General features: G+C 41.9%; 6 protein-coding genes and 1 long non-coding RNA gene across 7 annotated transcripts in view; 4 read left to right on the forward strand and 3 right to left on the reverse strand.

Moving 5' to 3' along the window:
• Positions 1-207: 207 nt before the first annotated feature.
• dhx9 (DEAH (Asp-Glu-Ala-His) box helicase 9) lies at positions 208-13,104 on the reverse strand. Its single transcript, XM_080476679.1, has 28 exons — positions 13,044-13,104; positions 12,494-12,639; positions 12,280-12,420; positions 11,618-11,729; positions 11,336-11,499; positions 10,839-10,987; positions 8,758-8,804; positions 8,475-8,611; positions 7,566-7,655; positions 6,978-7,139; positions 6,553-6,630; positions 6,271-6,462; positions 5,702-5,843; positions 5,331-5,413; positions 5,071-5,227; positions 4,770-4,867; positions 4,418-4,631; positions 4,030-4,124; positions 3,848-3,921; positions 3,621-3,773; positions 3,374-3,534; positions 3,122-3,233; positions 2,863-3,024; positions 2,441-2,568; positions 1,404-1,633; positions 1,195-1,310; positions 898-1,098; positions 208-801 (listed from the first exon to the last, which is right to left on the reverse strand). Exons 2-28 carry the CDS (start codon positions 12,602-12,604, stop codon positions 465-467), a joined length of 3,846 nt encoding a protein of 1,281 aa, XP_080332805.1. The 5' UTR covers positions 12,605-12,639; positions 13,044-13,104; the 3' UTR covers positions 208-464.
• Positions 13,105-14,866: 1,762 nt separating this feature from the next.
• trnau1apb (tRNA selenocysteine 1 associated protein 1b) lies at positions 14,867-21,069 on the forward strand. The gene is made up of 9 exons (XM_080479195.1): positions 14,867-15,060; positions 15,701-15,798; positions 16,443-16,542; positions 17,317-17,369; positions 17,606-17,734; positions 18,194-18,310; positions 18,408-18,711; positions 18,983-19,025; positions 19,167-21,069. Exons 1-9 carry the CDS (start codon positions 15,025-15,027, stop codon positions 19,298-19,300), a joined length of 1,014 nt encoding a protein of 337 aa, XP_080335321.1. The 5' UTR covers positions 14,867-15,024; the 3' UTR covers positions 19,301-21,069.
• Positions 20,362-24,907, reverse strand: fitm1l (fat storage inducing transmembrane protein 1, like). Its single transcript, XM_080479212.1, has 2 exons — positions 23,709-24,907; positions 20,362-21,816 (listed from the first exon to the last, which is right to left on the reverse strand). Exons 1-2 carry the CDS (start codon positions 23,885-23,887, stop codon positions 21,138-21,140), a joined length of 858 nt encoding a protein of 285 aa, XP_080335338.1. The 5' UTR covers positions 23,888-24,907; the 3' UTR covers positions 20,362-21,137.
• Positions 24,908-33,271: 8,364 nt separating this feature from the next.
• Positions 33,272-43,607, forward strand: LOC308118382 (myosin-7-like; the record flags this gene model as incomplete). The annotated part of the gene is made up of 37 exons (XM_080477777.1): positions 33,272-33,472; positions 34,162-34,305; positions 34,484-34,640; positions 34,735-34,762; positions 34,833-34,938; positions 35,165-35,257; positions 35,363-35,426; positions 35,518-35,616; positions 35,725-35,828; positions 35,989-36,127; positions 36,214-36,332; positions 36,478-36,627; positions 36,710-36,880; positions 36,991-37,300; positions 37,395-37,474; positions 37,557-37,762; positions 37,851-37,974; positions 38,063-38,199; positions 38,308-38,563; positions 38,643-38,885; positions 38,972-39,148; positions 39,245-39,390; positions 39,486-39,576; positions 39,666-40,055; positions 40,151-40,277; positions 40,357-40,475; positions 40,571-40,767; positions 40,859-41,042; positions 41,222-41,387; positions 41,481-41,605; positions 41,707-42,015; positions 42,093-42,296; positions 42,385-42,681; positions 42,777-42,881; positions 42,963-43,058; positions 43,142-43,276; positions 43,481-43,607. 37 exons carry the CDS (start codon positions 33,272-33,274, stop codon positions 43,499-43,501), a joined length of 5,820 nt encoding a protein of 1,939 aa, XP_080333903.1. The 3' UTR covers positions 43,502-43,607.
• A 4,837-nt stretch (positions 43,608-48,444) lies between these two features.
• On the forward strand, positions 48,445-60,899 carry LOC308118374 (myosin-6-like). Its single transcript, XM_080477764.1, has 39 exons — positions 48,445-48,468; positions 48,588-48,625; positions 48,745-48,957; positions 49,097-49,240; positions 49,354-49,510; positions 49,614-49,641; positions 49,838-49,943; positions 50,032-50,124; positions 50,215-50,278; positions 50,370-50,468; positions 50,557-50,660; positions 51,595-51,733; positions 51,897-52,015; positions 52,166-52,315; positions 52,418-52,588; positions 52,690-52,999; positions 53,167-53,240; positions 53,412-53,617; positions 53,706-53,829; positions 53,952-54,088; positions 54,190-54,445; positions 54,536-54,778; positions 54,865-55,041; positions 55,163-55,308; positions 55,409-55,499; positions 55,591-55,980; positions 56,077-56,203; positions 56,291-56,409; positions 56,504-56,700; positions 57,054-57,237; positions 57,679-57,844; positions 57,923-58,047; positions 58,129-58,437; positions 58,534-58,737; positions 58,845-59,141; positions 59,256-59,360; positions 59,540-59,635; positions 59,781-59,915; positions 60,792-60,899. Exons 3-39 carry the CDS (start codon positions 48,757-48,759, stop codon positions 60,810-60,812), a joined length of 5,814 nt encoding a protein of 1,937 aa, XP_080333890.1. The 5' UTR covers positions 48,445-48,468; positions 48,588-48,625; positions 48,745-48,756; the 3' UTR covers positions 60,813-60,899.
• LOC308118399 overlaps positions 60,054-68,733 on the reverse strand; it is a 33,041-nt gene continuing 24,361 nt past the window's right edge. The window contains exons 7-9 of the long non-coding RNA XR_013935884.1: positions 63,301-63,449; positions 60,830-60,882; positions 60,054-60,460 (exon numbers count right to left, since the gene is read on the reverse strand). This is a non-coding gene — a long non-coding RNA (uncharacterized lncRNA). The remainder of the gene's footprint in view (positions 60,461-60,829; positions 60,883-63,300; positions 63,450-68,733) is intronic.
• Positions 66,480-68,733, forward strand: part of LOC308118390 (myosin-7-like) — a 9,638-nt gene continuing 7,384 nt past the window's right edge. The window contains exons 1-11 of the mRNA XM_080477790.1: positions 66,480-66,596; positions 66,686-66,842; positions 66,941-66,968; positions 67,058-67,166; positions 67,299-67,391; positions 67,509-67,572; positions 67,724-67,822; positions 67,911-68,014; positions 68,104-68,242; positions 68,437-68,555; positions 68,638-68,733. The exon at positions 68,638-68,733 is cut by the window's right edge and continues 54 nt beyond it. Coding sequence (XP_080333916.1) covers positions 66,519-66,596; positions 66,686-66,842; positions 66,941-66,968; positions 67,058-67,166; positions 67,299-67,391; positions 67,509-67,572; positions 67,724-67,822; positions 67,911-68,014; positions 68,104-68,242; positions 68,437-68,555; positions 68,638-68,733 — 1,086 coding nt within the window. The 5' untranslated portion in view covers positions 66,480-66,518. The remainder of the gene's footprint in view (positions 66,597-66,685; positions 66,843-66,940; positions 66,969-67,057; positions 67,167-67,298; positions 67,392-67,508; positions 67,573-67,723; positions 67,823-67,910; positions 68,015-68,103; positions 68,243-68,436; positions 68,556-68,637) is intronic.

The following is a 68,733-nucleotide window of genomic DNA, read 5'->3' on the forward strand; positions in this document are numbered from 1 at the left end:
AACACACAAGAAACCAGAACAGACTTTAAGTCAGTCTCTGAGCCAGGGGCGTTTTAAAAAGCACTAAGTCTCGGACATGAAATTATGCTGATTAGTTTAATTTTATGTCAGTCACTCTGGTGTTAATCAGTAATTGGTGAGATCGCTACCAAGCCCCGACTCCTCAGGGCTCCGGCGCCATCTTCTGACCAGCCAGTTCACAAAATTAGACGTTCTGGATCATTTGGCATTTATATTGCCATGAATGATCAGACTTTATTAGGAATGCCAATATCAGTTTTCCATAAACAATACAGACTATACATGCAAAACGCCCCAGAGAGATTTCAGCTGCTCAGGATTATTTCTCACTGCTGTCCTGTCGTCACAATTCAATTTCCACACAAGGAAAACGTATCACTAGAACTGAACTGAAAAAGATGCCCACATTTATAAAGAACATGTTTAGTTGTGTTGTCAGGACGTTAATACCCTCCACCTCTGTATCCTCCTCCCCCTCCTCCTCCTCCTCCTCCTCCTCCTCCCCCTCCTCTGTATCCTCCTCCTCCCCCTCCTCCGTATCCTCCTCCTCCTCCCCCTCCGTATCCTCCTCCTCCTCCCCCTCCGTACCCTCCTCCTCCTCCGTATCCTCCTCCCCCTCCTCTATAGCCTCCTCTGTAACCACCGCCTCCTCCATATCCTCCGCCGCCTCTGTATCCTCCACCCCCTCCTCTGTAGCCTCCATATCCTCCTCTGTAGCCACCACCTCCTCCGCCTCCATCAAAGCGTCCCATCTTCGGAGGTCGTGGCCCGTCTCCCATCCTGAAGGGAAACACAAGAGTTTATCATATTAAATCAGACAGGGACTAATTTTCAGACGGTTTCCAGAGGTTCTCTCTATCAGAATTGAAACAGTACCTCTGGTTGCTGACCATCAGGTTCAGTCCACAAGCCGATGGCTTGGACACGTATCTGATGACGTTCAGGAGTCGTTCGTTAGTTTTGTCCATCTGTCTGATGTACTCCGGGTCTTTAGTCACCTCAACCACCAGAGCCTCCAGGGCCGCCCGCAGAGCTGCCACACCCCCCGCCACCTCATGAGAGATCCTCAGTTTGATCCTGTGGTCATTCAATGTGAGAGATGATAAATTTCTACTCAATTTCACCAATTTCAAGCTTCTAAAAAAACTCAATGATGAGAATCCTGCAGCTCACCAGTCATCAAGCTCGACGATGTCTCCGTTGGAGCTGATCTTCTTGCAGGCGAACAGTAGCAGCTGCAGCGGGCTTGCCAGAGTCATACCTTTAGCCGAGATTGCCCTAGTTCGGATCTGAACACAACGAGTGAAGAAGAATGAGACAGAAAAATCGAATAAAAAGCATAAAATGATGAAAAGTGACTGTGTGGGATGAATAGCTTGTACCTTCTCGCTGAACACAAAGAACGGGGACGGGTAGGTCATATCGTGGCTGCTGAAGGGGCAGTTAACAGAGGATTTGTGAATGAGAGCGTTGCGTCCCTCTGTGGTCAAGATCTTCCTCTTTTCTTTGTGGTAACAGACGTTCGGGTATAAGCCGAAGGTCAGCAAGGAAACCACCAAGTCCAGGTTGTTGTCGGGTCCCACATTGTTGAACATCTGCGTCAGCAGACACTCTAACAGAAAACAAGAAGAAGATGATACAACCGGGCTCAGGTTTCCACCGCAAGAATTGTGGATGGTACCGAAATAACCGCTCCAAAGATTGACGCTTTTCTGTCACCCGTCCGTTAGGGTATTCAGGACAACTGAATGGGTCTGATTTTGAGGGGCAGTCTGCTGATTGGTCAGTGATTTACTACACGCCCTCAATATTTTAATATGTCGGCTGTATGAATCTTCTGTTGTCAACATATTCAGCTTCGCACTATTTTTTTTATTTTTTTGCGGCACAACTTTCACGTTGGTCCTGAAAGAGCAGAAGCGAGGCAGGAATGGAGACCAGGACTCGGGCCCAGAGCTGCTCCGATCACATCGCAGCCGCACTCTCTGCCCCAACGCGGAAGTTTCGGCTGTCACGTTGCCGGTGATGCCACGTGTTGCGCCACGGGACCGGAGTCGACCGCGCTCCGGTGTACTTAGCCGGGGCCACAACACCGGGGCCGGCCGGCGCTCACTCTCTTGGAATAAACACGGAAGTTGCAGCTGCAGCTACGTGATTGAAAAAAAAAAAAAGTTAACAACTAGTGCAAAGCGGAGGATGGAAACAACAACAGAGGATTCATAAGGTCCAGATCTGCCGCCCCCGGCTGAGACAACTGTTGCAACGTTGCATATCTGCAGAGCTCACAACCCCGCCTACATTTGAACCGTACTTTCTGCGGTGGAAACGCGCAACAGATTTGGCTCTGGGTACGCTTTGCCGTACTGCTCTGTTCCATCCCTGCACTTTTTATGCGGTGGAAACTGGGCTTTATAGATACCTTCAGGGAATCCAGTGTTGATCAGGATTTCTTTCAGTTGGACTTTGGCCTCCCAGGTCATCCTCAGAGTGGACATGTTGAGACGTTTGTGCTCACAGAAGCGATTCTCTGCCTCCTCACCATTGATTCTGAGCATGAAGATAAAGGAGTAATAGTTGAGAAGGCCCGTCTACTTTTTTTTTTGAGCTATGAGGACAGAAAGAGCTCAGTTTGAATAATCCTTTTTAATACAATGAAAAGAGATCAACAGATCACATCATGCTCCTACACAGATTTATCCATGGTTTATCAGGTTTTACCCGTCACCGAAATGTACCTTACAAATGTGAAAGAACTGTTATAACATACAGTTCAATGTGTCCTTGAGCAAATTAGTAGGCAGTTATCTACCAGAGGATTGACAGAGACCTTGCTCCACCTACCTGACATCATCCCACGCCTGGAAGACAGACAGCAGTGCCACGTGATCAGAGAATCGGTTGCCAGCAAAGTTTCTGTGGACGAAGCCGAGGCGCCTCCCTTCGCTAATGAAGGGCTCAGGGAAGCAGGAGGCAGCGGAAATGGTGCACATGGCATCACCAACACTACACATAGAAAAGACGAATTAGATGGATTTTGTAAAGGAAACAGGCGGCGGTTATGGAATCATTCAGCAAGTGGATGCAAGAAGGACAAGCTAACTGGAAGATGCATCCCATGATCATCATCTTGCCCAGACGAGGTTCGATGGGCATCTTAGCCAGAATCCGTCCAAGGGGGGTCAGCTCATCGTTGGTGTCAAGGGCGTCCAGCTCTGAAATAAACACAGAGCCACAATCAGATCAAGGCTTATACGTCATTTCAGATCCTGAAACCTTGTGTTTGTTGAAGGCTGTTGAGACAATAAAAAAACATAAAAAGGTCAAATAAAGTGAAGCAAAGTGCCAGCATTACCTCTCAGAGTGTGTTCAGCCTCGATAACTGCGTCCAGCGGCGGTGGCTCGATTGCCTTGGACAGGAAATGTCCGATGGCTCCGAGTCTCAGCAACTTGATGCTCAGGGCCACTTCGTGCAGCGGAGTCCTGAAGATCTCAGGAGTCATGTGAGTCTCTAGCCTGCAAGGACAAACGCGTACTCTTTAACACCCCAATGGAGCTCCCAAGTCTGAAAGGAGTCGGCATCTTCTGACGGCTGGTCGTACCTCTCGAATCGGGCGTGGCTGCACAGGTGGAAGCAAAAGCCCGGTCGGACTCGACCGGCTCGACCTTTCCTTTGTTCCAAGTTGGTTTTGGAAGCCCAGACGGTGGCGTAGTTGGTCATATTGTTGTGGGAAGTGAAGAGCTTCACCTTCTGCCTGAGAAACAGCAAGGTTCAATCAGAGGAGGCCTGCTCACAGACGCCCCAGTTAGCAGCGGGTTTCACACTTACTTGCAAGAGTCGATGACATAGACCACATCGTTGATGGTGATGCTCGTCTCTGCGATGTTTGTGGACAGAATCACCTGAAACACCAGAAGGCCGTTTAACTAGCTCAGTGAAAAAAAAAGAAAAATCTCAGGAATGAAGACAACACTACATAGACGCTCCTTCAGAGCCTTCATAGCACTGACCTTCGTGATGTCATCAGGAACTGGTTCAAACACCCTCCTCTGCTCTTCCCGGGGGATTTGAGAGTGGAGTGGCAAAACCTTGTACCGGTTACTCGCTGACAGATGAAACAGAAGTTCATTAAAAAATTCAGCTTTTATGTTCAACAAGCAGGTTTGCGATGAGAGAGCTAAACACACACAGTCCCACACCAGTGGTTCCAATACTTCTGAAAATGTGTGAAGTATAATCAGTAGCCAACCAGCGAATACAGATGACATAAAGTGATTAAACATTTTTTAAATGCAGGCTTTCCTGAGGTCTGCCATTCAAACCAACGTGGCTCTTTGGATACCTCATGAACTCAGGACATGACATGCTAGAACATCATGGTTCATTAACGCTGCTTACAAAAGTGTGGGTTGGTCTCCAGGTGCCTCTGCATGGAGTAGATGAGATTCCAGCCAGGCAGGAAGATGAGCACGGCTCCGGCGACCTGCAAAGTCTCAATGTACTTCAGCAGAGCCTCCACCAACTCGAAGGATGTCTCCTTCTCGTTGATCTGAGCCATGGAGCGCTTCGTGTCAGCCGTGTAGTCCGGCCCACAAATGAGGTTACAGTTGGTCTGCAGAGGGAAAGACACAGGCCAAGCCGAGAGGTGAACTTTTGTGCTTCAATTAAAACACGAAATGCAGAGAAGGGATACATTGCTGATAATTTAGAGCCCCCCCACACCCTGCGGCCCATAAAATAAGTTTCTTACGTCATCATCTCCTCCCTCCTCGTCTTTGTCTTTCTTCTTACGGTCCATCGGTGGAGGGACAAAGTTGGTCATTTGGATGCAGTCCTCCAGGAAATATTCTGAAAAGAAAGAAATGGTTTTCTGAGGATATGACCACGTTCTCTTCCTGCTGTGGACTCAACTTGACTTCAGATACCAGACTAAAGGCCACTATGTTGGTGATCTCAGTTGGTAACTCTAGTGTCTGTGTGCTCTTCCACAGAATTGCCCCTCCCTGAGTGTACTGGACTGACGCAAGATTCTGGCTTTGGTTTGAGCTCACCTTGAACGGGAAAGGTGCGTCCGAACACCTCTATGATGGGGCAGTTGAAGAAGTACTCTCCGAACATGGTGGTGTCGATGGTGGCCGACATGAGGATGATGCGGACCTCTGGGAAAGCCTGGACCACATCTCTGAGGACCACCATCAGGAAGTCGGTCTGTGAAAAAACATGCAAAAACAGGTGAACATGGCTGCAGCGGCCCCCGCTGGGACTTGTTTTAAAAGCTTGCGAGGTTTCAAGAGTTGTTGAATGAACTCACGTTGATGTCTCGCTCATGGATCTCATCAACGATCACATGACTGATGCCCCTGATTCCTGCTTCAAGCTTTCGCAGAAGAACACCTGTGACGCAAAAAACCACAAGTGCCAAGCCATCAGGGAGATATTACAGAGCCCCCCCCCAACCCAACCCTCAATATATTTATTTTTCTAACTTATCATTTGATAATTATTTGGTTTTACATCATATCTTTGAGAAAATTTGACAATATTTATTTTGTGTTGTTTTAACCTTTTGAAATGTTTTTCTTTTTTTTTTTTTTTTGAATATTTTGTTTAAAATAAAATCCTTCATTCAACTCAAACAATTTTCATGCTGGGCTGCAGCCCAGGGCGTGTTTGTAAACGTACCGACAGTGCAGAAAAGGACACTGGCGTGGGGTCGAGGGAGGACAGACTCGAAGCGGACGCTGTAGCCGCAGCTTTTCCCCACATCTTCTCCTCTCTCATAGGCGACGCGCTCGGCCACAGAGACCGCACTGATCCGTCTGGGCTGCAGAGAGAATGAAGGTCTTTACCAATAATAATCATTATATATCATCTTCTCAGGTTTATAAAAATAAACAAATAAAACAGAAAGAATGAGCTACAAAAACCAAAGATGTTAACCTCTTTCCCCCTAAGATTTCTCTTTATTTCAGAGAAAAAGAAGTGAGGAGATTGTGAAAAACATACACATTAAACTAAATTTACCAGAACATTTTTGCATTAAAAATATTGAACTGCCAGGGGGATTGGTTTTATTTTCCCAAACTCAACTTTATAAAGTCAGTTTCTACATCAGCATTTAGCTGCAATCAGCTGTTCAGTTCTGGATCCCAGCATTGCGCTATGTCTGACAATCTCACTAAGTAGCAGCAACCAAAGGGCAGATAGGAAACGTTTAATTAAAAATTTTCTCTGTAAATTATACACTTTACCTGGGTGACCACGATGTTACAATCGGCCGCTCGGCCTCCCTTGACGAAGCGGTCCAGGATGTACTGCGGGACCTGAGTTGTTTTACCGCAGCCTGTCGCTCCTCGGATGATCACCACAGGGTTGTTGTCCACGGCCGCCATGATCTCCTTCTCAAAGTGTTTGACGGGCAGCTGCTCGCGCTCCGACAGAATCTGAGTGAACGGACATCTGCAGTGAACACTCAGTGGCACAGTGAACAAAGCAGAGGAACGCAAGTGTTGTGAGAGAGGCGCCGCACTGACCCCCTGCAGATTGGTGTCGTGGTCAAGTTGGTACATCAGCTCGTTCTGCAGGTCGTTGCTGATCTGCTCAGGGGTGCACTGTAAGGGCGAAAATGGAGGATTTAACATCTTCAACCTAGTTTTCTTTGAATAAAGTAGAGATGACTAGACAATATCAAGGTCAAAGTCAGTTGTTATAACAGCCATCAGTAGTTTCATTTTGACTACTTTATTTACTCCAGCTACTTTTATTGTAAACAACAATCAAAAAAATCAAACAAAAAGCTATATTGTGGTCATTTAATTCTGGAAATGGAAAAAGAACCAAGCATTTTATAGGATTTTCAGAATTGTGGTGGCAAATAAAAATGTGAAATTAAACCATATCTATAGATTTTAGTTCTGAAAATTAAGGATGCTCCACGTCTGTTTTTTTAGTTACTCACAAAGGCCAGTGGTCCTTCGTCGATGTTGCTGCTGGTCCAGGGGTTCCAGTTGACCTGTGGCGGTGACCACGGGACAACACCGGCTGTGCTCTGACGCTGGGACGGCTCGAAAGTCGCCATTTTTCCCTGAACCAGGGACACGGGGAAGCTGGGGTCTGCGGGCTGGACGACACAAATTTTGTGTTGGACTGTTCATTAACACCAATTAAATCTCATGTGGGGAACACACTTTCGAGCACCTCTGACAGATTGACATCCTCTGCATAAAGGGGGAAAAGATCTGCAAGAACACTGTAATTCAGTTCTGCGTGTTCAAAGAAGAAATGTTGAATGATGAGTTTCTATACCCTGCTGCTCAAGACTGTCCTGTCTGTGCAGCTTTGTGGCTGTTTCTTGTACTCCAACAGCAATGCTGGCTTCAGAAATTGACTTAAACTTGCTGGGCTACATTAAAAAAGGTTTAATCTGTAATAATATGTAGTAATACATGCAAAATCAACTGTTTTACAGGGTCTTTCATGCCGCCAATCTCCCACTGGTGCGCGAGGGACAGGTGTGTTACTGTGTGACGATCGCCGTATGACTCACAGGTGGAGCGATATGAACTCCAAGCTCCTGGACCACAGAGCCCAGCTGCTGCTGGAGGTCCGGAGACACATTGACGTCAAACGCCTCCAACTGGACACAAAGCAACCGACAAGAAAGTCACAAACCCCTTCCCCATCAGGCAGGCAAAACTATTGTCAGTTTCTCAGTTTTGCACTGCGTCTGAAACTGTTCCTATAGGAGTGCTACATTGGTGAAATAAGTGGCGTACGACGTTTTGGAGTGAAGCAATGACGTGGCTCACTTGGCTCAGTTGACAATAGAACAACAACCGGTTCTTCGGCGGTGCTCATTTAAGAACTAGCAGCTGGTTCTTTTTTGGTGGAAAATCCCTCTTAGTGGTTTTAATGAAGGCCCTCATGGTGTCACAAGAAGATCCTGAAACATTGGTGATAGTGGCCATGCTGAAGCCACGGTACTGGAATATGGGAGAAGCAATAATCTGCTCTTAGTTGTTACAATCGAAATACACTGTCTTAATACTATAACGTTATAAAAAATACTTAGTGGCACAGTTACAGCAGCTTTTCTCGAGGAGTTTCTTTGTCGCCTCTTGATATTTTCTTAACTATTAACTATGAAGGAAAGCCGTTGTGACTCATTTATATATTTTATAGCCGTGGGTGTGTTTGTGAGCTGGTAAAAAAACAAAAAAAAAAAAAACTCCCCACGGTAATCCAACATGCCTTGTGTTGCATTTAGTGCTAAAACATTGGACTGTTGTGGAAGTTAGATCAAAGAATAAACATGAGCCAAAGTAAACGGACAACAAGAGCAAATTTTCCCTTCTGTTCTTGTTGTGCACCAGCAATAATACCACAAGTTTTCAAAATGAACAAACTGTCGTTAGAATGCTTAAAAAGCTGAAAATTTGTGTTTCTCACAACATACAGTTTCTCCTTCTTTCTTCTTGGTGATTCCAGAGTAGGGCTCGATGACTCCCAGGTGGTATAGCTGTCGGACCAGAGACAGAGCGCAGGACTGTGCGGCCAGTTTCTTGTTGGAGCCGTGCTCCCGACCGGTGATCCCTGCGCGCACACGTACACGTACACACACACGTACACACACAGCTGACTATACCGTCCTTTACCTTTAGTGACACTCAAAGTTGCTCCTGATCAGAGACTCCAACTTAACATCAACATAACAGCAGTTACGCGCCGTATATTCTTACTTCTGCCGAGCTGTTTCACAAACAGCTGCATCTCGGCGATGAAGCTCCTGCGGATACAAAACACAGTGTCACTCTCTGCGTCCACCAAAAACAAAAGTGACGTTTTCCACTTGGAAGTGCTGCACTCACCTGCTGTGATGGCAGGAAGAAACCTGTATGTTTTTCTGCCGGACTTTTGAGCTTTTTTTTTTTTTACACACCAATCAACAGCTTTGACCCTGGATTCTCCCTCAGCCACTTTCTGCCCCTGCGGTGAACAGCGAGACCAGAAATCACAACCAGACTCCACTGAGCCCCTTGAGCTGCACCCATGGGACAACTTTAGTGCACCTAAATGCTGCCCCATGTCTTCCTTCAGTGTAGTTGTGAGTTCTGGCGCCACCGACATGCTACCTGACGGAGCCTGAATGCACCGCCTGAATCTTGGCTTCACCAGCAGTGTGTGAAAGTAACAGAAGGACTTGTTTGTAAACTGGGTGGCGGTCTTGTAAAAATATTGGTATCTGCATCTGCTTCTAAGACTATTACAATGCTTGTCCTATGAATTTGGTCAGCTTGTTGCTTGGTTAGTAATTAAACTCAAGCTGCCAGAGTTTACTATACCATCCGTCATTTTCTTTTTGGACAGACAAGATGCGAGATTTACAAGATTGAGCAGGCTGGAGCCATCGGGTTAAATTCAAGTCAAACGTACACCAGTGGAACGCTTACGTTACTGTGATTGCTTAATCAGCTCTTTTTAAACTTGGCCGTTCAAATGATTGTCATTTTAAGGAGACTTGGCTGGATTCACTCTTTCTGTGCTTCGGTAGATCAGTGAGAGCTCTCGGGTGTAGCCGACACACTCCGGAGGTCTCTTGGTTTATGTCAGTCCAGCAGAAAAACATACAGCCACATCCCCAACACCAAGTGTGAGACTTCAACTACAACTGTGCGGTGCGACACACACCAGCTGTGTCACAGTAAGACCAGGGGCAGGACGGGAGTCGCAGAAAAGAGGTGAAAGAAGGATGACAGGAAATACACTGGAAGAATGACACAGCCGGTGTGTGATGCCCTTAGGAACAGGTCCGCGTCAATGTCACAGTGAAGAGAATTAAAATCTAAATCAAGACTTCATAAAACAGAAAATGTATGGCAAGCAGTATCAGAACTTCCTGCATTTTAATGAACATAATAGTTGTTCTTCCTACACTACAGAGTCCAGATCGGACTGATATTTTTTTCAGTGTAAAATGTTTTCCATATGTGAACCGATACAAGTTACCCAACTATGTTCAAGTGATCTTTTCAGAAGGATCAAGCCTGTAATAAAAGCGTCAACAAATTTCTATTAAAAAAATAAATAAAATTAAAAAAACCTTTAGATAGCAGTGTTTTCAATATTGTACTGTGTTAGACAACCGCAAAAATAAAAAGATTTTTGCCATCTTGACTTTTATAACTGGCCATCTGGTAAGTAAATACTGTGTTTTATTCTTATTTCACTTTACAGCCAATTCAGTCTGTAGGCGACACACGACGACAGCGGGCAGATCAGTTTAGCAGACTTTTAACGATGCACAACATACTGTTGGAATATGCTCAAAACGTGGTTTGTAGTATCTTCTGGTGTGGATAGCACCAGGATATGTGGATATCATGTGCATATTGATCAACAATATTCTGCCTTCACACATGTGCAAGTCACATTTTATTTTGGCAAAGACACCAGCAGGTTGAATTCCTCTGCGGGTCAATGCACGGTTGAGTTTAATTTGTATTGACCACTGCAGTGAGGATCTATAGTCGATAGTCAATAGTTTTAAAAGCGTCCCCGAGTCCATGCAGCGACTTCCATGATAAAAGTCAGATCAGATCATAATCAGTCACCTACACCAAAATGCTCCTCCTTTCTTCTCTATCAGAGGAAGACTATACATACTATATTATAAGGATTAGACACAGATGAAGGCATTGTAAATGCAGACGCCACGATGCGGGTTAGTGGTTGTTTGTGGACTACAGTCCTAACTGCAAAAGCTGAAAAACGTCAGACTGGATCTGGCTGAAGATTTACAGCCAGTACAAAAGCCTCTGACCTGTTGTGGTCCGGTCCCACTTGGCTGTACTTATACTCAGCCGTTGTTTTCTCCTTTTGGAAGAACTGGTTAAGACGGGCTTTTGCGTTCTCCAGAGTCCAGTTACCGTGGAGATTAGCATTCAGATCCACCTCTTCTGACTCCAGAGTCTGTAAACAACATTCGGACAAAGTACAGGGGGCCATCACGGATGCAGCACTTTGAGCCACATTTGATCAAAAGTATTGTACAAAAAACACTTATCATTAAATGGTTATCTTTCACCTCAGAGAAATACTTTCATCACAGCTTCTTGATAATTTTCTGCTACTGTTCTCATTGGAAATGTTGTATAATTTAATTCAATTAATATTCGGGACATTCAAGAAGCTGTTTCAGAAAGATTACACTTGGTAATCTTACATTAAATGGGTCCCGGTTACATGTGTTAGAAAAGTTGGGAGTAAATGCCTTTTAGCCCAGCATGTTAGGAACGAGTGGTGAGCTGCGTTTCTCACTGCCTGTGCTTCTTGCTCATCCCTCTTGGTGTAGTACTCCTTTAGGTTGGCTCCTCGGTCCCATTGAGCTCCTCCTCCTCCACCACCAACTCCTCCTCCTCCTCCTCCTCCTGAATAACCAAGTCCCGTCACTCCAGGGACTGGGCCACTGCTGCCTGCCTCCTCTGAAAAACAAAGATTGTTGACATATTAATGAATGTGAATGAGAGATCAGTCACTGCTCCTCTCAAGTCAGACCAGACTTTGCGTTTTCATGTGTGACAGGCGTAATCCTCCCATCACCTTGCTCAGCTTTCACTACAAGGTGAGGAGGTAGAGGACCATGTGAAGGGAGGTTTCCAAAACTGCCGTTATCTGCTCCAGCATCAGGTGCGTCTGCATCGGGAGCGCTCACCTGTATAGGACACATTCCTGAATATCAGCTGGAGCCACAGTGTCACGACTCGGTAAGTATGTATTGATGAGAGTGGCAGCACCTAGTAAAATGACTTGAATCGATTATTTTTTGATCGACAAAAATGGGTATTATTCCCAAGCAATCAAGGGCACAAGAATTCAATATAGGAACAATAAAGTCCCATCTTACTGAATAGATTCAGCAGATAATTACATGAACATCAAACAATATGGTTAAAACCGAATATTTACTTGGTCGTATATGAAAAGCTTGCACCAAGGAGCTATCTGACAGAGATACTGCTGTGCCATCTGATTGTTTTTCTTGATGGCCGCATTCATGATTTATTGTTGTTGTTTTTTTGACGAAATGGAAGGGTTTCTATTCATGTGTTGTGTCTGAGGTGAAATAATGCATTTTTGCATTTCTGTGTGCAGGACAAGTGAAGCCCTACATCTGAATGGATTCTAAAGTCATTAAATCTTCATCCATCTCTACAATTCCCCCCCCCCCCAAAAAAGAAGAAAAACCAAAATGACATGCTGACCCCATGAGCAGGAACCTCGGCTGCATTAATTTGCCCTACTCGAACCAGATAATTAACAAAGTCCCTGGCAGCGTTGGTCTGAGCATCCTTCTTGTTGGTGGAGTTTCCCATCCCGGTGTAGTTGAAGCTGTCGACTCGGACCTACACAGAGGGGAGGCACGGAGTTAGAAAAGTCGCCACTCACTGGAATGGGAAGAGCAATCGGTTCACTGACCTCACACAGAAACTTCTGCCTGTTCTTGTTTCCTGCTGCTCGGATGTCATAGCTGGGAGTGAGCTTCTTTTTTCCGCACCAAGCATACAAGAAGTTTTTGATGTCCGCCATGGAGGCGCAGTTCCCTCCTCCGTTGGCCCTTTAATCTGAGAAATGATACACTCCCATCAGACGCCATGTGTCCAGACTGTAACAGTATTCGCTTAATGAAAAGGGACTGGTGGATTAAAATTACATCTCTCACGAAAGATGATAGTACAGATAAAATAAGAGGAAAAAAAACAAACCGATAGAAGTGACATAAATAGACACATGTGTTTGAGTGTGAAGACCGGTATTGCTCTCAGTGTCCCTTGGGATGAAGACAAACAAACGTGAGATAGAAATGTGTTCGGCTGACCGGAGTCAATCAGACAGCACGCTCACGCGAGCTTCACGTGAAAAATGTCACACTCAGAAAGAAAAATGACAGGGTTTAATGCAAAAGCTGCGTTCCATCTCACACACACCAGTCAAACCGCGTAAAATGCACAAACATATTAATACCCACAAGGAGAGCAGTGAAAGATCATAAAAGCTGCAAAGTGCACCGGAACACGCACATCGTCACCGGAGGAGAAAAGTCAAAAGTGGCATTGTTGTTTTTTTTGTTTAGTTTCTGCCAGCGCCCCCTTCAGGCCGGGAGGGAAATAACAAGTGAGCTTCTCCTTTTTTCTTCTTTTTCTTCTTCTTTCATTTATTGGCGGCTTGCAAACAGCTTTCAGGTGTAAGTGAGCTCCATCATTAACCTCATATGAACAACTCGTGTCCTCACGGTTCAACACGAACCGTTGTAATGGTGTGGTGGTGGAGTTGCTCCTTCAATATCAACACTAGAAATGAATCCCTCAGAAATATAAATGTATGGTGAAACAGACAAAGTAATCCCCAAATATTATCTTCGGGTTCACAACTAACGGGAACTGAAATCCATCAGTATCACGCGATTATAACAAATTCATTATAAGAGACTGTGCCAATGCCTTACATAAAAAAAAAAGTAATTTGAAGATGAGAGTTTCTTCAAATTGATAGAAAGGAATTACTGTTTCAAGTTCAACACTAAAAATTAATTTGTCAAAATTAGTAATCGCAAAGTAATCACCAAACATGAAACACAGAAACATTATCTTGCGTCCAGAACTAATGTAAACGAATCCATCATTACCACACCATTGTAACAAATTGTTATTTATGCAGGTGATATATTTATGAATGCAATGGTATTGTTATCTGCTTTTTTGGTGTCTAGATAGTTGCTTTTCTAGAGGGTTCTAGGCAATTACCGACATAGGATTGAATTAGTGTGATGTGTTCAGGGGTTCCATGGTGTAATGGTTAGCACTCTGGACTCTGAATCCAGCGATCCGAGTTCAAATCTCGGTGGGACCTCATGATTCTATTGAACCTGAAGTCGACGTTTTGTATATGACGATATGTGCCTTCAAACAAAAACATGTTTCTGTCGGGGGTATCTTTCAAACAGTACTGAATGATGTAAATGACACTTTCATATATGTCAAAAGTACTATGAGAAGCTCTAGTAACCGGTATCAAAAGCTAAACTTCTGCCCCCCAAAGTATGAAGAACACTGTCAGTATGAATTATTCACCAGAAACTGGAATACCTCATTATTGTCCCTTTGAAAAAATCCTAACATGGTCTGCCTGACTGCCGTCAAATCATTATTACAGGATATTAATTTTGACAAAAAATTTTTTTCACTATTGAGTTTTGTCATCTGTGAACTTAAGATGTGATTCTGTGGTTTGTGGTGTGGAATCTCAGTGGAATGAAAGAGCCTCAAATCCATCATTAGGAGTTCATTTAATAATGAACCCAGTGACCTGAGTTCATATCTTGGTGTAACTTTTGAATAAACATTTTGTTTGTGACTTCAGACAAGACCATATATCTTTGTATAGGAATTGTTATTCTGGGTGATTATTCGGAGTATTAATAGTGATTCAGCACTGACTCTTCACAGTTGAAAATTTTTTTCTGAATATCAATCAAGCATGATGATATTAACTAAAATACTAACTTCATACCTAGTCAATCACTATGATGTAAGTGTATGTGAAAGTGGTTAACAGCGTGGTTCCATGGTGTAATGGTTAGCACTCTGGACTCTGAATCCAGCGATCCGAGTTCAAATCTCGGTGGGACCTAGTTTTTGAAATACTAAAAAAAGTTCGAATCGCTTAACTTGCGTAGTGTTGCTACTTCGCACGAAGTACAAACCAATAGATAAATCACAAACACTTGTCGGCAACCTGTAAACTAGACGTCTTGCAGAGACACTCCTTGCCGCTGGGTGGCGGTAAAGCTCTAGTTCTGGTCGGTGGGTCTGCAGAGGAAGAAGCGGTGAAAACTTGTTTTTGCAGAAAGCAGGGACCACAACTTTCTCCATTTATGTTTTAGCTTTTTCTGCGCAGCCATAGATTAACTCCGAGGCCTCTCACACGCGTCGGTCGTTCCAGAAACCAAGATGTTTAACAGACAGACGAGCTTGTGGATGGGAGATGTAAGTTCTGGATGCTCGTTCGATAGCTTAGCCGCGCGGCTAGCACGGTTACGAAGTTAGCTCCGAAACGTGTCCAACGTGTTATAAAACCTGACACGAACCCCACTACCAGACATATAATCTCAGCGAGTTCGCTGTAACATTATCTCATAAGGCCAAATAGTCAGAGAACGTGTGCAGTTCAATGTTTTGGATCTTCGCTGCAAGTAGCAAGGGGTTAGCTCACCCGCGTGCCCTTACACGTCTTCAGACTTATGTCAATAATCACTTCGTAAATGTGCAAGAAGACACGTCATATATCATGATCTTATAACTCAACAACACTGCGCATCTTGTGCAGCCTTCCCGTGAACACTGCATTCATTAGTGTGCTGTAATACCCAGCACTCTGGACTCCAGATACACTCACTGAGTTGAACGTTTTATAAAAGGAGACTAACGGTCCACTGTCAGACGATAATCTCCCACTGCTGCTAGTTTAGTGTTAAAATGAACCGACACTTGAATAAAACATTTTTGTTGTTGTTTCCCAACAAATTTGTCTTTGCTTTACACTGCTTTTTTATTTGTATTATTATTATTATTTTTTTTAAATCAAAAGACTGCATACCATACGTGAACAGTGCCTTTTTATGTGCAGTTGGATCCATATATGGATGAGAACTTCATCAAACAGGCTTTCAGTGCTATGGGAGAGTCACCGTTCGGAGTGAAGATCATCACTCACAGAATAACAGGGTGAGCACGAACTATTTATTCTTCATTCTCTGCCCAACCTGCAGGTAACATAATGGTTTAAAATGCCAAATAATATTTCCTAGTATTAGAAATGTTACCGTAGTTTGTCTTTATTCACCAGGTGTGTGTAGGTAGGCTGGCTCATGTCATGAAAATTAGCTTGTTAGTGAAAATATATTTAGTTTTAATCCTGTGAATAGTGGGGTTTGAATTAGTCTCAGTCTAAGTTGTGTACAGGTACTCGTGACCATTAGAGTGTTCTGACTCACCACTTATCAAGGGCCTGACCTCAATCTGTGATCTGTGATTCAATCACAAACAATAGCCCCCCCCCCCCCCAATCTGGGCAATGCTGTAGGAAGTTGTCGCAAATTTGCAGTAAACCTTAAATTTACAACTGCGATGTATTTCAAACACACCCCAGATCAGTTTGGCACTCCGCTCTGCAGTCAATTAGTATTTCATGATAAGCATTCATTATATTTTGGACATATGAAAGTAATGCTGGTCTTTTGTTTTTTTTAACCGTGTGTATTCCCCACCAGAGTAGCAAAAACTGTGGGATTTTCATCTTTATTTTTCCATGCATGGACTAAAACCTTTCCTCCCCACATGTCCTCCACCTCTCTTGTCTTCTTGTGCAGTGGTTCAGCAGGTTACTGCTTTGTTGAGCTGGCCGATGAAGCGAGCGTGGACCGCTGCGTCCAAAGGCTCAACGGAAAACTGGTTCCTGGATCAAACCCGGTCAGTCTTCTAGAGTCATTGCAAAAATACAAACTCATATTAAACTTTAAAAAAATAAATGCATTCAATAATTTTTTTTTTCTTCTAATAAACATATGATCATTATTGACGATTTGTCTCCGCCTTCCTTCTTTTCCCAGAACTAGATTTATGTTATCAAGCAGTTGTTGGTTTGACTGGATAGTGGAGCTCAACTTGTCTTGGTTCTTGCTAGACGTCAGAAACAACAGTTTTGAAGGCTTAATAAGCAGCTGTGGTTATTTTCTAGTCATTTTGCTCTGTCAACTAGTCGAATGATTTTAAAACATACCAGATCTCTTCAAAGGCTCTTTGCACATCGAGGAAAACTTTGTATTTGCTGAAGTAAAAGCAAATCTGCTTGACGGCTTTAGGACGTTAACCGAAGCGAAGCAACAGAGCTTAGTCTGGTGTGGTGTGTGAGGCTGTGTGAGCTTCAGCTGTCTGCCGCTCAGTTTGAAACGCTGTCAGCACTGTGGGCCGGCCAAGCTGCTGGGCTCCCCTGTTCACCGGCCTCTTGTCTGCTGCTGAAGGTGGCTCAGAAGCTGCTTGTACATGAATGCGCTTTGTTTGAAGCTGGTGAATAGAGTCTCTGGTAACTAACTGAGGAATGGGCTAAAGGCTGGTCTGGGTGGTGGAGGTATGTAAACCCAAATAACCTCAACCATAGTAACTCCACTCTCTTATTCCCAGCAATACGAGTGTCGCACCGCACGTCTCTGCCCGGCTCAGTGTTTCTCGTTTCTCTCTCCGCAGCCCCGGAAGTTTAAGCTAAACTATGCCACCTACGGGAAACGGCCAGAGGCAGGGTAAGCTGATATGGATATTTTCTGTATATAGTCTGTAATGCTCATAATTATTACTCAAACTTGTGAAACTAATTGGGTCTGCTTTTGTATTTTCCAATTTGTAATGAAATAAGTAATTATTTTCTTCATGATTTAGCCGAAGAGTATCTGGCGCCGCTGAGGGACGGCCCACCTCAAACTTTCTGTTCCATTGGTGTCATTTCTAAAAAATCTCTTGTCCGTGTTGCTTCCCTCAGCCCGGAGTTCTCAGTGTTTGTGGGCGACTTGGCCGCCGAGGTCGACGACTTCCAGCTGCATCAGGTTTTTAAGAAGTACCCTTCCTGCAAAGGAGCCAAAGTAGTCACAGACCAGTACGGATACTCCAGGTACGTCAATTCACTGAAGAGAACCGAGCACTTCTGTTTGACATGAGAAAGTTTTTGAATTATTCTAAACGGAATGTTTATATATTGTTTTATATTTAAATGATATCTAAATTGTTTCCTGTTTTTTGTTTATTTTTTTGTAATAATTGTTTGGATAGCAGTGCTATGGACGTTGACCGACCAGTGCATCTTCATCTATTTTCGCAAAAAGAAAAAAAGGCTGAAGAACTGTTTTCTTGCCGTCTTATGCTGAAACTATTGTTTTCCCCATATAGGCTAAGCAAGAGCAACTCACAATTCAAGTGATGCTACCTCATGTTAAAAAGTAAAACAACAAGTTTCAGTTCTACCATAATAATACCCATTATATTCTGTTTCTCATTATAAGTGGCTATTAAATGCCAAGTACGGCGCCTGCGTTGGCGTGCAGAGGAGGTGTGACTGTGCCTTGACTTGCAGAGGCTACGGTTTTGTCAAGTTTGGGGAGGAGAGCGAACAGAAGAAGGCGATCGAGGAATGCCAGGGTACGATGCTGGGAGGGAAGCCACTCAGACTCAGTATCGCCGTAGCCAAGAGGTGAGATGCAGACAGAAAACTTCCAATCAAAACAAAAGTGAGTGGGGAAAACTCGGCTCCACCTATTGACGTTTCTCCGCAACTCCTCGTTCTGCAGCCAGAAGATGAGCACCTACCACGGTGGCCAAGGCCAGAATTACGCCAGCAACTACAACCAGACGCAGTCCGGTTACTACGGCAGCCCCGGTGTTGGGGGTCAGGCGGGCTACTACTCTCAGTGGGGGGGCTACGACCAATATGGCGGCTACAACACCGGTTATAACAGCGGCTACAATCCCGGCTATAACACCGGCTACAACTACAACTACGGGCCCTACGGTTACCCCCCGCCCGGCCACATGGTGCCCCCGCCTCCCGTGGGGGTGCCCCCCATTTCCACTGACACGTCCGGAGCTGCAGAGGTGAGGGAAGCACCTACGCACACGCACACGCGCGCACACACACACGCACACGCGCGCACACACACACACACACACACACACACACACACACACACACACACACACACACACACACACACACACACACACACACACACACACACACACACACACACACACACACACACACACACACACACACACACACACACACACACACACACACACACACACACACACACACATGCTGAGCAGAAAGCAAAGAGATTAATTCAAGGTGGTTGTCTAACAGGGCCAGGAGGACGGGGAGGACGCCGAGGAGGATAATGCCGAAGGTGAGAGTATCAGTGGAATCTTATTTAATTGGGTTGTGATCTTTTGCAAAACAGTCTTAAAGAACTAAAGGAAATGACAATCTCTTCCAAATGTAACACTCGGTACCAAATCTTTTTTTTTTTTTCCCCCCTCTTCCACAGAGGCCATCTCTGAATGTGACATCGATGGGTGGAACAAAGACTTCATGCAGCGCAGCGAGGAGCTCTACGATGCCATGATGAACTGTCAATGGGAGTCTTTGGACTCTGACTTCTCCGTCCCCTCTCTCTCTTGATGCTGTTTTTAAATCTCCTCTCCTTGCGTCCTCTTTTACCCTTCACTTTTTAATGTTTTTTTTGGGGAGGGGGGAGGGGATTATATATTCCCTGAATCGAGCGCGTCAAAACGACCAGCTCGAGATGACGGTTTGTTCCTCACGAAGCGAAGGTGCCAGCTCGTGTTCACGCGCTCACAAACATTCACTTGTTTGCCATGTTGGCATCGTGGATGTTCGTCAGTATTCAGTGAAGTTGATGTCCGTCTTTTTGCAGCAGTTACTTGGAAGACGTGCCGGAGCTGCAGTGTCCCAAGGTCAATGTCCTGTGTTGTGACTATTTAATGTCATTTTCCCCCAAAAAACATGCCGCTTTATTTTTTTAATTGAGTCATGATGCTGACTTTTCTTTTTTTCCCTGATTAGCCCCCAATTTTTGTCTTCTAAAGATAAAACACTATGCCTTTATGATGTTTTAAAACGTCTCTCCTGTCGGTCCAGGGAAGCCTTTTGAATAATTTTGTACAGACAGGATGTCACTGTTTTTTTTTTGTGTTTTTTTTTAAATGAAGGACTTTCCTCTCTTCTTTTTTTCCTGCCTGATAACTTTTATCAAGATTGATTGTTGGTTTGTGCAGAATTGTTCAGTTCAACTTCACCAGAAAACAATCAAATAGAAATGTTATTTATCTCTATGTGTTTGTGTGTAATTGCTGAATGGTACAACCTTTCAACACGTGCGAGTGCTGTGAAACTCTCTGCCAGGACGATGTGAGGCTGTAAGCTGCTGTTTGATGGCGGAAATTTTGTACATATTTGTGGAGACATTTTATGAATAAAACTATTATAGGAGGAAATCAGTCTCTTGTGCAACTATATGTTGTCTACGATTTATGATGTGGACTTGTTGTGACTTTATATAGGCTAGATTATGATCAGTAAAATTCAGTGTTAACGTTTAAGTGTACACTCTGAAAGCTCGCCAGTCCAGCCCAGAGCAAACAGAGAGACAATCAAGTGCTTACTTGGATTTACACCAACAATCCAAGAAAAGTTTAATTAACCCCAAATAAAAATTTTTTGGGGGAGAAACTTTTATTTTATTTACATTTATCCACCTATTTATACTTTCAGTCAAAAACGTCCATTTTCCTCAAATTGAGGTAAATTAAATGTTGGGTATTGAAGTGGTGATGGGTAGTTGAAGAAAGATTTAGTTTCTGAACTGCTGACATGATAAAGTCAAAGATTCCTCAAAATGTAACGTGGAAGAATCGACTCATATCCACTTTTCACATTCCACCTGTTCATTTTGTTTTTACATTATGTAGGCCCTTTACATTACCCTCTTGTTTTTTTTTTTTGCTGTTAGCAGACGATACTAAAGCGATAAGCAGAATGACGGTGTTTTATACCCTTTAATGATCAGCATGGGCTCGACATGAATTCATTTCAAGTTTGAATGACTTGTTGATCCAACATCACAACAGTGCATCTGAACAAAGGAGACGTTATTAGTTCAATTAAGTTCACTTTCCTTTCTTCAGATGTACTTTTTTCTTTTATTTTCAGGCAAATTCTTTAAAATGTTCCGACATTCTTATGTCTTCATCAGAAACATGAAGACGGAGGAACACTTTCGAAACGTGTAGGTTTTTTTTTATAAACCAACTTGCCTGAAAAGAAGAAAGAAAAAAGACTATATACAGTTTCAACAGGCTCACAGATGACACAAAGACTACATGTACATGTTCTGCTGTTGCATCAATAAAAATGGTCCACAAATCGTCCCTTTATGTCCACCTGTAATGCATTGTACTTTTAAAAGTTGGACGTTTTATTTCTTTTTTTTCTTCAATTAGCTGCTGTGATTGTGGTTGACTAGTGCGTCCTGCCCTCCGCTGCAGGGGGTCTTGGTGTTGAGCAGTCCCTGGCCGGGCCTTCCAGGGCAACACCAGCTGGGCCCAAGGCGATACCAGCCCTGATACAGTCCCCTCCAGCTCAGGCAGCCCAGAGCGCCCCCCAGCAGCTGAGTGGGGAACTGTGGGAAGTAGGCTAAGAGACAGAGCAGCAGGAAGATCCAAAGTGCCAGCAGGAGAACACAGAACAGAAAGAGGATCCTCAGAGGGGCGCCTGAGATCCCGCCGAGGCTCAGATACGGGCCGAACACGGCCACCTCCTCCGCCAGCAGCAGGCAGCACAGGCAGAGGAGGAAGACGTCTTCAGAAACCTCGTACCCCCTCCACACCATCCCGGCCCTGAGGCACACGGACTTGCTCTCCCCCTCTCGAAGCACCAGCAGAGGCTGCCCGCTGACCGCCTCGGGGCCGGCAGTCAGAGGCTCGTAACAGCTTCCTGTGGCGTTCTCCAGCAGGTCCAAGAGTTTGCAGAAAGCCAGCCAGAGTCCACCGGCCAGCCCGAGCCTGGAGAGGTGACGGACGGAGAGCGAGAGGGAGCGACGGATGGAGAAGGAGAGGAGGAAGACAAAAGAGCCGACGAAGATGCAGGTCCAGCCCCAACCGGAGCGCAGGAACACTCTGAAAGAAGAAGAGACGAAAGACATGACAGCCAGCAGGAGGGGGGGGGGGGGGGGGGGGGGGGGGGGACTGAACTGCTTCCTGCTATGAGGTCAAGGTCCTTCATCATCCAACATTTCAGATGGTTTAACTGCAGCGTTTTGTCTGATTCTTAAAGATTGAATACCAAATGTGATTTTTTTTCTTTTCCCTTTAGTTTTCCATGATAGTAACTTGAATAAATATCTATATGTTCCAGGATAGTGCATAGGAGAAGAAAAAAACAAGCGTTTTGTGTGTTTTAAACATTTAAACTAAAGATTTGTTTGGGGATTTTCAAGTGACACATTAAAAAAAAAGTGTCATTTAAAGCTAGAAATATGAGTTAATGAAACAATCTAAAACCATTATTCAAAGTTGTCCTCAGGGATCAAAAATAGTAAGTTGTGAGGAGACATGAGACAGCTCCACAAAGATTGAACGAATATAAGGAGAACCCGCCTGTGTCTTTCCACATGAGTCTTTATTGAACGCCAGATATTTTGTTAAGAATTTAGTCTTTGCTTTTAAACTTCCAACCAACAATTCTATTCTATTCTGATACACAATCACCTCTGGCCAGTTAATATAACCCGCTTTGCTAACTTTCATCCTCAGCAGTCATCCTCTCATCATGTCTTAACCTGTCTCAATGGTCCACCACCTCCAGGGTTATCATCATAGGTGCCAAATAAATTCTTAAGAACTGCTCAAAGCTGTACTTGCTCTGTTCAGGCTGAACCTGTTGACTTTAAAACAGAGAGTCATTAGAACATGGAGCCACATGAACCCGATCTGATCTCCAGTGAAGCCATTGTCACCACATGAAGTCACTTTCAGCCTTTTGTTGTTTCTTTAAAAGTAACTGTTAAGTTAATAACAATTACAGAACACAAGACTTTTCTGATGAGGCTTTTTTGGACACTGGTGACAAGAAGTCGTTACCATGAGGAAATACTATTGTGAACATTTTTTGAAGACAACAAGTGACAACACTATCCTATGAAAAGATTTTATTTTTCACGATAAGTTGTGAATTACAATGCCATTTTAATTTTTTTTAACACTTTCCAACGTATTCTTAGCACACATAAATAATATTTGGATGTGTATTCGAAGACTAAAAAGTCCCGTTGAAATTTAAAAGATTATAAAGTGACAATAAGGAAAACTCCAAACCTTTACCTTTGTTTAATGTTCATGAAATATCTTGTCAAAAACAATGAAATAATGTAAATATTGTTTCATGAGGTGTCCTGGTGCAAAACAGAGTCAAATATCACCGCAGAACTTTTATTTTTTTCTTTAAACATCTGTACATTTCTTTAATTATGTTGCAGACAATCATAAAACACACTATTTAACTTTATGCATCATTTGCAAATTTGCAGAAATATTTAAAATCCCAGCCTCCATGCTTTTTCTCTGAAAGCAAAAAAAACCCGTTATTTCTGTCTCTGTGTTCATGTTGCCTAAAGTTGCTGTTTTATTTGTAAACCTTTGTAATGTTATTTCTGGGGGGGGGGGGGTCTGTGGGCCAAATGCATGACTCCCCTGCTCTAAAATATCTTCCTGCAAAGAGGAATAAAGCTGCTGCAGGGATCATCCACCAGTGTTGACATTTCAGAATCTGTACTGCTTCGTCATTGGATCACAGTGTCACTGGTAGAAACGCCCCCCAGCTTTTCAGGGCACATAACGCCGCTTTAGGTTGATATAACTGACATTTAGTTTTCTATTCTTCACATGAAATTAGTTTTTACATACTTGTTTAACTCAAAGCTCCTGTGAGGGTAACGTTCCTCTGAGTTTAACCTGCAGGTCATAGTGGAGGCCTGCAATGCACCGCGGTGATTAAAGTGATTTGGTCTCACCTGTAGAGGAAGTGGCTTCTTTTGGCGAAGACGCTGTGCTGAGACACCCAGAAATTCAGTACAGGACCAAACATCACCACGCCCGACAGCAGCAGGTGGAAGTGCTGCCGGAACACCTTGTGACCCAGAAAGCGGGCCGCCAGGTCCGTCAGGACCACCAGCACCATGTTGAGGAACATCTGGACCCAGGACCGAAATAACTGTGATCGGATTTCAATTCTATACGAAGGTCACCTGCTGCTGCACCTCACCCTGAACGCAGCAGTGTGTTTGTGTAGATTATCCTCCTCAGACTCAACACCATTCACAGTTTCATGTGATAAAGCTGTAATCCTCTGCAGAATGCACTGGATTATGTCTGACACAGACAGGAACAATCTGACATGTTATGCAGGCCGAAACACTGAATAGAGGTTGCAGGACAAAAAAAAAAGAAAGGGTCCTCTTTGAGTTGATGAATCAACCCAACCTATAACGGATTGATGAGAGATTCAGATCCGATCCATTTGTGCATCGATGGTTTGATCCTGCAGGAATTCAGAAGCTTCTGAACGTGCAGCGAAGGTCCACTGCTGAGAGCCGCTGGGTTTCTGCATTCATGCATGGAGGGGGTACGGTATAACGTGAATGAAGTGACAACTGGCTTCTAGCATTTCACAGGCTCCAAATATGTGCACGCTGAACTTCTTCAGTACAGGGAAGATGTCTGCTGACTCAGGGCCACGTCCCGCGTCCAACTTCAGCCCACTTCAACCTGGAGTTCAATGATTGTTGTGGTTGCCTTGCAGCTGGTATCAGCTATTGTCTCCTCAGGTTTTCTTGCTATATGCTGACCGTCATCGGCAGCGTTTGTGGTGCTTCTGGGAAAAAAATACAGCGTAATTTTTCCGTCTTCGGTCCCGAGATGTCCGGCGGCGGTTGATTCAGTGTCCTTCAAGCCATGTCTACTGTAACTGTAGCTCCTGTGCACCGCTCTGTGTCAGCAGCAGTCGTCCTCTTCAACACACACAGACATAAAAATACAGAAAATGTTCTCGCCCTGTCATCTGGGCCTTGAAGGTGTCAGGTTGCTCCTACTGAGGCCGCTGAAGGTTGGGCCAATGACACTGATTCCTCTGCTGTTAATGTGAACATGACCTGGTTTCTAAATGGACCTCCATCCAAAGCAAGAGTCAGCACCTGACAGTAGAAAATGGTGGGACGGTAACAGGGGCCGGCGGCATGAATTAAACGTGTGATCAATTAGATGGAGTGTTACATTGTGTGTGTATTTGTGTTTGTGTTCATGTGTATTAATAGCTGTAACCTTTGTGGTGTATCCGGGTCTGAGGCTCAGCTGCTGCAGCAATCTGTTTCTGTCAATCAGTGAGTCGCAACACACGTCACACTGTCCTCTTCGTCAAGCTCTTTTCCCTCTCGGATCACTGTTTTTAGTTTTTTTTAGGAGCAGGTCTGACTATTATAACTGTCTCTATAAAGCACACACACAACCCTCCAACAGACACTTATAGCTTAACGGAATAATCTCACTCACTGGCACCTTATACTGTGTATATCTAGTAAGAGCTTCATGTTCTACCATCAGATCCCAGAAACAAAACTCTTTGGTCTAAATAAAACAGTCTTAAGCTCATGAGTCTAAAATTACATTTATGACTATGAGCACCTGCACCAGGAAATTATTCTTAACATAGACATGGACGCGCAGGGCAGATGTAAGACCTGACCCGTACGAGTAGTGTTATTGCTACACCTGGCGGTGAGCCGCCTGTATTGCTCTCACTCGGCAAAATTATGTCAGATGTTCATTTATATTTGATGAATAATTAGTTAAATATGTCAGTAATGAAATACAATTTGAATGAAACACATAAATGTGTCATTAATTTATTAAAATACCAATTATTTTTATATAAAAAAAAAAAAAAACACCATATATAATCATTTCACAATTAATTCATGGTCTGGTGTTGCTAAATGTTTATTTGTCAAACTCGCCCATCAAAGTCCATCAGTGGGTGGAACCTTACATTTGATTGGTTGCTCTGCACATCAAGTCAAGGCAGATCGATGCCAGATATTGGATCACTGCAGAGCTAGTGAACATATTCTTCTACACTGGGTGGCGCTGTATGTTAAAGTCGTCTCTTTACTCACAGTAAAACCCCACACTTGTCTTGTTTCCACCCAACAGAAGCAGAACGTTTGTTTCTTAACTGCACGTGACGTCGTCAGTTATCATTGGTGTCACATACTAACATGTCCCTGCGGCAACGTGGTTTCTGTTTGTTACACAAAACACCTCTTCGTTGGTTTGGATTCTTAATTTAACAAAACTTTATTTGCGACCGACAAAAACCAAGGTGAAGGCTCGGTCCTTCTAGTTAAACATCTCAGTGGTGAGAGATCTATCAGGCCACTATGTTTAGAAACTCTTCAGACCAAAGCAATGGATTTGAAGAGAGGAGCGTTAGCCCCGCCCACTGACTTTGATAGGCGGGTTTGACAGATTAAATAAATCTGCGAAAAACTGTAACATCGGACCATGACATAATTAATTGGATAGAGGAATGTTTTGTATACATAAAATTAATTAGAATTATAATGAATTTTGATGACATATTTATGTATTTAATTCCATTTATACAAATTATTGTATTTTTTAATTTATCTATCTATCTATCTATCTATCTATCTATCTATCTATCTATCTATCTACAAATAATTTGATTACAGTCAGACAGCACGGAAAAAAAACAAAAGAAACAATAAAACTTTTTTTTGCAGAAGTTTCAGTATTGTGCAGTAGTGATTTACACTCTCGCCTCACAGCAGGGCGTTTTCTACTTGTACATGCAGAGGATTTCTGTGGGCTCTCTCCCATTTGTCCAAAGACAGGTGTTTGAGGTTGAAGGCCAATGTGTTTGTGTATTTGTGCCCTGTGATTTGTTAAGTGTACCATTGTGCATGTTTAAAACGTAATAGAGTACATATATTCTTCCCTATAAAATACGTATTTGAAATTATTTATCTGAAGGCTTACATAGCATTATGGCTGTCATCATAAGCCAGACCTCCATCCCCCCCCAAATGAACCCTGTAGTGTAAGTAACACAGATTGTTATCTAACATCTAAGTTTAGCAACACGGTTGCTGTCCAGACATGTTTGATAAAAAGAAGTTACAGCAAGCATTTTCACATTGATAAAATGTGGTGCCAGCTGATCTGTTTGGGACAGAAGAGAGTAAACAGATCAGCTGGCACCACATTTTCTTTGCTTGGTTTCTCTCTTAGATTTACATTGTTTAATAGAGAGTGTATTTGTGTAACAAAATCAGCTTACTTACCTTCAATATTCTGACATAAGCAGCATTTCATGTGACCTGTCAGACTTCAGTTTGTATTTTCTATGCGGTTGTGACAAACCTACTCACATTCTCTGATGTAGAGGCAAAGATACTTGTTTAGAAATTAAGGTTTTTAACTTAGGTAAAAAGTACATGTATTCAACTCTAAGTAAAATAATAGAAATTCGTTTTTCACTTTACTGATACAGAATAGCTTCTCTGAAGCATCTTCAAGGTTTTGTTGGTGTGGGTGGGGGTGGGGGTGATATACACATGCATGGATGCTCATGTGCACATCATAACTACTGTTGTTGTACAACTAACAGCGTAATCATGAGCGATGAGACAAATTCTGACGACATTTTACATGTGATAATATAAAAGAAAAAGGAAGTCTTAGTATTCAACCACTATTTATGTAACTTCATCACTCCCAAATGTGTTGTGATTTGCAGCTGCAGTCCGGATAGCTTGAATGTATCTCGTTGAATGTAGTACCACACCATGTCTATTTATGTCTATTTATGTCTTTATGTCTTAACCCCAGAAGAAAGGGAGGAGGTTGTTTTTGGCCCCAAAGAAGAAAGGTTGAAAGGTCAGCCCTCATCTTGACTTCATGTCAGTCAAGACAACAAATCAAAGCAGAAATCTGGTTGTAATTATGGACTCAGACCTAAAAATCAACAACCACCTTAAGACAATAACATAATCAACTTACTACCATCTGAAAAATAATGAAAGGATTTCTATCAGAGAAACCTGTTGAATTTATTTTCAGTGGGCTGCATTATTGTAACAATGTGTTTACAGGTCTCAGTTAAAAAAATAAAAACAAAAAACATGTATTAGAGAGCTGCAGCTCTCTCACAATGTATTTCTCTAATGAATTTTTTTGTAAAGCATTGTCAATTGCCTTATGCCTGAATGATGCTATATAAATAAATTCGCCCTGCCTTACATTCTACTAAATACACATAAACATTACAATAGACAATGTGGATGATCTATTGAACACGCCCCCATGTGGTCATGTCAGGTAATTGTAAAACAAATCAAACAAACAAGCAAAAAAAAAAATCTGGCACATATTTAATGAATAAGACATCGTTTTATTTAAGTGGAAACATGCCGATAATTCTTTTGTACAACATTTTAAAACCTCTCAAAGCAATTAAATAAAGTCCACTAAGACATAAAATGTTACCTGGACAAATGAGCACATATCCTACAGTCTCTGAAGTGATTTTTGTGAAAGTTTGCTTGCAGATAGAAAATGTGTGCAGAGTTTCTACTACATACAGATAAACTTTTACTTACTTTAGCTAACTTTACTCTGTGCTACTCCCGAAAAGACTTGAAGGTTATAACCATTCCCATCGTGCAATTAAGAGTGATAACGTTCATTTAAGGTATCCAAGGACTTTTATGTGTGATATGATTTGAACACTGCACACTGTAGCCCTGCGTCCACTCATGTGTGGCTTCGGAACCGACTCAATAAAAGCCCCGGGAACTGTGGCATCCACTAAGTCACAGGCTTTGTCATCTGTAAACTCTCACGTCTGATCCTTCTTGAAAACACTGACGGACAACGCAAACAGCTGCCTGCCTGAACCTCGCCGCCAAGTCCCGGTACTTAAAATGTTTCAAACCAGAGAGGAGGGGCTCAGACACGCTGGAAACATCACGGGGGGGTGGGGTGGGGGCGTGGGGGGTCATTATTAACACTAACATTTTCATCTCAGTGATGGTTGTGTGTAGATCATAACTAATAATGTAATTTACATGAAGTACGGGAACGACATGGTGGTGTAGTGTCGAGGGACCTTTGTGTGCAGTTTGCATTTTCTAAATGAGTGTGCATGGATTTTCAGTGAGATCTCCAGGTGCCTCCCGCAGTGTGTGAGTTTAATGGACTTCGAATCACCAATTCATTGAGAGACATTTGTATCTTAAAAAGCCTTTTTTTTTTTTTTTTTTTTTAAAACATCCATCTTCTAGACCACCGTGTCAGACTTAGGCTCACCAGGCACCCGGGGCAGATTACCAGTCCAGTCATTCTTGAATCTCAAACACCCATGTTTTTGGACTGTGGGAGGAATCATGAGTACCTGGAAAAAACTCAGGGAAAAGAAAATGCCACAGATAGTGTGGCCGGTAAACAAGTGCAAACTGAATAGTGTGTCTATCTGGTGGAAGAGGCTGCTGGGTCCCGGCAGCATATCAGATAAAGGCTCTAATAATACCCACCCATCAAAGCCTGAGTATTAATAAGCGCACTACCAAAATGAGAGAACAATGGAGAGGGGCTACAGGGCTTTTATTTCACATCTACTGACAATAGGTTTGAGGATTATGAGGATAACGATGGGCTTATGGGAGTTCAAGCGTTCGCTTAAAAGAAGTAGCAGGAGCTGCTTGTTGTACCAGCCACTGACCCTGCCACTGCTCTTTAGTTTAAATTTGGGATTTTTTTGGGGGGGTGAGAGGAAATTTCCACTCAACAGGAACAAAACTCATCATTAGGAAAAAAAAACAATTTAAACATGTTTGTATTTCACCACTGCATGTGCAGATTGCGTGAATTCTTCATGGCACATTATTTTTTAATCACAGCTCGCTTCTCTAATGCGCAAGAAATCGTGTCAATGAAATGACGAGCTTAGACTTGGAAGATTTCAGAGCGTCCCAAAGCACACATATATAAAAGGCTGTGCTAAAAAGCCAGTGAGCATTAGGCTTTAAGTCACTGAGCTTAATAGCTCTCCTACATAAAAATCAATAATCCTAGTGCACAGTCACTTCCTGTATGAAGGGATCATTTCTCCTCCCGCTTAAAGCGGACAACTTTACTACTGAAATACAAGGGATTCGAATGCAAATGGGACTCAAGCTACCTGCTTTGTGTGGCAGCATTCTTGCCTCTCATACCATCGTCGTTACTATAGAAATGAAATGAATAGGATTTCTTGTTTTCCTCATCCAATGATTTTCCTTCTTTTTTGAAAAGATCGCCGACATTGACAAATACACGTCTGTTGAAAGATGTGACTTTTACCTGCGTAACAAATGAGGAGTAGAAGTCATCTAACAAACGGCAAAAACCAACAGAAACTCATTAAGTTATGTACAAAACCAGATAAAGAGAGGATTTAAGACGACCAAACCAAAACACAAATAAAAATATACAAAGAAAAACAATTAATTTCAGAACTAAATTGAATTATTTTTCCTAGTTTTGGACCTGTGACTTAAAAAAAAAAAATGCTTGATTGACTTAAAGCATTAGTGTTTATCTGGAAACAATTACAAATCATAAATGTAATGATCTTTGAGAAACCATGTGACCATATAACGATATTCAGCTCCTGAATGTTGCTACATCATGGATTTCAAAGTGTTTGGTAAGTAGCACATTTTAAGGAGCTCAGTGATAGAAGACAGAACTCCTAAGTAGTAATCACCTCGCAGGATTTCTTGAAACGTGTACAGCATCGTGATTTGCAGCTGTCCTTCAGCAGAAGGTGTGCATGTAATGAGAAACTGAGATTTTCATCACTCAGCGGTCGTTCTTTGAAGTCGGGGCATCGCTGTCAGCTGGACTTACGGGGTCCCATTCAGGAGGTCACCATCAAGTAGTGGCTGAAGTGTCAGCAGAGGCTGCTGACAGGACCCCGAGCACGTGTAGCTCGACCACCCTGCAGGCTGAGAGACATCCTGAAAGCTCGGCGATTCTGAACGCCGTAACTAGAGGGGCAACAATTCACTAAGTCTGGTTTCTACCAGTTAATGCATGGTGACAAGGAGGCAATGCCCTTCTGTCTGCTTTCTGCTAAGATCTGCCCTCCAGCCAAAGGCTTCCTCGTTAGGTCATGTGTTGATTCCAAATCACATGCAAGAGAGACTGTATGAGGGATTGAATGTATGCTTCCTAAGAACAGCAAATAATAAAGGAAACTATTTGTAATCAGCTGACAATGACTGTTGGTTGGAGTCCTATGTGAGAGCTTCGATGATAGAATTGAGTGGTGATCTGACAGGTCAATGATCTGACACATATACATTTTCAAATGCTTTAGATTTCTTTCGATTTTTGTTAATATTTGTTGTTTGGCAATAATCATCAACAACAATTGTTGTTCATGGTTGTTGGATAATTAATGATATTAATTGTTAATGATTTCACTTTATCAGTTACTCATAATGATCATTGAGGATCTACTAATTAATGCACATTAATGGGTGTCATTGCTAAAACATTTTGATAATTATTGTTAATAATGATGATTGTAATATCAAATAAAATGAACAGAGAAATGTGCTGAGAAAAATAAATACTTCTAATGAAGAGACTTCATTCTAAATGTGATATTGAAAACTAATATATGGATTTTAATGTTTCATTGGGTTGATTTAAAGTGTTTTGATATAATCATAAGAAAAAGAATGAGGTCTTTCTTTCACGGAAAAGTTAACATTTTCCCTTAGTATTTCCTCCCCAGATGTTTGCACTTGAGTTTCTTCGTGTAGAATCAAATCTCTTCACCAGAAGTCATTCAGTCAGTTGACACCCTGAGCAGCTCGACAATCCATCACAGGGCGAACCCACAAAATTATTCACACTCACATTCACACCAACAGGCGGTTTAAAGTCACCAAACGAGCCTTAAATTCATGCTTTTTCGGCTGCGTGAGGAAACCAGTGTCCAGAGTCAACCAACACACTCACAGCGATAACATGCAAACTGATCGAATCAAAAATAAAACTTTAAAACTGCTTTAAAAAAAGGGCCACTAAAGTCTCAACCCTGCAGCTGTTCTTACATTTTTAGTTACATGTAGTGTGTTAAGGAAAAAAAAAGTCACATTGAAATCAACTGGACCCAGGAGCAAATTTGACTCCCCCCCCCTGATAAAATTGCACCAGCCGTGAACACATGCCTTAGTTTCTCTGACACGTAGACAAGGCCTGGATGCGATCCTACACTTAAAGAAAACTGAAATATATCGATGAGACAAAGTTTTATATTTTGAATCAATGCAGAGACAACATTTTTTTTGGCACTGATGAAATATGGCCACAAATCATATCACCACAATAATTAATCTAGAACTGAAAACAGCATGTCGGTACAAAAAAAAAAAGCCATTGTTTTGATGAACAAAGTCTTGATTTGCACCTCTGTTCCTTCTGAAAAGCAACAAACGGACTCTGGTTAGCGTCTCATGACCAATCCTCACTTGGAAAAAGAATTTAGCACAAGACATGACAGGAAAACAAGGTGTTGCAGGATTGGAGATAAAGAGGCTCTGCTTTGATGAGTCACAGACGAGTTATGCTGCAGAAAGTTCCTGGCACTGCTCCCGAAAGATCACATTATTTGGACACGAGAGACAAACAAGCAGCCAGACATCTAGAGGAGGGCTGTCGCGAGTGATGAAGGCAATGACCATCACACGTGTGTGTGTGTGTGTGTGTGTGTGTGTGTGTGTGTGTGTGTGTGTGTGTGTGTGTGTGTGTGTGTGTGTGTGTGTGTGTGTGTGTGTGTGTGTGAGTGTAAGCAGTCCACCTGATGATGATGTGATTGTGTGTTTATTATTGAGCAGGTCAGGGTGGTGCCCTTGGCCTTGTAAGGCAGGGTTATCTGTTATATATTTCACGCCTGTTTGCCCTGCAGGTCGAGCAGCTGCTTCCTTTTCACCTGAATTCTGTAAGTCTGTTAAATTACCTGCATTTTGCATTTATGTATTTTGTTTTTAAATCACATTGTTCTATTTTGTAAGTAATTTGTTTTTATATTGCTTTATAGGCTGTAGAAAATAGGATTCAATACCTTCAGATATCTGATTTACTGACGCAAACTTCATCTAATGTTTATTTAAGTTTGTTAATATATTTTAATATATTATATTAATAATATTTGCCTGTTTGTATTTTATCGTTCTCTTCTCCCTGTAGGTTGATCACCCGATTTATACTGTGAAGTTTAAACTCATCTTTGATCTGTGCTGACTTCACAGGTAAATTTCTTTTTTGTGTGATTTTTCTTCACAATATAATACAGAGGTATAGCTCATAACCTTAAGACGAAGATGTAAATTGTAAGAAGTAGAATTAGAGGATTCATAGAATTTGATAATATGTCACATCTGGGATAGACAGAGTCAAAGATTCAGGACTTGATCGACTCTTTTGTATATCCATTAGTGTGGCGATGGGGGACGCAGAGTTGTCTGTGTTTGGGGTTGCTGCCCAGTACCTGAGGAAGTCAGACAAGGAGCGTATGGAGGCCTCCACGCGAATCTTCGATATCAAGAAGGAGTGCTTTGTCCCGGATCCGGTGGAAGAATTTGTGAAGGCCACTATCACCAGTCGAGATGGAGACAAGGTCACTGTAAACACACAGCATGGGAAGGTAGGAGTCACCATCAGTCACAAATAGGATTTATACCACTAAAGTCAGAATTATCACTTCGCTGCACTGAATATGTGTCTCTCAGCTGGACCATGGTCCTTTTGACTTTTGACTGTCCTAAATAGTTTTCTCTTTTCTTTCAATCTTTATTGCACTATATTGCCATTTAAACCAGTTCAAAATAAATAAATGAATAAAAAACTGTAAATATATTTACTTAAAAGTGTTAAAAGCTATGTCAACCACTAAAAAAACATTATATGTGATTTTTTCTGTATTTCAACCAATGTGAATGTCTGGTAGAAAGTGTTATTCTGAATGTGAATTGAGTGTAATGTAACTGCAGTCCTTGAGTGTGAACACAACTTCGTATTGGAGCCAGTGCAGTGGTACAATTAAAGTATATTCAATAAGTACAGCGAGCAAGCGGGTGATGATACGAGGCACTGCTGCCATCTGGTATAACGGCGAGTGACATGTTTGTTGATGTTCGCAATGTTGACAATATTACTCTGATACAAGCAGGTATCAGGTCCAGAGAGGGGTCAGGCCTGTTATAAGGGAGAGAGGATAAATAGGATAGGATAAATTAAATATTTGGTTTACGTTCACAGTGTTAACTCAATTTGAAACTTTTCCTGGCCGCTAAATGGTAATAAAAACACTTTGTTTAATTTCCCTTCTTGAAGACTCTGACTGTGAAGGACACTCAGGTCTTGCAACAGAATCCTCCAAAGTTCGACAAGATCGAAGACATGGCGATGCTGACCTTTCTCCACGAGCCGGCTGTGCTGTTCAATCTCAAAGAGCGTTACGCAGCGTGGATGATCTATGTGAGTAGACTACAAGCGACTCGTGAGCGTCTAAAAGCATGATTAACCAAACTTTACTCTTGAGTCTTGCATTTGTTTGGGAGTGAAGGCATTTCTCTGCACGCCTTGCCTTTGGTGAACACAGAGGGAGGTCTTTAGAGGATTGACGTTAATACATTACTCCTGTTTATGTTCTCAGACCTATTCTGGGCTGTTCTGTGTGACTGTCAACCCCTACAAGTGGCTGCCAGTCTATGACAGAGAGGTGGTTATTGCCTATCGAGGAAAGAAGAGGGCTGAAGCTCCTCCTCACATCTTCTCCATCTCGGACAATGCCTACCAGTACATGCTGGCAGGTAACGATTCATACGATTCACATGGTTTCCAATTAACTATGTTATATATTTTTCAACAAAACTGTGTCCTTGCTATTTGTGCTTTTTCTTGCAGACCGTGAAAATCAGTCAATTCTGATCACGTACGTATAGCCTATGTCCTTTGATATTGCGTCAAAGTCACGTGTTGACAATTTAACTCTTTACTTTTAGTGGAGAATCTGGTGCAGGAAAGACTGTCAACACAAAGCGTGTCATTCAGTATTTTGCAAGTATTGCAGCTGGAGGCTCAAAGAAAGACACCAGCGCCAAGGACAAGGTAAAAAAAGATTTATGGAATGTGGGAATCACTGCAGAATGGTATACATTTTTTTTCATGATAAATTAAATTAAGAATCACGGAGATGACAAACACTGCATAAATTCCCTTTCCAACAAATGCATGTAAGATGTGCAATCTGGAATTCAGTTTGGAAAATTAGGGAGGTCTTCAAACTTGTGAAGGCTCTTGATTCCACCAGAGGGTGCTGGTGTGTCTATAACAGGGTACCCTGGAGGATCAAATCATCCAGGCCAACCCTGCTCTGGAGGCCTTTGGAAATGCCAAGACCATCAGGAATGACAATTCATCCCGTTTTGTGAGCGTCTAATATTTGTGTGGCAATACTGTGAATATGTTATATTAATTCTAATCATTAGCAGGAACTCTGAGTCCTCAAAGGTGTAAAATTACTTTGTTTCAGGGTAAATTTATCCGAATTCATTTTGACACCAGGGGGAAACTAGCTTCTGCTGATATTGAAACATGTGAGAACAAACCTTTTCATACTATTATTTCTATTTTACATATTTATTTATTACCACAGCTATGAAAAATGTCTCTGTTTTATTGATTCAGATCTTCTGGAGAAGTCTCGTGTGACCTTTCAGCTCAAGGCTGAGAGAGATTATCACATTTTCTACCAGATCTTGTCAAACAAGAAGCCTGAACTTCTGGGTGAGCGCTCAAAGCAAACACAATACAATGCTGTCATTGTACAAGGGCCTGCATTGGAGTTTGACCACCTGTCTGACTTTGTCATGTGTTTTTCTGTTTATTCTCCAGAGATGATGCTGATCACCAATAATCCCTACGACTATGCCTTCATCTCACAGGGGGAAACACAAGTGGCCTCCATAGATGATGCAGATGAACTGATGGCAACAGATGTCAGGCCATTAATCATTTCTTGTGTTGCATGGTTTACATTAGTCAATGTCTTAATTGCACTCTTTAGGGCGGCTATTAATCATTTCTATCCAACTTTGGGAAAATTATACAATCTGGAGAGATGCTGTAAGCTTTCTTTTTTTGAATGCTTTTCCCCAGAGCGCCTTCGATGTTTTAGGCTTCACTCAAGAGGAAAAGAACTCTGTGTACAAGCTGACCGGTGCCATCATGCATCATGGCAACATGAAATTCAAGATGAGGCCTCGCGAGGAGCAGGCAGAGGCTGATGGCACTGAAGGTGAGGCATGCCTTTGGCGTGCTACATCAACTTAAAGACAACTTGAAAGTCAATTGAGTATAACAGAATCTGCTTTAATTCTTCAGATGCTGATAAAGTCGCATATCTGATGGGCCTGAACTCTGCTGACCTCATCAAGGGTCTCTGTCACCCAAGAGTCAAAGTAGGAAACGAGTGGGTCACCAAGGGACAAAATGTTGCCCAGGTGAGAGAATCCCAGGATGGGTTTTAGAATCAAGATATTCCACCTTACAAAGAAACAGAGCATGGTCTTTACATGGTTTTACCTCTAGATGGAAAATATACACAGAAAATAATTCTGTGTATGGGGCTGTATGCTATTGCCACAGGTGACCTATGCTATTGGAGCTCTATCCAAAGCTATTTATGAGAAGATGTTTCTGTGGATGGTAGTGAGGATCAACCATTCACTGGAAACCAAGCAGCCACGGCAATACTTCATTGGAGTGCTGGATATCGCAGGATTTGAAATCTTTGATGTAAGTTAAAGCTAACCAGACCCATTTCCACAGAATTTGGATGGACAGAACTAAATTAACTGATAAATGTTCATCTTTGCAGTTCAACACCTTTGAGCAGCTCTGCATCAACTTCACCAATGAAAAACTGCAACAGTTTTTCAACCATCACATGTTTGTGCTGGAGCAAGAAGAATACAAGAAGGAGGGAATTGAATGGACTTTCATTGACTTTGGAATGGATCTGCAGGCCTGCATTGACCTGATTGAAAAGGTGAGATGATGAAATTCTCCAAAATATTATGTGACAGATCTTTTCTTTTCTTATAACAAACAAACAAAAAAAAAAAAACACACCAAAACTACTCAAATATCTTTCCCCAGCCAATGGGTATCATGTCCATCCTTGAAGAGGAGTGCATGTTCCCTAAAGCATCAGACACCACCTTTAAAGCAAAGCTCTACGACAACCATCTGGGAAAATCCAACAACTTCCAGAAGCCCAGAATTGTCAAAGGAAAACCAGAGGCTCACTTTGCCCTGGTTCACTATGCTGGAACTGTTGACTATAATATCAACAACTGGTTGGTGAAGAACAAGGATCCTCTGAATGAGACTGTTGTTGGACTTTACCAGAAGTCTAACATGAAGGTTTTGTCTGTCCTCTTTGCAAATTATGCTGGAGCTGATTCAGGTACCCAGGAATATTTAATCCCAAGGAATTAAAAATGTTTGTTTTTAATTGTTGTATAGTCCTACAATTAAATTTTTTTTCATTATGTCAACAGCACTAAGTGAGAGTGGTGAGGGCAAAAAAGAGAAGAAGAAGAAGGGATCATCATTTCAGACTGTGTCTGCTCTACATAGGGTATTGCACTGGTCATTTTTGTATTTGATATTTTGCACATAAGAAGGATTGAACAATTTGCATTTTTTTTCCAACTTTGAAGGAAAACCTGAACAAGCTGATGACCAACCTGAGGTCGACTCACCCTCACTTTGTACGCTGCCTCATCCCCAATGAGACCAAGACTCCCGGGGCCATGGAGAATCCTCTGGTCATGCACCAGCTGCGCTGTAACGGTGTGCTGGAGGGCATCAGGATCTGCAGAAAGGGATTCCCCAACAGGATCCTCTATGGAGATTTCAAGCAGAGGTACCATCTTGTTGAGGTCACATAATAGATGACGAAAGAAAAATGTAAATATCATGCTCCTACATGTTCATGTAAAATCATTTTACAGATATCGCATCCTGAATCCTGCTGCCATCCCTGAAGGCCAGTTTATTGACAGCAAGAAGGGAGCTGAGAAACTTCTCGGGTCTTTGGATATTGACCACATTCAATACAAATTTGGTCATACTAAGGTATTCCCTTTAGTCTCTCTAACATTAGTAACAATGAACTAAATTGACAGATTATTCCAACAGATAACACGTTAATTTCTGTTGTTAGGTTTTTTTCAAGGCTGGACTGCTGGGTCTGCTGGAGGAAATGAGAGATGAGCGTCTCTCCAAAATTATCACTGGAATTCAAGCCAGGTCCCGGGGTGTTTTGTCTCGTATTGAGTATCAGAAGATGGTGGAACGCAGGTATCTTTCATTTCAAATTGAATGAGTGACTCAACATTCCTACAATATTCTGCTTTATTCAAATCCTATTGTTTACCAAATCACTTCTGTCATTTAAAAATCCACTAGAGATGCTCTGTTAGTGATCCAGTGGAACATCCGTGCATTCATGGGGGTCAAGAATTGGCCCTGGATGAAGCTGTACTTCAAGATCAAACCTCTGCTGAGATCTGCTGAGGCAGAAAAGGAGATGGCCAACATGAAGGATGAATTCCTGAAGTTGAAAGAGGCCTATGCAAAGTCTGAAGCTCGTAGAAAGGAGCTTGAGGAGAAAATGGTCTCTCTTGTCCAAGAGAAGAATGACTTGCAGCTTCAAGTTCAAGCCGTACGAATCACACTTGAGCTATATTTTCACTTGAATTTAATATAAATGCATATGCTAACAAAAATGACATGTCTGGCAGGAGCAAGATAATCTTTGTGATGCAGAGGAAAGATGCGAGGGCCTGATCAAAAATAAGATTCAACTCGAAGCAAAAGCCAAAGAGCTGACAGAAAGATTGGAGGATGAGGAGGAGATGAATGCTGAACTGACAGCCAAGAAAAGGAAGTTGGAGGATGAGTGCTCTGAGTTAAAGAAAGACATTGATGACTTGGAGTTAACTCTGGCTAAAGTGGAGAAAGAGAAACATGCCACCGAGAACAAGGTAGGACAACTGCTTGACTGCAAACAAGAGGCCGTTTCCAATGTCTTACAAGAAATACTTTTAATTACCGATGATTCAATTTACAGGTGAAGAACCTGGTTGAGGAAATGGCAGCTCTGGATGAAATCATCGCCAAGCTGACCAAAGAAAAGAAAGCCTTGCAGGAAGCTCATCAGCAAACACTGGATGACCTGCAGAGTGAAGAAGACAAAGTCAACTCTCTGACCAAGGCGAAGACGAAGCTGGAACAGCAAGTCGATGATGTACGGACATTGTTTTATTCAAAGTTTAACCACTAGATATTATTATTAGTAGTATTATCATTCACACGTGATGTTGTTAAATATTTTTGCTTTAAGCTTGAAGGATCTCTTGAACAAGAGAAGAAGATTCGAATGGATCTTGAGAGGGCCAAGAGAAAGCTGGAGGGAGACTTAAAGTTGACCCAGGAGTCTGTGATGGATCTAGAAAATGACAAGCAACAGTTGGAAGAGCGACTGAAGAAGTACACGTTTATCAACAGAGAAAAAATTCATCAATATAATCATGAAATATTTTGTGTTTCATTCTAGTACTGACACTGACATGACAAATCTGCAGGAAAGACTTCGAGATCAGTCAGCTGAACAGCAAGATTGAAGATGAACAGGCCATAATCCTTCAACTCCAGAAGAAGCTGAAAGAGCTGCAGGTGAAAAAAAATAAAAATATTAGATTCAAATTTGATGTTACAATTCTCTGTAACTACTGACTCACCTGGACAAGTTTCTGTGACACTAGGCTCGTGTTGAGGAGTTGGAGGAAGAGCTTGAAGCAGAGCGAGCTGCTCGAGCTAAGGTGGAGAAGCAGAGGGCAGACCTGGCCAGAGAGCTGGAGGAGATCAGCGAGAGGCTGGAGGAGGCTGGAGGAGCAACATCGGCTCAGATTGAGATGAACAAGAAGAGGGAGGCTGAGTTTCTAAAACTTCGCAGAGACCTTGAAGAGGCCACTCTGCAGCATGAATCCACGGCCGCCACCCTCAGGAAGAAACAAGCCGATAGTGTTGCTGACCTGGGAGAGCAGATTGATAACCTGCAGAGAGTCAAGCAGAAACTGGAGAAGGAGAAGAGCGAGCTCCGACTGGAACTGGATGATGTGGCCTCCAGTATGGAACAAGTCGCTAAGTCCAAGGTATGTGGACGATTCCGCAGGTTGTTTGAATGATGACAGTTTAACGCTTACATATTGCATCCGGTCCCTGCAAACAATGTGTATTTGTTTTGAAGACAATTTTGGAGAAGACCTGCAGAACTTTGGAGGATCAAAACAATGAATACAGGAGCAAGTGTGATGAGTTCCAAAGATCCATTAATGACGTAGCTACAGGAAAAGCTAAACTCCAAGCTGAGAATGGTTGGTGTTGTGCTTTCTTGTACCTAACTAGCTTTTCAGTGGCAAAAGACAATTCAGAACTTCAATCTCATCTTTTCAGATGAACTTTCACGACAGATGGAGGAGAAAGAATCTCTTATTTCACAGCTGACCAGGGGAAAGAATTCCTACAATCAACAACTTGAGGACCTAAAAAGACAACTCGAAGAGGAAATAAAAGTACAAACACATATGTCAATATATCGATTCATAAATAAATACATGTAAAACACGTTACATGTTCAAGAAAATGATCAGCATTATATTGATTTTAGGCCAAGAATGCACTTGCCCATGCCGTGCAGTCTGCTCGTCACGACTGTGACCTCCTCAGGGAGCAGTATGAGGAGGAGCAGGAGGCCAAAGCTGAGCTGCAGCGTGGCATGTCCAAGGCCAACTCAGAGGTAGCTCAGTGGAGAACAAAGTATGAAACTGATGCCATCCAGAGGACCGAGGAGCTGGAGGAGGCCAAGTGAGTCAAATATATTAAAGTAAACCACTGGGGTAAGTGTAAAAAAATCTCCAGACCTCAACCAAACCTCATCATTGTATTTCATATCCAGAAAGAAGCTGGCTCAGCGTCTGCAGGATGCTGAGGAGGCTGTTGAAGCAGTGAATGCTAAATGCTCCTCTTTGGAGAAGACCAAGCACAGACTGCAGAATGAGATTGAAGATCTCATGGTGGATGTAGAGAGGTCGAATGCTGCTGCTGCTGCTCTGGACAAGAAGCAAAGAAACTTTGACAAAGTAAGTTTCCTCACTCAAATGCTGCAAACTCATTTCAAGTAATCAGATGATTTGTGTGAGCAAATGTTATGTATTTTCTCAAAAAGAAACAGTGAATAGTTTAATCTACTGACCACAACAAAATGTTGCAAAGTATGACTGAAGACTCGACAAATGCAATATTTTCTTCTCAATGTCAGGTCCTTTCTGAGTGGAAGCAAAAATATGAGGAATGTCAGTGTGAGCTGGAGAGCTCGCAGAAGGAGGCAAGATCTCTGAGCACTGAACTCTTCAAGCTGAAAAACTCCTACGAGGAATCCCTCGAACATCTTGAGACACTGAAAAGAGAGAACAAGAATCTTCAGGGTAATAAATCAGCAAAGCTCTCCGAGGAGGCAACAAAAACAAACACATACACATTGTAAACGTCTAATTTCATGTAACTCCTTTCAATCACAGAGGAAATTTCTGACCTCACTGAGCAACTTGGTGAAGGAGGTAAAACCATTCACGAGTTGGAGAAGGTCCGTAAACAACTGGATCAAGAAAAGGGTGAGGTGCAGTCGGCCCTTGAAGAAGCTGAGGTATAGCAGAGACCTTCCATCTAATATGCATATCTTTGACATAAATCTAATATAGATCATAGTTGATAGTTGATCTGTCCAATTCCTATTATCTGTCTTAGGCTTCTCTTGAGCACGAGGAGGGCAAGATTCTCAGAGCTCAGCTTGAGTTCAACCAGATTAAGGCCGATATCGAGCGTAAATTATCTGAGAAAGATGAAGAGATGGAGCAGAGCAAGAGGAACCTGCAGAGGACAATTGACACTCTGCAGAGCTCTCTGGAGGCTGAGACTCGCAGCAGGAATGAGGCTCTCCGTCTGAAAAAGAAAATGGAGGGAGACCTCAACGAGATGGAGATCCAGCTGAGTCAGGCCAACAGGCAGGCGGCCGAAGCCCAGAAACAACTGAAGTCTGTTCATGCACATCTCAAGGTAATTAAAGGAAATTCTTTTGTATTTTGGGACCCTTACAAGTTGATCTTACCTTGTGTACTTAAACTTTTTTCCAGGATGCTCAACTCCAGCTTGACGACTCTCAGCGAGCCAATGAGGATTTAAGGGAAAACGCTGCCATAGTGGAAAGACGCAACAACCTGCTTCAAACTGAAGTGGAAGAACTGAGGGCTGCTCTGGAACAAACGGAGAGAAGTCGCAAACTTGCTGAGCAGGAGCTGCTGGACGTCAGTGAGAGGGTGCAGCTGCTGCACTCGCAGGTGGGACCAGCTCTAATACTGTGGGCTACTTCAGAAACTGTTTGACTTTGTCTTTTCCGTGTGACATAAACTTCCTACCTCAACACAGAACACTAGTCTCATCAACCATAAGAAGAAGCTGGAGGCTGATACAACCCAGCTTCAGTCAGAAGTGGAGGATGCTCTGCAGGAGTCCAGAAATGCAGAGGAGAAGGCCAAGAAGGCCATCACTGATGCTGCGATGATGGCCGAGGAGCTGAAGAAAGAGCAGGACACCAGTTCCCACCTGGAGCGCATGAAGAAGAACATGGAGCAAACCATCAAGGACCTGCAGCACCGTCTGGATGAAGCTGAACAGATCGCCATGAAGGGAGGCAAGAAGCAGATCCAGAAGCTGGAGGCCAGGGTGAGTGTGGCATTTATTGTTGTGATTTTGAAATCTTTTATGATAATCAGTCATATAGAGCAAGGCCAGTGGAAAGTTGTCTTGTGTCTGAGCAGGTGAGAGAGTTGGAAAATGAAGTGGAAATGGAGCAAAAGAAAAGCAGTGAAGCTGTAAAGGGTGCCCGTAAATACGAACGCCGCATCAAGGAGCTTACCTACCAGGTTTGGGATTTGATTCAAACTTCACTGTTATAAATTCGCTGGAATAAATATAGTTAGCAACATTCCCGCTTTTTTTCACAGACTGAGGAGGATCGCAAGAATATTGCCCGACTCCAAGATCTGGTGGACAAGCTGCAGCTGAAAGTGAAAGCCTACAAGAGATCTGCTGAGGAGGCTGTAAGTGTGGTGAAGTGTATTCTTCATGGAGAGCCATCCTCTATGAACTCAAATATTATTTGTGTAATTCCTTTTTTCAACAGGAGGAACAGGCCAATATTCATCTTTCCAAGTTCCGCAAGCTGCAGCACGAGCTGGACGAGGCCGAGGAGCGAGCCGACATCGCCGAGTCTCAGGTCAACAAGCTGCGCGCCAAGAGCCGCGACGTTGGCTCCAAGGTAAAAAGCAACGCACTCTGCAGTAGGTGTGCAGCGTCTGACCTCGACACATCCCTTCCCTCCCTCACTGGATTTCACCTAAATGCTGCTGCGCTATTTATTTATCAGCACAATCATGCCATGTTGATTGCGGCGTTTCAGTAATTTGTAGTCTTAATAGCGTATTTTTCTTCTCTTTCTTTTCAAATTCCCTGGCGGCAACAGAAAGGGTTTGATGAGGAGTGAAGCTCGAGAGACCACTGAAAGCCCTTTGTGTGATGTGTGCTGTAGATCCCCTCAACTGTCACAAGTCACAACCTGTAGACATAATAAAATTTCATCAAGCAGCTGCAAATTCTTTGTCATTTTTTTTTTTTTCTTTTGTAATGGGCTCATGGCCAATTGTACATTAAATATTTAGTTTTCAGTAACACCACCTGAGATGACAAGTTCCGAGTTGAATTCCATTCTCTGTAGCATGCACCCAAAGGGTGCTGCTGACATCATATACTTTATTAGATTTCGAGTGAATTACTCTTAAATACACTTTGTATTTGTGCTTTCATCTTGACTGAACCAATCTGAGACTCATCAAACCAAGAAATGCTGTTCTTTCCTTGTGCCTTCTGTGGTCTCCACTCCTCGGTCCGGGGCTGTTGCTATATTAGCCCATCAGATTCTTCAGTTTCAAGATTTATGTTATTAGTTTACTGGCTTATTGCATGTTTTTAATGGAGAAAATGAGAATAGAGTGACTGTTACAATGTCAAAATCAGCATTTCCAGTGCCCCTAAATAGACACTGTACATACAATTACAACCAAATAGCAGATATCAGTTTTATTTTTTTTATTAGTTTTGCTCTGGATGAAGGTATTCTCAATTTACCAACGAATAAACAATGTACAATCATCATTATCAGTTATTGCATATGCAATATCAGGCTATAAATATAGGTTAATCTTTCAAGAAAAGATTTAAACATGAATGGATTTAAGGTCTGAGGTGAATTAATGCAGCATAAGCAGAAATCAGGGGATCTCATAATTTGAGGAACTGGTGTGAAACTGACCCAAGAGAGAAAGGTGATCACTAAAATAGAAGCACATAAAAACAAATCCATTGTTCTTATTATAGAGTTTAAGAAAGCCTGAGAGCCTGGGCCTTTAAGTCAACAATAAACCGGTGCTCATACTTAGGCAGACCATAATACCATACGTAATCACTTGCAGCTGGTCTGTGAATCCCTGTTTAAGCTCGTCTGTTCCTCCAAAATGCTGGCGGAGAATTTCAGAGAAACTAAGGAGCAAATAGCTACTCATACTGAAACAGTTAGAACCAAAATAGATATAGTATACTTCCCTATTATATTGGTGCACATATCATTTTGAAGCATTAGAAATCAAAGTTAAATCCTGAATCTGGACTCATCAAGACCTGGAGTTGCAGCTTTCTTTACAAATGTAAATTGACAAATGATATGTATCCCGATTCACAGGTTTAGTGTATATGTGAGAAAAGGAATTTCAAAGGGAAACCATAGAGAAACATCAACAAATGTTGTCTCAAATCAAAACTCCTTTAGGTGGCATGGGCTGGTTGACAGGTATAAAGGAAAGTTGAATGATCATATCTGTCTACCTGACTCTAGAGCCCCGCCCCAGTCCTGGTGGGAGGTCTGCTTCTGCTGGAGACTCAATAATGACCTGAGGGGGTGGGCGGGGGGGTTAAGCCTTCACTTGTGTGAAACTCTGGGGGCCCTGTGTCTCCTCTCTTATTACATGTCACGTCTTTAACTCCCTCAGCAGACAAGCAGGTAATGAGCTAATGGAAGCACATTGACACCTCTGCCTAAAGAGGAGGACCACATGCAGCAGAATGTGTGCAAAGGATTATCAGTAAGATTAGCAGGATATCTGAGCTCGGGGGAATAAGATAAGGCACCAAGGATGGAACAATCTTCTGCTTCTTTCATTGGACTTCTGTTAAGACTATATATTCCACCTCAAAAATCAAAACAGATCCCTTTTGAAGTTGCTCTAGAGGTTGGAGAAGATTACTAAAAACTTTTACCCACATAGTCCTCTTCAGCAAATACAGTAGCACTATATACACTAGTGATTCATCATTTTGAAATTGTGGATTCAAAACGTGTTAATACAATCAAAAAGCGAATACAGTGTGTTGTTAATTTAGACATGACATCAGATATAGTTATTTCTTCAATCTCCAGTTAATTTCAAAGAAAAGCATGAAAATATTATTTGGGATACCTCCCCAATAAAAACAAACAAAAACAAAATCCTACCCTATAACCTATAGCTGTGGTATGATACCTATTGCTACTTTGCGTACTTGAATATAATAGAAACCTAATATGCAATGTCAGCAACTATTGTGTTGACAAGCTTTCCTTATACAGCATGTTTACTCATTTTAATAGAAAATAATAGGAAAATGCACAGACAATAATAAACATGGTCGTAAAATAGCAAGTCACAATCAAATGAAAAAAACAATCAAACTCATAGCTCATAGCATCTTTGCTCCACTAAGAAACACTCGGTGTCGATTTTCTTTTGTCCTCTGGAGATGAAGCCCATGCAGGGACGAGTGGCAAAAGCTGCATCTCAACACCATTTCACAGCTTGCTATTAATTAAGCGAATGCCGTAACAATTTGTGTTTGTTGTGACATAAACAAAGTATTTAAAGCATGTTTCCTTTGATGAGGTTAACCTCGAAGGTCGGCATTCTCTTCGCTCGCTCTTTAGTGGGCACATGGAATCTCTCACTTCCATTTACCACCCTGACGCCAGCTGTCAGTAACAGAGTCGGGGAAGTTATCAGAATGGAAATAATCTGGGCACTTGTCAGCAGCTGTTGACCCTCCTTTTATCTTCTAACCTCTGGAGGGGCTTTGATTACTGGTGAAAGGGACTGGCAATGCATTGTACAGTGTGGGACGGAGAAGTCATAAATCATTACAGGTCACTACATTGCAATAGAGATTATATTCAGAAGCCTTGATAAAGAGCACCTACAGGTGGGTGTTGGATGGAAATACACTCACTGGTCACCTTAATTGAAAAAAACTAATGTAATCCCGTATAACAGCTATTCCCTAAATGTAACCCTTATCAGCAAAAGTCAATCCAATTTTTTGGGGGGGTCAGTTTTCCTGTCTGCCACCTTTCAAAGAAGTCAGTACACAAAAACAATTGATTGCAAGAAAACAACAAATATGTGGCAATAAAGAGAGCAGTTTTGAAAACTAAGAAAAAGATAATCAAATAAAAGGGGTTCACTTTACAAACATGCAGATTTTTGAGATGTTGAAATGATTACACTGAGATATTACACTTAAGCTAAGCAATACACTGAGGTGTTCTTGATATTTTGGCTACTACATGAACATCCATGAGCCAGGCAGAATACTAGTAACTCTTCAGTATAGCCCTGCCCAACACCACTCAAAAACTACTACCCGAAAAACTGCACATCATGACATTTAAAAGGCAGAGTTTTAGCTGTTGTACGGGATAATAATAGTATTTACAAATGTTCCTCGTAAAGTGGCCGGCATGTGAATGTTTCTCAGACTTGTATTATGCACTATAATCTGAGGGAGTTGATTTCAGAGATATCAGAATTACAGTTGGATGTAAATCCGACTTGGCGCAGCTTAGACTCCACACAAGAGCACAAATTTAAACACTGAGAAGTGATTGGCTGCGACCGTCAGTAAGTGGATATTTATGTGAGTAAGAACTCAGCGTGATTCCATAGTCCACGACAGTTGATCCGAGAAGCAGGCAGGAGCAGGGTCCTGAAAACCCTCCGTGGCTGTTCTCCTCAATCAGTGCAGGGTCCTCGGCAGGAATTTCACACAGTTATCTTTGTACTCAAAGACACAATGCCATGTCAACAGGACCATAACCGAGAGGCCCGCTTTCACTCGCTGCTCCCTGATAATGGGAGAAGGCTTCTGCGGTGACCTTGGCCTCACATTGGAGCGTGTTACGCTGGCACAGCCCTCCATTGTGTGTCATCGTTACTGCCTTGCAGTGAATCTCAAGCATGTCACCTGTGGCAGACCTCTGTCTATGCTGCCTCGCACTTGTCGCCTGGTTAATCTCACAGACTAATGCTCTATTTTTAGACCGACCCACTCGGTATGTGATAGCTGTTTTTTTTTTTTTTTTTGGTTACCAACCAAGTCCATTCTGAGATAACTAAATGTAACATGCTACTGATGCCTTCCTGTGCCTTCACATAAGCCCTGTGAGTAATTGAGACGGGGACATGAGATGCTTCTCTAAAGTATCTCCAGATATTTTGCACATCTTTCTTTTGTGTCTTGACAACAATACCAGCTGTTAACAATCAGTTTTTTGTTGTTGTATTAACGAAACAAGCTATTTATAGATACTTTTCTTGGTACAACAAAATATATATATGAAAAAGACCTATCCATTTAAAATACAATAACACAAGTTTTAATTTTATAAATGTTGTTTAAAGTCAGCTTTCTTTTGTAATTGGATTTTGTACATTTGTTCACTTGTCTTGCTAGAAAGTAATTTGCACATAAGATTATCTTGTGAAAGGTTTGATAACTATCAAATGTACAATAGACAGCACATATCACTATGACCTGCATGGAATAGAGAGTTTGTGTCAGCAATAAAATACTTAAAAGTAAAACTGAAAGTAAAACACTGTGAGGTTGAGCAAAAAGCCACATTTGCAGCAGCAAGTGAAATCAGACCAGATTTAAATACATTTAAACGTTTTTTAATGGGTATTGCTCTTAAGTGAGGATGCTCTCGTTGAGCTCTGCATGTATTGTTCCAGTAACAAAAGCAGACTTAAGGGATGATGAGAGAGGAATTCCTCCCTGTGTCTATTTAAAGATGGAGTTGTGGTCCCCTGGCTGCTTGAGGATACCTATGATTAATCACAGCTCCACATGGACCTCCAAATATGGCCTCGCCTGGAGACCCCATCACTGATAAGACTACGACCCGCTGATTTCTATATTGCCTGCCACCACTCATTAACCCTCTCCCTCTATGTACCACCCCCCCCCAGCCAAACTGAGACACAATAACATTCCTCGGCCCTGAACCGCTCCTCCATATTTGGAAGAAGGGCTTCATTTATAAAGAGAACTCATGGTGAAACCCCCAACAGGTCACCATTCTATCTCAAGGTAAGGTGTGAGGACAATGGCTTACAAACTCAGGGGTGTGCAGTGATACAAAAGCCCTACCTGGGTTGGTCTGACTTGCAAGACTGGACTCATCCATTTCTTTTTTTTTCTTTCCTCAGGACCCTTACACCTCAGTCTTCTCAGGGAGATTGTAAAGGTAAGAGCAGTCCAGAATATGGACATCAATAGTTTTTTGTTTTGGATTTAGCTTTTCGCTGAGCTGTTATCAGTTGAACACAGACTTCTATTAATCTGTGATCACAACTGTTGTTGCAGACAAGGTGAAAAATGGGTGACGCTGCCATGGCAGAGTTTGGGGCAGCAGCTCCATACCTGAGGAAGTCAGACAAGGAGCGCCTGGAGGCCCAAACTCGTCCATTTGACATGAAGAAGGAATGTTTTGTACCTGACACTGAAGAGGAATATGTGAAGGCTTCCGTCACCAGCCGAGAGGGAGACAAAGTCACCGCTCAGACTGCGAAAGGAAAGGTCAGTGAGCCAGCTTGCAGTTGCTCTTGGCTGCAACTGGTTCCCTGACTAAGACACAAAAGATTCTCATTTATTCTTTCAGTCGCTCAGATAATGAATGAATAAGATGTATATTATTACCACCTGTCTCCATTTTCAGACTGTCACGGTCAAGGAGTGTGACGTCCACCCTCAGAACCCACCGAAGTTTGATAAAATTGAAGACATGGCGATGTTCACCTTCCTCCATGAACCAGCTGTGCTGTTTAACCTCAAAGAGCGTTACGCAGCATGGATGATCTATGTAAGTCAAAAAAATTCAAAGAAAAGCTACATGAGGCTGAAACTGTAACACACAGACAATAACACTGCACTCTGCGCCCACCGAATGATGTCTGATTTCTTTGTTTTTCATAGACCTACTCTGGGCTGTTCTGTGTGACTGTCAACCCCTACAAGGGGCTGCCAGTCTACAACCAAGAGGTGGTTGTTGCTTATAGAGGAAAGAAGAGGAGTGAAGCTCCTCCTCACATCTTCTCCATCTCGGACAATGCCTACCAGTACATGCTCACTGGTAATATACCTTCATTTCATGCATTATGTTCACATCAGAGTGAGGCCGAGGAAATCATTAAGAAATCCAACAGAACTAAGTGATCCTCTCTGTTCTTTTTCAGACAGAGAAAATCAGTCTATTCTTATCACGTAAGTTCCTTTTTCCATGCATTTTCTTTTTTTATTAGGAACCATTTGAGATCAGTATTGAAAAATTTACACTGAAAATACGAATATCACAAAAAAAAAGACGCACACATTGCAACCATAACTTGCATTTTCGTTGAGGAAGCAAATTTGGCAAGTTAAATGCAATTTGAAAAACTGTTGTGATTTATTTCTTCAGTGGAGAATCTGGAGCTGGAAAGACTGTCAACACCAAGAGAGTCATCCAGTACTTTGCCAGCATCGCAGCTGCAGGAGGGAAAAAGGATGCAGGCTCTGAGAAGAAGGTTAGATTGCTGAATTTAAAAGAAATACTAGCTGTCATTTCTTTGCCGTTTAGCGTGTTTAAACTGTTGCTTCACTGTATTTCATCAGGGTACTCTGGAGGATCAAATCATCCAGGCTAATCCTGCTTTGGAGGCTTTTGGGAATGCAAAAACGATCAGGAATGACAACTCTTCCAGATTTGTAAGCCTAGAAATGTAATACGTCTCCAAGTTTGTCAATGTTGCACCGGTGTAAAAATGAGATTAAAAAGTGTCTTGCAATACTTCTCAGGGTAAATTCATCAGAATTCACTTTGCAGCAAGTGGGAAGTTGGCCTCTGCAGATATTGAGACATGTGAGTACTGGATTCTCTATAGATTCCTCTGTCTTGTTCACATGTTCACTGCGATCCTTCTCCCTCTTACATGATGCAAATGTCTTTGCAGATCTGCTGGAAAAGTCCCGTGTCACCTTTCAGCTTAAGGCTGAGAGGGATTACCACATCTTCTACCAGATTCTGTCTCAGAAGAAACCCGAGCTCCTTGGTAAATCACTGGACCGATGGCAACTTGTAATTCGAACGCCGCTGTGTCACCAGATTGTAGAGTTAAAATTTCTATTTTCTCTTTTCAGAGATGCTGCTTATCACCAACAACCCTTACGACTACGCCTTCATCTCCCAAGGAGAGACCACCGTAGCCTCCATCAATGATTCTGAAGAGCTGATGGCAACTGATGTGAGTAGAAATGCAAAGTATTGTTTTTAAGGAATCGTTACAATATGTGTAAAACAGTCATTAAATGTGTGTTGAGTTTGTAACCATACAGACATTAATGTTATTATATAGTCAATAGTGAAATTTAAGAGTTAAGAGAACTGGAAATCATTAAAAATCCTGCAAGAAGTACACAAGTGAAAGGTGGACCTCTTCAACACTCCTTAAAAAGTAATCCATGGATGCATGCTATTGAAGAAAAGAAAATCTATGTTAATGAAGAGTGTGGACATTTTGGCAGTTTTCAGCAAGGCATTGCTGATTTGTGAATTCGGGTCTCAAGTGGCATTCAAAAATTGCAGATTCAGTGATGATTATGTTGGCTTTGACTATCATACTGAGCAACTGTGAGTGTGTGTGTGTGTGTGTGTGTGTGTGTGTGTGTGTGTGTGTGTGTGTGTGTGTGTGTGTGTGTGTGTGTGTGTGTGTGTGTGTGTGTGTGTGTGTCATGATCTCATTGTGTCATACTTCCAGGCTAAAATGTCTAAAAACTTCCCTTGATGAAGAATTGTTTAACAGTTCAGTGTGGACGTGACATGACTAATTATTTCCCAACACTTCATGACAATTCACATCCATCTAATTTTTGAATTTTTATGACTGTAAAATCTGTTTTTAATTGAGTCCACTCACATATACGTTTAACTTTGATGTCAGTTGTAACTGAGTACCACTGTGTACCAGTGATGTATGTGAAAACGATTAGAATAGACTGGATTAGATATCCGATGTCAAGATGCCCGTCATGGTTTAATGTGGGATCCTGATGAAACACAGAACCTTATCTCCTGGATCTCCCCTGGATCTCCCCTGTCACTCGACCCTGGCAGTATAAAAAAAACAAAACAACAACTCAGCGCCAAGAGAAAGAGTAACCCCCTCCCTTGTCATTCAGGACGCTTTTGATGTGCTGGGCTTTACCCAAGAGGAGAAAAATGGCATTTACAAGCTGACTGGGGCCATCATGCACTATGGAAACATGAAGTTTAAGAATAAGCAGCGAGAGGAGCAGGCAGAGGCTGATGGCACTGAGGGTAATAGAGCCCCCCCCCCCCCCCCCCCCCCCCCCCCCCCCACACACACACACACACACACACACACACAACCCCCACCGCTCTGACATTGAACAAACACAACAATAAATTTTGAGGAATCAGTTATTTAATGTCTAACAAACTGTTTGACACTTTTCCACAGATGCTGATAAAGTTGCATTTCTGATGGGCCTGAATTCTGCTGACCTCATCAAGGGTCTCTGTCACCCAAGAGTCAAAGTAGGAAACGAGTGGGTCACCAAGGGACAAAATGTACAACAGGTAGGAAAAAAACTGCAATTTATTTTCCTTCAGTCCCTCATCCAGTTTATTACAAGACATTTCACACCATTTTACAGTACACAGATGATGGTCTATTCATTCCATAATTTTGAGAATGTTAAAAGTAAGTAGCACTTTCTCTCTATTTAGGTGTACTATGCTGTTGGTGCGCTGTCTAAGTCAGTCTATGAGAAGATGTTTCTGTGGATGGTGGTGAGAATCAACCATTCCCTGGACACCAAGCAGCCACGTCAATACTTCATCGGTGTGCTGGACATTGCTGGGTTTGAGATCTTTGATGTGGGTATCATTGCTTTATGTTTAAATAATCTGTATTGTCAAGGTGAATCAACATTTTAGGACATTTAAAGCAATAACTAATTAAGATGCTTGTCTTTGCAGTTCAACACCTTTGAGCAGCTCTGCATCAACTTCACCAATGAAAAACTGCAACAGTTTTTCAACCACCACATGTTTGTGCTGGAGCAAGAAGAATACAAGAAGGAGGGAATTGAATGGACTTTCATTGACTTTGGTATGGATCTGCAGGCCTGCATTGACCTGATTGAAAAAGTGAGTCAATCAAATGTTCCCAAAAATTATGTCACTGTTTTATTTATTTTTTGCTTAAAAAACCCCACACCAAAAAAAACTACTCAAATATCTTTCCCCAGCCCATGGGTATCATGTCCATCCTTGAAGAGGAGTGCATGTTCCCTAAAGCATCAGACACCACCTTTAAAGCAAAGCTCTACGACAACCACCTGGGAAAATCCAACAACTTCCAGAAGCCCAGAATTATCAAAGGAAAACCAGAGGCTCACTTTGCCCTGGTTCACTATGCTGGAACTGTTGACTATAATATCAACAACTGGTTGGTGAAGAACAAGGATCCTCTGAATGAGACTGTTGTTGGACTTTACCAGAAGTCTAACATGAAGCTGTTGTCTTTCTTGTTTGCTGGCTATGCTGCATCTGATTCAGGTATGTTGACATTCAGGAGTAAAACACAATAATACTGATAAATAATACTGTTTTTGACACAGACACTGTGGGCTAATAATGAGTTCTCCTTATCTAAAGTCATCAAATGTCAGTTGTTGGACTTTTGTAAAGTGGTCTGCTGATACAATTTAACAATGTCTATTTAGATTCTGGCGGCAAAGCCAAAGGTGGGAGCAAGAAGAAAGGTTCATCCTTTCAAACTGTATCAGCCTTGCACCGGGTGAGATATATTATTTCTGTCTTTGATCACATACATAAAATATTTACATGTTTCCGTAAAACAATACTGACGAGTCAAGAGAAAAAGCAAACAATGATAAAAAAGTCTATATAAGTAATTAATAATTGCATTAGTGAATTTATGCAAGTTATTTGTGGGCAAAATTTGCAGGAAAACCTGAACAAGCTGATGACCAACCTGAGGTCGACTCACCCTCACTTTGTACGCTGCCTCATCCCCAATGAGACCAAGACTCCCGGGGCCATGGAGAATCCTCTGGTCATGCACCAGCTGCGCTGTAACGGTGTGCTGGAAGGCATCAGGATCTGCAGAAAGGGATTCCCCAACAGGATCCTCTATGGAGATTTCAAGCAGAGGTACCATCTTGTTGAGGTCACATAATAGATGACAAAAGAAAAATGTAAATATCACGCTCCTACATGTTCATGTAAAATCATTTTACAGATATCGGATCCTGAATCCTGCTGCCATCCCTGAAGGCCAGTTTATTGACAGCAAGAAGGGAGCTGAGAAACTTCTTGGGTCTTTGGATATTGACCACAATCAATACAAATTTGGTCACACAAAGGTAATCAATGTTGATAAAAAAAATTAACACAATATGACAAAGCTGTTTAATCTGGCTTCAAAATTGTAACATTTTAAGGCCCTTCTGTTTAACACCTGTTGTTAAATGTATGCTCCTAAAAGGTGTTTTTCAAGGCTGGTCTTCTTGGACAATTGGAGGAGATGAGGGATGACCGTTTGTCACTTATCATCACTGGAATCCAGTCCAGGGCAAGAGGTCTGCTCGCAAGATTGGAGTTCCAGAAGATTGTGGACAGGAGGTCAGGATTAAAAAAATTATAAAACCCAGCAAAAAAAAAAATAAAATAAAAAAAAGTTATCCCAATGAGTCTGGAATTAATCACTGGTTCACTATTCACAGGGATGCACTTCTTGTGATCCAGTGGAACATCCGTGCATTCATGGGAGTCAAGAATTGGCCCTGGATGAAGCTGTACTTCAAGATCAAACCTCTGCTGAGATCTGCTGAGGCAGAAAAGGAGATGGCCAACATGAAGGAAGAATTCCTGAAGTTGAAAGAGGCCTATGCAAAGTCTGAAGCTCGTAGAAAGGAGCTTGAGGAGAAAATGGTTTCTCTTCTCCAAGAGAAGAACGACTTGCAGCTTCAAGTTCATGCAGTAAGTCTCAATGAGAAGAAAACAATCATTTAAATGCCGAAACACTACAATGGACAAGTTGATCAAATTATTGCTGTTGCTACATTTTAGGAACAAGACAATCTTTCAGATGCTGAGGAAAGATGTGAGGGCCTGATCAAAAATAAGATTCAACTCGAAGCAAAAGCCAAAGAGCTGACAGAAAGATTGGAGGATGAGGAGGAGATGAATGCTGAACTGACAGCCAAGAGAAGGAAGTTGGAGGACGAGTGCTCTGAGTTAAAGAAAGACATTGATGACTTGGAGTTAACTCTGGCTAAAGTGGAGAAAGAGAAACATGCCACCGAGAACAAGGTAGGACAACTGCTTGACTGCAAACAAGAGGCCGTTTCCAATGTCTTACAAGAAATACTTTTAATTACCGATGATTCAATTTACAGGTGAAGAACCTGGTTGAGGAAATGGCAGCTCTGGATGAAATCATCGCCAAGCTGACCAAAGAAAAGAAAGCCTTGCAGGAAGCTCATCAGCAAACACTGGATGACCTGCAGAGTGAAGAAGACAAAGTCAACTCTCTGACCAAGGCCAAGGCTAAGCTGGAACAGCAAGTCGATGATGTACGGACTTAAATATGTGTCATATCTATTTTACTTTAATTTCTCTGAAAGCCATTCACTGACCTTCTTGTGTCGTTTTATATTTGTCTAATATCCTTCAACTTCATGTAATGACATTCAGCTTGAGGGTTCTCTGGAACAAGAGAAGAAAGTTAGGATGGACTTGGAGAGAGCAAAGAGGAAGCTGGAAGGAGACCTAAAGATGACCCACGAGAGTGTCATGGACTTGGAGAATGACAAGCAACAACTTGAAGAGCACTTGAAAAAGTAAGTACATAACCGGTATATTGAGTATAGCACCTAAAACCAACAGAGGTAAAGTAAGCAGAGATGTCCTGGTGTTCTAACTTGTAGTATGTCACCACAGGAAGGACTTTGAGTTGGGTCAGCTCAACAACAGAATTGAGGATGAGCAGGCCATCTCCATTCAGCTTCAAAAGAAACTGAAAGAACTTCAGGTAATACGTTTAACATATGCAGTAATTTAAAATGAGTATAACACAATAACAATAGGCAGTAAAATAACAAATTGTAAATTTGTCTTCAAAGGCCCGCATTGAGGAGTTGGAGGAAGAGCTTGAAGCAGAGCGAGCTGCTCGAGCTAAGGTGGAGAAGCAGAGGGCAGACCTGGCCAGAGAGCTGGAGGAGATCAGCGAGAGGCTGGAGGAGGCTGGAGGAGCAACATCCGCTCAGATTGAGATGAACAAGAAGAGGGAGGCTGAGTTTCAGAAGCTCCGCAGAGACCTTGAAGAGGCCACTCTGCAGCATGAATCCACGGCCGCCACCCTCAGGAAGAAACAAGCCGATAGTGTTGCTGACCTGGGAGAGCAGATTGATAACCTGCAGAGAGTCAAGCAGAAACTGGAGAAGGAGAAGAGCGAGCTCCGACTGGAACTGGATGATGTGGTCTCCAATATGGAACATATTGTGAAGACAAAAGTGAGCTCAAACTTATCTGAACTTCCGTTATCCCGCCATTGTTGATATAGAGATGCCAGTACCACACTAAGGATGTGATGACTGATCTGTTTTCAGACAAATCTGGAAAAAACATGCAGAACTGTTGAAGATCAAATGAATGAATACAAAACCAAGTTTGAGGAGGCTCAACGCTCCCTTAATGACTTCAGCATGCAAAAAGCAAAGCTTCAAACTGAGAATGGTAAAGTAATCAGAGGCATTTCATGTCATTTCTACATTTGTGGCATTAGATGGATGCTGGATCATTCAGTATTTTCCTGAACCCTAGGTGAACTCTCAAGGCAACTTGAAGAGAAGGACTCATTGGTGTCCCAGCTGACCAGAGGAAAAATGTCTTACACTCAACAGATGGAGGACCTGAGGAGACAGCTGGAAGAGGAGACCAAGGTTAACACACCCCTCAAAATCAAAAAACACCATCTGACACGAAATGGTCATTTTTGTGAGAAAGTCACTCATTTGCCATGTTTTGTTTCCACAGGCAAAGAGTGCTCTGGCCCATGCCGTGCAGTCTTCTCGTCACGACTGTGACCTCCTCAGGGAGCAGTATGAGGAGGAGCAGGAGGCCAAAGCTGAGCTGCAGCGTGGCATGTCCAAGGCCAACTCAGAGGTAGCTCAGTGGAGAACAAAGTATGAAACTGATGCCATCCAGAGGACCGAGGAGCTGGAGGAGGCCAAGTGAGTCCACTGCGGGAATATTAACAAAAGAATATATCAGATAAATATTTGAAGGCCAGAATTTCACACGGATGTTCTCAGAGTTATAGGCAGTTAAAGCTGCATTGTTTACAGTCTGGATCTTAGCAGGAACTTCGCACACAATCAATGATATATCATCTAATTCCTAAGAATTTTGACCTCGTCTGGCAGATCAGCTTTTTGTTTGTGTTATGTTCCGACTAAAATGTAAGACGAACAAAAAGTTTGTCTGTTTGATGACTCAGCAGCCAGCCATAGTGGTTCACACCAGTACAACAATAACTTCGACAACTGCAGGAATAATTAAACAATGTTAATGATTATACTTTAAGGAAAAAGCTGGCTCAGCGTCTGCAGGATGCTGAGGAGGCTGTTGAAGCAGTGAATGCTAAATGCTCCTCTTTGGAGAAGACCAAGCACAGACTGCAGAATGAGATTGAAGATCTCATGGTGGATGTAGAGAGGTCGAATGCTGCTGCTGCTGCTCTGGACAAGAAGCAAAGAAACTTTGATAAGGTGAGGTACTATGAAACATTTGTAATCAGCAAAGGCTTGAGCTAAAGAGGTATCCTCCAAAATGTGATAAATAATTTAATACATTTTGGCAGAGACGCCTTGTGTTTATGCATCTTGAAGCTGTGCAGACAAGCTTTTCAAGTGGCAGGGTTACATGAAGGTATCGCTGGAATCTAATCAATGATTATCTCAAGGATGTTAAGACTAAGTAAAATCAATTTCAAGTACCTTATGAGAGGCAAATACCTCCTCAGGGAATATTTCTAATAACTGACGGAATATTAAGAACGTTTGCTTTTCTTGTTTAGTATAAATATCTGTTGTTCATACGTTTCCATTAGTTATCACTTCCTCTACTGGGTGAACTTTCCAAACCTACTGTTACTTTTTCCATCCACGGGTATGTGTACAAATACTATTTTCACTGTTGTGCCACTGCAGGTCCTGTCTGAGTGGAAGCAAAAGTATGAAGAATCTCAGTGTGAGCTGGAGAGCTCCCAGAAGGAAGCCAGGGCTCTGAGCACGGAGCTCTTCAAACTGAAGAACTCCTACGAGGAGGCTCTGGATCATCTGGAGACCATGAAGCGAGAGAACAAGAACTTGCAGGGTAAAATCTAATGCGGATCATGCATGATGAGTTACTATCCTAAAAAACTGTTTTAATCTTTTGCTTGCTATTTAACAGAGGAAATCTCTGACCTAACTGAGCAACTTGGCGAGAGTGGAAAAAATATCCATGAACTGGAGAAGTTACGAAAACAACTGGAACAGGAGAAGAGTGAAATCCAGTCAGCCCTCGAGGAAGCCGAGGTACTGAGCCTGGTTTGTGAGGCACGCTTTGAACATTCAAACACTTGCTGTTACTTTAAATATGTGTACCCTATCTATCAGGCCTCCCTGGAGCACGAAGAAGGGAAAATTCTCAGAGCTCAGCTGGAGTTCAATCAGATCAAAGCTGAAATTGAGCGCAAACTGGCCGAGAAAGATGAAGAGATGGAGCAGAGCAAGAGGAACCTGCAGAGGACAATAGACAACCTGCAGACCTCCCTTGAAGCTGAATGTCGTAGCAGGAATGAGGCTATGCGCCTGAAAAAGAAAATGGAAGGAGACCTCAACGAGATGGAGATCCAGCTGAGTCAGGCCAACAGGCAGGCGGCCGAAGCCCAGAAACAACTGAAGTCTGTTCATGCACATCTCAAGGTAAACTAAACTAAACAAAACAAAGAAAGGCCCATTTCCAATTCATGTAAACTTTGAACAGAGAATCAACATTAATGTGGTTGATGTCCCCTTAAGGATTGCCAAATTCAGCTGGATGAGTCTGTTCGTGCAAATGATGATCTCAAAGAGAACATTGCCATGGTTGAGAGACGCAACAACCTGCTTCAGGCTGAATTAGAGGAGCTGAGGGCTGCTCTGGAACAAACGGAGAGAAGCCGCAAACTTGCTGAGCAGGAGCTGCTGGACGTCAGTGAGAGGGTGCAGCTGCTGCACTCGCAGGTGAGACCAATTTATTTGTCGCAACCTCCAGAAAGGGCTGACTGGCTTTAAGAACTCAAAACTCATACAGTAACTTTTCTCAAATGTTCTTCCTCATGACCATGTAGAACACTGGGCTGATTAACCAGAAAAAGAAACTTGAGAACGACGCTTCTCAGCTTCAAACTGAAGTAGAGGAAGCTGTGCAGGAGTGTAGAAATGCAGAGGAGAAGGCCAAGAAGGCCATCACTGATGCTGCGATGATGGCCGAGGAGCTGAAGAAAGAGCAGGACACCAGTTCCCACCTGGAGCGCATGAAGAAGAACATGGAGCAAACCATCAAGGACCTGCAGCACCGTCTGGATGAAGCTGAACAGATCGCCATGAAGGGAGGCAAGAAGCAGGTGCAGAAGCTGGAGGCCAGGGTGAGTGTAACCGCTGTACTAAAATGACACAATGGTGCAGAAGTCCATTTAAGAGAATTATAAGAAATGGCAGTCCTGACATAATATTTGGATGTTATTCTCTGCTGTTTTCAGGTGAGGGAGCTTGAGAACGAGGTCGAGTCGGAGCAAAAGAAGAGCGGCGAAGCAGTGAAGGGATTACGTAAATATGAGAGACGCATTAAGGAACTGACATATCAGGTGACTTCATATTTTTCTCCATCCCTTTAACCAATATGTCAAGATTTCTAATCAATACAACTTCCAATCATAGAAGCCCTCTCATTGCTCTACCATAACTTCATTTGTCATTATTCCCTCGAAGAAAATGCTTTTTTTGAATTTATCGTGTCTCATTTTTCTTCTCTTGATTTACACAGACTGAAGAAGACCGCAAGAATGTTCTGCGCCTGCAGGATCTGGTGGACAAACTGCAGATGAAAGTCAAAGCCTACAAGAGGTCTGCTGAGGAAGCTGTAAGTATGAGCTGCAAAAGCAGCATCTTGTTGAGGGTCTTCAAAGTTTGACAAAGTTTATAATTGCAATGCTCTTTAATTGGAAAATACAGTATGGTGTGGTTGCGAGTAACACCGTGATCTTTGCTTCTTCTGAATCTTACAGGAAGAGCAGGCCAATACTCATCTGAGCAAGTGCCGTAAGCTGCAGCACGAGCTGGACGAGGCCGAGGAGCGAGCCGACATCGCCGAGTCTCAGGTCAACAAGCTGCGTGCCAAGAGCCGCGACGTGGGGTCAAAGGTAAAGAGCTCCTCCGCATAATAGTTAAACTATGGTGCACGTTCTTTTTTAACTCATTATTCCCATTTAATTTCTACTGGAAAGAAATATATTAGGAGAGAATAACTTTGTAGAGACAAATAAATCAGACCAGACTTTATGACAGATTGTTTTTATTTGGAGTTTTAAGAAATTTGTGAGTCGTGCTATTACAATTTGGCAGGTTAGTTATAATGCAAACCAAACATTTATTATAACAAAATGTTAAAAACTATTTTTTAAATTCTATGCATTTATTAAAGAGCTGAGAGCAAAAACATGACATATGGAAATGAGGGTGACGATGTTGATAAACTGTATGTTCTGAGTCAAATCAGACACAGCTCACAGTTCAACTACATCAGATTAAATATTGTGAAATAGAATACATTTTATTCCATATAACTCCAGACAAGGTGTCAATGTATTAGTCAGTTTGTGTTATGTGCAGGTTATATATTTTGTCACTTAGCGTATCATTACCTTTCATGCAGTGAGACCATTACTTACTCAAATTTCTCGATAAGCTGCAAGAAATATGTTTTCACAAAAGACCTATTGAATTTCATGAAATGTCAAAGATGGCTAATCTGTGATAAACGTTCTCAAACATCTTAAAACTTTGTGGTTCATACAAGTAATTTAACATTCATATTAAAATAGTTTATGTCAAAAGCTAATTTGTCGTAGTGAGTGAATAACGTCTGTTATAAAAGAAAAACAAAACAGAAATTTGTACAATTTTGGGACGATAATTCCCTGGAGTGAACTGTTTTGTGTGACATGTGTTGAGTGTTGTTGGTCTTCTGTCACTAATCCCTCTCTAATTGTCTACTCTCTTATCATCCTTCATCACAGAAAGGGCTAGACGAGGAGTGAAACTCTCAGAAGCCCACCTGAGACCTTTGGGATCTCCCGTGCTGTAGTTTCTTTTGTCTCCAAAGTAACTCTGTAGAATAAAGCAAAGTGCATTCAAAATTAATGTGTACAGTCCTCATTTTTAACACGTACAATGCCACACCTTCACACATATTCATGGTATACCTGTCATTCTATAGACATGTCAATGCGAAGACATTTACCAGCTTTAGAGATGCAAAGGGTAAAGAACCTACTATGGCCACAAAAACTACAAAAAAAAAAGAAAGAAAAAAAAGTTAGATATAGCGAGCACAGCGCTGCAGAAGAGAACCACTTCTTGTTTATTTTAGGACAACTGTAATCCTTTCCTAATTTGAACATACATGGTTTACTGTTTTTTCTGCGAGTGGCGTTGTGAATGTTACCATTTAATGCAACACTGTCTTACTACTACCGCCATTCTTACTATTCTGCCACAAAGGTTGCAGTAATGTGTTAAAGACTGATTAACGTAATCAAATTAGTAGCTTATTGACAATTACTTCAGATTACATTGTATGATTTTCCATGAGCACAAGCTGCTGTCCCACATAAGAGCAGATCTCACGCAATTCCTGGTTTATGCCAAAACTAACAACAACAAAAAAAAAGGTTGGTCGATAAGTAAGGATAATATTATGGTGTATTCAGTTTTACAGGACCTGTGATGCATTAGAAGTTATAAATAAACAGTTAACATGTCACCTAACATCCACATTGTAGAGAATCTTCCTGCAAACTAACAGATTGCAGCTTCACCCACAAACTGCTCTGCTCTTTCCAGGAAATAGGAACTACTTTTTAAAGAACTGACATGATATATCCTCAAATTATTGTCCATTCAATGATCACTCCTCGTCAGAAACATAAATTATAAGTTGTTTGGCAGGTTGATTTGACAGCGACAGAGACAACACTCACTGCTTCACTATTTGATATTAACTAGTACAAAGCCATTTATAACTAAATCATTCAAGAGTCTGTTATAAAACAGCATAGTTTCTGATAGAAACACTTCAAACAGGAGTTATTTTTGCTTTTTGGAATTTCAAATAATATATCAAATGCGATTGGAGTGGCTGATCATATCAGAAACATGGCCAAGTTTGTATTTCTTCACAGACGTTGCTCAACCAAGCAGAGATGCCTGATTTTTTATAGTAGTGGAATTTAAAGACACGGTTTCTTTAACAGCTTCTTTTAAATCCAATTTGATCAAACACAAAGCCCAGCAGATGGTCCGATACGGTCTGCAGGTATATGCAGACCGGGATGAAAAAAAAAGAAGAGAGAAAATATGATCGTCATGGTTTGTTTGTCCTCTAAGCATGCTTGATCAAATAATGGAATAAGTGAACCTGCACATTATTCTTTCAGAATTACAACTTGTTGAGGTTGTTGTTAAAATAAATCTTAATTTATATATGAACTTGTTCTTAACATTTCTCTCTACAAAGAGAAACATTTGGTATTTTCATTTAAAGGTCATCATGCCCTCATTTTCTGCTTTATCTGTTTACTGATCCAGCCCTGAGACCAATCTGGGCCGGAGATGGACCCTAAATTAAGATGAGTTCGTGTCTGAACTGAAGTGCTGTATGAAGGTCAAATCTTTTTTGAACTGGTCGTAACACAAAGACACTCAGCAGGGCTAGAATAAAAAAAAAAAAAAAAAGTTTTAGATATAAGGTTAATTGGTTCCTCTGACTGAAAAGTTCATTTTAAAATGATATATTTAGTTGAGAAGTGTGTCAAGGTGGTCTAAATAAAATCTGAATTTAGGAACAAGCGATTATGCATTTCCAAATCTAGCATGACTAAATGGAGACAGCTGTAAACAAAACTACAAAAATATGATCATTTGAAGAGGATGACTGAATAATATATGTTTACCTATAAGGATAAGCCGTTTACACTTCTACTCAAACAACAATTTTCAATATAATGGAAAATCTTCGGTACAGTGAAGTTAAGTTTCTCAAAATTCAATATTGTGATAAACTGAGTTTCAAGTAACTGATTAAGAACAAACTATCAATAAAATAAACATCAGTATAAAGGGAATAATTCATTTGGTTCATGTAATGAAACCAAATAAGAGCAGTGCAATTTTTCCGATTATACTATTCCTTCTTAAATTTCACCATTTTCTGTTAAATTGCACTATGTTTATATGTTACATCTGTTCTTTACCACTGTGCGAGGAGCAGCTTTCATTACATTGAATAATGATAATAAATGGCTCTTCCAATTTTGCTTGAATTTTCCAAATGGTGATTTACATGCTGGCATTGCTACAGTATCAGTTTTACGGTTAAGATAATAAGTTAAAGAACAGAAATTCAGCAAAATAAACCTTATCTTTGACTACTGTGTAAGCATGACAGATGGAAAAAATTATCTTAAACAAATGATAAGTCATCTTGACACAGGAAAACAGAAATAAACCATGACATGCTTACCGTACCTCATACGTCTGCAGCTGCTCAAAGGAGGGACAGAAGCACACCATACCGCATGGTCCGAAGGAGGGAGACTGCATAACATGATGGTATTTGTCTGGCACCATACACAGACCTTGATCTCAAGCCTTTGAGCCTTGAAGATTTCTGATATCTGCAGAGAGAATACAATAGACTAATTGAATTGCATAGTATTACTCTGTCATCCCAAATTTAACACTAACCGGACTTTTTAATCCATGGCTTTGTCCACCTTCCTACTGACTCTTTCAGGCCACTCAGCCTTGTAATGCCGTTACCTTTGTGCCCCACGCTTCTGTGTGTCAACTGTTTAGAAGCCATGTTTTGAAAGGCTTCGGGAATATTTAGCACGCGCACCCACCACCAATAGCGTATTATGGCGATGCCATTTGTTCTTTTTCCATCCAAGAATAATTGGCCTCAGCTCAAAAGGAGGAAAGAATGATAGCCAGGAAGGGGCCATGAAACAAATGAAGATATCCAGAGGGATTTAGACAGCTGACAATGAGAGTGACTCAAACAATGCCGACGCAAATTCTCTACAACTCTCAAAGGGTTCAAAGGAACAATGTTCTGCTACGCACACACAGATGACAACGAAGGTCGTTTTACTGTTGGAAAAACTGAATGTGCTCATGTGTGTGTGTGTGTGTGGGGGGTGGGGGGGGGGGGGGGGGGGGGTCATCCTTCAACTAAATCTATTTTCTCCCTATGAGAATGTAATGTGGCTAGATGTGGTGACAGTAACAGTGACCAAGAATGTCTATCGATTTTCAAGAGACCTTGAATCCAAACGAAACCAGACCAAATCAGTGGCTCCCAACCTGAGGCCTGGATCCCCCTTGTGGTCAAACATGAACACAGATGGGCACAAAACATAATTTCTTTTAGATTTTAACAACTTAAAGGAAATCACAAGGCAGGTTTTCTTATTTAGAGATGATTCAAAGGTCTTCACATGATTTTTTTTTAATGCAGTGCACCTGTTGCCCTCCAGCCATCCTGCCTTCAGAGAATATAGTTTGGCTGTAGTGTTGCCCTTGACAATCCAAGAGAACAAGAATCCAGACAAGAATTTCACAGGGTTATCTTTGTCCTCCAGGCCAAAGGAGGGGAGACAATGCCATGACGACACCATGAGACAGAGGGCGTCAACTTAACCATGAAGTGCTGAGTGATAACTCGTCACTCTTCTGTGACGTTAACTCCCCGTCCCTGAACTTAACTCCCACTTGACAACAGCTGCGGCTCTTTGTGACTTTGGCTTTTGTACTTCGATAAAGAATCTCGACATTCCCAGCAAGTTAGGCACAAAGCACGTCGTTCAAGGACCAAATCAAATTAGTCATTTATCTCACTTCTCTGTCATCCTTCTTTTGTGGGATTTATAAAATAAAAACTGACCTGACTAGGGCTGGAAGGAAGAATGCCAAGAAAACCAAGGGTTGAAGTGTACAGTTTTTATTTATTTATTTATTTTTATTTAAGAACCTGAAGAAAATGACAGACAAGACACTCCTGCCACCAAAGTGTTTCTTTCTGGGTACTTTTCAGCACTATTAAGGTTACCTCACAATCAAAGGCAACTCAAAATAAATACTTAAATAAATAAAAATATATATGAAAAGTAAAATACAAGAAAAAAAGGGAAATAGTAGAAGACAGAACAATGTAAATTCAAGGTATCCCTCCCACAACCTTTTAGTTTTACAATTAGTTAAATATGACAATGAGAAAGGATCATAAAAAAGGTTAAGTAGTAAATACTTTCTTGTATTTACTGAACAAACTATATGACAAAATGGAAGGTGGGTTAATTTAAATAACACTTGACGCCAACATCAGTTGCTAGAAAATGTTTGAAGTTGACTCGTTCTTATTTATATCAATAAAATAAAAGTCATTCGATATCAAGCCTGTCCTGAACCCCACCTCTTGCCCTCCCCCTTCTTTGTATTATGAATTGTTGGCACCTTCGTTGTCACAAGGTGAAAGCAACAAATAGCTGCTGCACTTCCTGCCCAATTAGAAGAACGCTTTTCCAATGTGTAACCTTCCTCAAAAGATTCTTCCCATATTTGGGGGATAAAGTACCTTTATTAACAGAGGGAGGACTGCAGTCAGTAATGTGCCTCAAAGCTCCTTTGATCAAAGGTTTGTTGTCAAAGGTAAGTTAAACATTTTAATATTTGGAAATGGCTTAAGTGTCTTCGTACCACTGTTGTGACCAGGACACAGTGAAGGTGATTTTTCTTCGCAATGTGCATTTGAATTTCTCCTCTCATCTGAATTGTGTCCTTGACTGGGGGTGAGGAATAATGTTTGTTTTTACGTTTGAGCAGCGAGACCTTTACTGACCCTGGTGGCTTTTTCTGGAGTCCAACCCACCCAAGGTAAAAGTCATTTTGAGTTCTCTCCCAAAAGTCACTAACTAACATCTGTGTGTGTGTGTGTGTGTCCTTGGAAAAAAGCAGGGTTGACCCTCGACACGGTCTCTTATCACAGGGCTAACATAAGGGGATTAACAATCATATAGTAGTAACGTAGTTACTTATCAACCCAACAGATTTGTCTCTGGATTACAGGAAGGAGATAAAGGAGATAAACTAACGAGGGGCAGGAGGGACATGGGAGGACACACAGAAAAAGACTAAACTGAAACCTGAATCTTCTCTCTACAAGATGACAAGTGATAATTACTGCACCGTAGTGTTGACTAACATACTAGTAAATAATTGGATAAGGCAATGACACAGACACTCTAGCACGTTTGCCTTGCTCTGGGTCTTCGTGGAAGTATAAACATGTTGACATGGTTAACAGGTTAGAAAATGGGTGACGCTGCCATGGCAGAGTTTGGGGCTGCTGCTCCTTTTTTGAGAAAGTCAGACAAGGAGCGCCTGGAGGCTCAGACTCGTCCGTTTGACATGAAGAAGGAGTGTTTTGTGCCGGACCCTGAGGTTGAGTATGTGAAAGCAACCGTCTCGAGTCGTGACGGCAACAAGGTCACTGCTGAGACGGAGTTTGGAAAGGTAAAGACGTTTTGGGTTGTGGTGGAAAATGTCCATGTGCATGTACCTAAAGAGGTCCTGTCTTGTTGAGTTTGACTGCAATATGTATCATTTTCTTTCTGCAGACTGTCACAGTAAATGATAGTGATGTCCACCCTCAGAACCCGCCAAAGTTTGATAAAATTGAAGACATGGCGATGTTCACCTTCCTCCATGAACCAGCTGTGCTGTTTAACCTCAAAGAGCGTTACGCAGCATGGATGATTTACGTGAGTCAGATGATCAATTTATATATAGTTATAATATCTAAGTATCTGGTATTATTTGCAATCCTCTTATCCTTCTTTTCACATGCTAGACCTATTCTGGGCTGTTCTGTGTGACTGTCAACCCCTACAAGGGGCTGCCAGTCTACAACCAAGAGGTGGTTGTTGCCTATAGAGGAAAGAAGAGGAGTGAAGCTCCTCCTCACATCTTCTCCATCTCGGACAACGCTTACCAGTACATGTTGGCAGGTGCAATGCCAGCTTTGGTTTTCATTTGTCTTTGAGTATTTATTCTAACATCTGAACATTATTCTGGTAATATTGTACTTTCTTTTTTTTGCTGACAGATAGAGAAAACCAATCAATCCTGATCACGTAAGTCATCAGGAATGATGACTGAATCTTTACAGAAGTCTGATCTCAAATGTTTTAGCACAAACCTCTCCTTCTCCTCTTCCTCTCAGTGGAGAATCTGGAGCCGGAAAGACTGTCAACACCAAGCGTGTCATTCAATACTTTGCCAGCATTGCTGCTGCCCCATGTGGGAAGAAAGATGCTGCAGCTGAAAAGAAGGTTTGTTTCATAAGTTTATGAGCAGTTTGCAGTAAAGAATTGAAATGAGAAGTAGACCTTGAGCTGGCAAGAAAGGGAACACAATTTACATGGTAGTGAATTTGAAGTTGTATTTCTATTTAACAAAATCAGGGTACCCTGGAGGATCAAATCATCCAAGCTAACCCTGCTCTGGAGGCTTTTGGGAATGCCAAGACCATCAGGAATGACAACTCTTCTCGATTTGTGAGTGTCTGTGAGACTGCAAGGGCTGCACTGACACTAATTCTTTATCACAAATTACCTAACTGAATTACCTTTATTACAAAAAAAAAATAAAAAAAATAATGCCTTTCTTCTTAGGGCAAATTTATCAGAATTCATTTTGACAACCGAGGAAAGTTGGCCTCAGCTGATATTGAAACTTGTGAGTAAACAAATATAATCTTCTGAGCTACTTGTCCTTTCTGCTGTTATGGGGCTGAACCTGGGAGACAGAATACATATGCAAGAGGCAGAATACACCACAAAATGACAGACACTGTAAGATAAATCAATGTACAATGTGTCCAAAACAGATCTTCTGGAAAAATCTCGTGTGACCTACCAGCTTAAAGCTGAGAGGGATTACCACATTTTCTACCAGATCTTGTCTCAGGCAAAGCCTGAACTATTGGGTGAGTACAAAGTGTACATGTGATACTTGTGGAATCATACAATGAACATATATGAACCTTTCTATATATATTTTCCAATTATTTTTAGAGATGCTGCTCATTACCAACAACCCCTATGACTACGGCTTCATCTCCCAAGGAGAGACCACAGTAGCTTCCATCAATGACTCGGAGGAGCTGATGGCTACTGATGTGAGCTCAATCTTTGATGGAAAAACATTTTGAACCAAATGACTGACCAATTAAAAAAAAGAATACTGATACTTTTGAATTTGAATTAGGATGCGTTTGATGTGCTGGGCTTCACTCAAGAAGAGAAGAACAGTATCTATAAGCTGACTGGAGCGATCATGCATCATGGTAACATGAAGGTTAAGCAGAAACAGAGGGAGGAGCAGGCAGAGGCCGACGGCACTGAAGGTAAGAGACAGAGTTTCATGTAAGACAAAGTTAATGTAGGAGTTAGCCCACAAACCACAAACGATTTTTGGATTAAGAAATAACACACACAGAAAAACTGAATATTAGAGAGAGAAGACATTATATGGCAGGTAGAAGTAGCTGAATTATGTGCCATATCAGTATGTGACAAGTGGTTCCTCTTCATTTCTCAGATGCTGATAAAGTCGCATATCTGATGGGCCTGAACTCTGCTGACCTCATCAAGGGTCTCTGTCACCCAAGAGTCAAAGTAGGAAACGAGTGGGTCACCAAGGGACAAAATGTTAACCAGGTACAGTTGATGGAGGCAATTTCATTAAATAGAAAGTCAAAAGACACTTTCAAAGATAAAACAAATTGTCTCTTTTCTCAAGGTGAACTACGCTATTGGTGCGCTGTCCAAGTCAGTGTACGAAAAAATGTTTATGTGGATGGTATTGAGAATTAACAATTCTCTGGACACCAAGCAG

Source organism: Lipophrys pholis, assembly GCF_963383615.2.
Source record: "Lipophrys pholis genome assembly, chromosome: 1".
Lineage (NCBI taxonomy): Eukaryota > Metazoa > Chordata > Actinopteri > Blenniiformes > Blenniidae > Lipophrys > Lipophrys pholis.

What these genes read in the sequence shown, in the direction of transcription:
- fitm1l (XM_080479212.1), bottom strand. Translation starts at nt 23,887, where the DNA reads ATGTTCCTCAACATGGTGCTGGTGGTCCTGACGGACCTGGCGGCCCGC. An exon ending in AGAAGCCACTTCCTCTACAG is followed by an intron (nt 21,817 to 23,708) that starts GTGAGACCAAAT and finishes TTCTTCTTTCAG; the next exon opens with AGTGTTCCTGCGCTCCGGTT.
- LOC308118374 (XM_080477764.1), top strand. Translation starts at nt 48,757, where the DNA reads ATGGGTGACGCTGCCATGGCAGAGTTTGGGGCAGCAGCTCCATACCTG. An exon ending in AATCAGTCTATTCTTATCAC is followed by an intron (nt 49,642 to 49,837) that starts GTAAGTTCCTTT and finishes TTATTTCTTCAG; the next exon opens with TGGAGAATCTGGAGCTGGAA. An exon ending in TGCAGCTGCTGCACTCGCAG is followed by an intron (nt 58,738 to 58,844) that starts GTGAGACCAATT and finishes ATGACCATGTAG; the next exon opens with AACACTGGGCTGATTAACCA.
- dhx9 (XM_080476679.1), bottom strand. Translation starts at nt 12,604, where the DNA reads ATGGCGGACATCAAAAACTTCTTGTATGCTTGGTGCGGAAAAAAGAAG. An exon ending in TGTAGTGAAAGCTGAGCAAG is followed by an intron (nt 11,500 to 11,617) that starts GTGATGGGAGGA and finishes TTTGTTTTTCAG; the next exon opens with AGGAGGCAGGCAGCAGTGGC. An exon ending in CAACACTGGATTCCCTGAAG is followed by an intron (nt 1,634 to 2,440) that starts GTATCTATAAAG and finishes GTTTTCTGTTAG; the next exon opens with AGTGTCTGCTGACGCAGATG.
- trnau1apb (XM_080479195.1), top strand. Translation starts at nt 15,025, where the DNA reads ATGTTTAACAGACAGACGAGCTTGTGGATGGGAGAT. An exon ending in CGAGCTTGTGGATGGGAGAT is followed by an intron (nt 15,061 to 15,700) that starts GTAAGTTCTGGA and finishes TTTTATGTGCAG; the next exon opens with TTGGATCCATATATGGATGA. An exon ending in TGGTTCCTGGATCAAACCCG is followed by an intron (nt 16,543 to 17,316) that starts GTCAGTCTTCTA and finishes CTCTCTCCGCAG; the next exon opens with CCCCGGAAGTTTAAGCTAAA.